The sequence below is a fragment of the Sceloporus undulatus genome, chromosome 9 (genome assembly GCF_019175285.1).
Source record: "Sceloporus undulatus isolate JIND9_A2432 ecotype Alabama chromosome 9, SceUnd_v1.1, whole genome shotgun sequence".
Taxonomy (NCBI): Eukaryota; Metazoa; Chordata; class Lepidosauria; order Squamata; family Phrynosomatidae; genus Sceloporus; species Sceloporus undulatus.
Genome location: NC_056530.1, coordinates 7573014 through 7645102, shown reverse-complemented (window position 1 = coordinate 7645102; position 72089 = coordinate 7573014). Strand labels below are relative to the sequence as shown.

General features: G+C 42.6%; 1 protein-coding gene across 1 annotated transcript; it reads right to left on the bottom strand.

Annotated features, from left to right (window-relative positions):
* Positions 1-36048: 36048 nt before the first annotated feature.
* SERINC2 (serine incorporator 2) lies at positions 36049-68990 on the bottom strand. The gene is made up of 10 exons (XM_042440770.1): positions 68776-68990; positions 53813-53974; positions 51286-51473; positions 45612-45691; positions 44894-45031; positions 43118-43287; positions 42363-42453; positions 39281-39431; positions 37296-37508; positions 36049-36511 (listed from the first exon to the last, which is right to left on the bottom strand). The coding sequence occupies exons 1-10, from the start codon at positions 68812-68814 to the stop codon at positions 36373-36375; spliced, it is 1371 nt and encodes a 456-aa protein (XP_042296704.1). The 5' UTR covers positions 68815-68990; the 3' UTR covers positions 36049-36372.
* Between the last annotated feature and the right edge of the window lie 3099 nt (positions 68991-72089).

Sequence of the window (72089 nt, the reverse complement as noted above, 5' to 3'; positions counted from 1 at the left end):
TCACACACCCCTAGTGGCGCCACCACCTCATACATCTGAAAGCCCCTACCAGTCTTATAAGCAATGTTTTCAAAATGAGGGTGCTGTTCTTTCACCATGCTAAAGTTACAATTGACTCAGCTACAGCATGCTCTCACTGCTAGCAGAGTTAATCTACACCCACATGGAGATGATTGGACAACGAAATAAAAGGTACATTTATTTGCTATGAGCCAGGGGTCTGTATCTTCACTCTGATTATTAATAATAATAATAATAATAATAATAATAATAATAATAATAATAATAGTATTTATTTATTTATAACCCGCCTCTCCCTGTGTTGGATCAAGGCAGGTAACAGCATATAAAAAAGATAAAACAATAAAATCAAAAGCACAGAAACGGTAGATAAAAGTACGCTAGACTCCAGATTCCCACTCCCTCCCATGTGTATATGATGCAACGGAAGCCAGGCTTGAATCAATTGCAGAGTAGAGCTCCTACAGGGATGCAAGCCATTCAGATTTCTTCACTTCCACTACCACCTCCAATCACCTCCCCCATATGAAGATTACTCAACAAAATAATACAATATTCAATCCAAAGTGTACTACAGAAACCTCTGGGGTATGGATGTCAAACACTTACAAGCAAGAAATGAAAACAAATTGTACCATGACTCCAGACTGTGATGTTTGCTAAGACCTAGAAGACAGAGACTCAAACCAGGCGTTTCTCAAACTACAATACCCAGGTAAGGAAGTGAAAATAAAAACCAGCAAGGCAAGACTAGCACAGTCTACTACAAGACAGACCAAAAAAACAGAAAATGATACAATAGCCCTAGCTGACACCGAGAGCCTCAGCTGAGACTACTCAAAACCATCATCAAACAGTTACAACCAATTCTAGAGTATAATGCAGGCTTCTCCAAACTCTGGAAGGCAAGCTTTTACTGGCCTAAAGACAGTCCCCAAATATTAAAGTACTCACATACGACAAGATGCCATGGATGGTAGTTAATACAGAGACAAGATCTTGCCACAAACCCAGATGCCAAGTCTATCCCCCACATATACTCCAAAGCAATACTACAGGGGCCAGTAACATCACCCACAATATCAAATGTGTATTCACTTGTTCTTACTCCAAAGTGATATACACCATCCTGGCATATACTGGCAAACTTCAGTTCAGAAATATAGCTTCAATAGGTAGAGAAAACTAGTCATTCACAGCATAACCATATTGACAAGATTAATGCATTTTCATTACAGAATATGAAATCATAGAATCATGGAGCTGGAAGAGACTGCAAGGGCCATCCAGTCCAACCCCATTCTGCCATGCAGGAAATCTAAATCAAAGCATCCCTGACAGATGGCCACCCAGCCTTTGTTTAAAGACCTCAGAGGAAGGAGACGCCACTAGACTCCGAGGAAGGAGTTTGTTCCACTGTCAAACAGCCCTTACTGTCAGGAAGTTCCTCCTAATGTTGAGCTGGAATCTGTTTTCCTGGAGCTTGCATCCATTGCTCCGAGTTCCAGTCTCTGCAGGAGAAGAAAACAAGCTTGTTCCCTCCTCATTATGACATCCCTTCAAATATTTAAACAGGGTTATCATATCATCTCTTAACCTTCTCTTCTCCAGTCTAAACATCCCCAGCTCCCTTAGTCATTCCTCATAGGGCATGGTTTCCAGACCCTTCATCATTTTAGTCACCTTCCTTTGGACACACTCCAGTTTCTCAATGTCCTTTTTGAATTGTGGTGCCCAGAACTGGACACAATATTCCAGGTGGGGCCTGACCAAAGCAGAATACAGTGGTACTATTACTTCTCTTGATCTAGACACTATACTTCTATTGATGCAGCCTAAATAGAAGTATAGTGTCTATCAAGGGATATAGTAAAGCACAATTCAATTCTAATGGTTTTGCATGCTTGCAAGCATTTGAAACAAAACAATTCTGTTCCCAGGATTACCCCTCCTTTCCTTCTTTGTGCCAAGCATTCTTATCAACTCAGCTTTGACAGTCCAAAGAGCATTTTTCTTCACTCACATCTGCTCATTGGTCAGCCTTAAAAGATAATACTCATTCCACCCAGCACCATTATTATTATTATTATTATTATTATTATTATTATTATTATTCATCCTGCTTTTCCTCCAAAATTGGGACACAAGTATGGTTTAAAATTTAAATTTAAAAGAACAGTACAATTAAAAACATACAAAACAGAGCATTAAAATAGAATTAAATCATTACAATATTAAAACAGATCACTTGTTAAAAGAATAAAATATAGTTTTAAAAATTTGAAAGCACTTAAAAACATTTAAAAACAGCACAATACCCCTAGCCTTTGTCATAAAGTCTTCAAAGCCTGTCTGAATAAAAATGTCTTAGGTTCAAAACACACTGCAGAAATAAGGCAGTTTGAGACCACTTTAATTGTACTGGTCCAGTGCTATGGAATCCTGGGGATTGTAATTTATTGTGGCCCCAGAGCTCTCTGACAGAGAAGGCTAAATGTCTCCCAAAATTACAGTTCCCAAAATTCCCTTGCATTGAGCCAGGGCAGTTAAAGCAGTTTCGAAGTGGGTTATTTCTACATTGTGTTTTGGACCATAGCCCTCTGACAGAAGGACAACAAGGAGAGGCCATCATGGCCTCTCTGGGAAGGGAGTTCCAGAGTCTAGGGGCAGCCACTATTACAATACAATAGCCATTACTTTACCAATACAACCCATCATCCAGTAATACAAAGTCTATACATAATATCTGACCAGCAAGCATGGCATGACCCATGATCCTGACACTATGTCACCAATGGCCCTCTTCATTTTACACCGGACAAACACGATAGTGTCTACACAAGATGAATGGATTCTAATTGGATATTAAAAATGCCAATACTGAAAAATGAGCTGCAGAGCATTTCAGCCGCCCTGGGCATACAATCTGGGATTTACAGGTCAGAGAACTCTTGGGAGGACAGAAGAGATCTGACCAGACTGGAGGAGGGCAAATTGTGTCTCCATATTTGAAAAGGGTAAAAAAGCAAAAAACAAAACCTGGCCAACTACCGACCAGTCACCTTAATGTCTATCCCAGGAAAGGTTCTAGTACAGATTACTAAACAGTCAGACAGTGTATACTTAGAATGAAATTATGTGATTATTAGGAGCCAGTATCAGTGTTGTTTAACATCTTTACAAAGAATTTAGGAGATTACCACACACACTTAAATCCTGTCCTTGAAAAACCACGGGATAAACCCGGGTTGCATATAGACTCTATATATATATAGGCTGCATTCGCTCAGCCATGGAAGAATGTGATAAAACCTGTCTGTGGAGTTAAATGAGCCTGTATCCTGTTGGGAAAACAACAGGGATTAAACGAGTGTGATAATCTCCTCAGATTATGGAATAAGAGGAATAAATAATAAATAAAAATAAAATTTTTATTTATATGCCGCTCTTCCTTCGATCAGGGCGGCTCACAACAAGTTAAAATACAATCAACAGTACACATAAAATAAAATACCCATTAAAACAAACCAACAGTAAAAAGAATGCTTATCAAATTTGCAGATGACATCAAATTGGATGGGTGGGAGATTTCTAATAACCCACAGGACAGGAATAGAATTCAAAATTGCCTTTATAGCCTGGAGATCTGGGGGAAGACTATAACAATTATTTCAAGAGGAATAAAAGTAAATTACTACATCTAGGCAGGAAAAAAGAAATGCACAAATACAGTTTGGGAGACACCTGGCTTGAAATGAGTACACATGAAAACAATCTAGGGAGTCTTAGTATACCACAAGGTACATATATGAGTCAACAGTGTGCTGCAGCAGTCAAAAAAGCCAATGCAATTCTGGGTTGCATCAACAAGAGTACTGTGTTCAGATTAAGGGTAGTAGTAATACCACTCTGTTCTGCTTTTGCTCAGACCTCACCTGAGATACTTGTGTCTGGTTCTAGACACCACAGTTCAAGAAAGATGTCAACAAGCTGGCACATGTCCACAAAACGACTACTAGGATTGTCAAAGATCTGGAAACCAAGCATCAAGAATGAGGAAGGTAGCTATGTTTATCTTGGAGAAGGGAAGACTGAGAGGTGACATGACAGCTGTCTTTAGATATCTGATGTCATGTAGAAGATGGAGCAGGCTTGTTTTCTGCTGCTGCGGAGACTCAAAAACAAACCAGTGGATTCAAATTACAAGAAAAAAGAGTCCACCTAACCAGTAGGAGGAACCTCTTTACTATAAGAGGTGTTCAACAATGGAATGCAAGAAACAACCCTAAGCTGCCCAGCTTCTGCTCAAAGACAACTACCAAGTGATAGCCCACCACCCACAAGGTAATAGTAGTGGTGTCATTGGGGGCACACTGGGAGGGGTGACATTTTTAGTATCATGAAATTGAACTGGGTCAGTTTGGCAATGGAGCCAAATACCTAGAGGAGTATCTGGCAACATAATCCTATGTATGTCTTCTCTCAAGTAAATCATTGGATTCAATGGAATTTATCTCTAAATCCATATTTTGAATCTTACTTCAATCTATTTCTCTTCCAGCAATCTGGCCTCTTGGCAAACAGGTAAACACTGAGGGAAATAAAATAATACAGTAGGACGTGAGTCTTCACAGGTCTCCCCTCTCCTCCACTTCAGCTTCTGCTTTCCCATGAGAACTACCTTGGTGATTATTATATGTGTTCAAACCAAAAGAGACATCAGTCCACTTGCACAGTTACTGCTTTCCTAAAAGCACCACATGTGATCCAAGAGAGTTTGCAACTGAATGCAATATTTAACTACTCTTGCAGGACAACGTCATCAGGGGACAGAGTTAAGGATATATGAACCTATTTGTATTTATTTCATCTGGACTGATAGAACACCCAATCTTTAAAATATAGAAGGTGAGGAAAGGGAAAGAGCTCTGTAATTAGCTGAATCTCAGCTCTGTAATTTGCCAGCTTGGTTAGCTAAGTCTTGCTAGTGTCACTGAGAAGGTAAACACCATGCTACTGCTTGGTCACAGCCTTATAATAAAGCTTTAGATCTGTTTAAGGTGCTTATAAAACTCTAAGCCTTTACATTGGTACAAGCTGTTTAACTGATCTATGGGTTTAAGGTTGGCTTAAGCAGCTTAAACAGCTTCAGGGCTTATTCGTGATTTAAAACACAAAAACATGGTCCATCCCCTCCCAACGACTCTCCAAAAATGGCAGCAATAATATGACTACTAGAAAGCTATTCAGCACAGCCATTAGCAATAACTAAATTTAAGTTATTTACCAGCTCGGTGAGATATAAGCCAGCCCAATTACAACCCTTGTCCTTAGATTGTCTAGTTGGTAAGTCTAGGCCTAGATCTACAACTGGTTGGATGAGATGGAAATGCAAATATAAATCTGCATCATTTGGTCCAGTTATTGCATTACAATCCCTGGCTAATATTAAAGAGGCTTTAAGATATAGCGTTTTATAATACTTGACTATTATTATTATTATTATTATTATTATTATTATTTATATAGCGCTGTACATAAAAACAATAAATATAAAAGAGTAAACCTGCCTATGGTGTACAATCTAAGAAATTATAGGATAATACATATAAAATACAGTGCAATACAGGAAATGATTCAATAAAACAGGCAACAAAAGAACATCAAATAGCAAGTGACAATCATGCAATGCCTGGGAACGCTTCTCTGAACAGGATGGTCTTCAACTCCGTTTTGAAGCTGGTTAAAGAAGTGATAATTAGCTTACTTGCTAATTAGCTTACTTGCTGTTCACCGCTATGATCTTTGGAATAGCGGTATATAAATAAAACATATTATTATTATTATTATTATTATTATTATTATTAGGGCCCTTGTGTCTCGCGGGGGAAGAAGGTTCTAGGAGTGAGGGGCAGCAAGTGAAAGGGGGTGAATCCGAGATGGGGCAGAGGAAATCCTGGGCTGGGACAGCAGACCTTGACTACTAGAACGGAGGGAACAACGGAGTGGGAAGGTGAGGAGAAAGAAGGTCTGATAGATAAGGAGGGGCCAGCCCATGGAGGGCTTTAAACGTTGACAGCAGACTATGCCAATGTCTTATAATAATGTGTGAATTTTGTGATGCTATGGGGGATGGAACTGTGGGCGTTCTCCCCTCCTACTTGGATATATAGAGGATATACATCTCTGTTGGAGTAAAATGTATATATATTTGTGCTACGGCAGTACACCTGATGTTACATGTTTTGTAATTTTGCTATATTTTGGTGCTGGCCATGTGCCGTAATAATAAATTCATTCATTCATATTCAGCACAGCAGGACATATAGTGGGCCCTTGCTTTCCACTGAGGTTTCATTCCAGGACCCACTGTGGAGACCAAAATCCATGAATGCTCAAGTCCCATTATATATAATGGCATAGTAAAATGGTGTAATATATACAAAATGGCATATATAAAATGGCAACATCAAGCTTTGCTTTTTGAAAAAATCAAGTTGTGGATACTTGAATCTGTGGATACAGATGGTCAACTATATCCTGTGTAGTAACAGCAAATTAATCTTCCAGGCACCACAGTTCAAGAAGAATAATGACAAACTAGAACATATCCAGAGAGGTCTGGAAATCAAACCTTGCATGGAATGGCTTAGGGAGATAAATAAGTTTAACTTGCAGAAGGGGACTGAAATGTGATGACATGAGAGATATCTACACATATCTGGAATTTATTTAAATGGCATGTAGAAGATGGAGCACAGCTGTTGCTGCACAAATAGATTCAGATTCCAAGAAAATATATTGCACCTTAATATGAGGAAGAAGGGTGTTTGTTTGTTTGTTTTGTTTTGTTTTACTGTAAGAACAGTGATAGTGGAATGGACTGCATGATTTCCAGACCTTTCACCATTTTGGTCACCCTCCTCTGGACACACTCAAACTTGTCAACATCCTTTTTCAAATCATATAAGAACCATGCAGCAATTTTACCAACCATCAGGATCGTTTTTCAGTTGTCCTTTGAAAGTCAAGTTTCCTTTTTTGGGGGGGGGGGGGATAGGTAAGCTCTGCCATTGGAATCAAATGGTGTAGCCTATAGTCACCAAATCATATGGCTTTAAGAAGAAGTTGGATAAATTGATGGCTAATCGACTGCCAGTGGCTACCGGTCACGATGCTGGTTATATGTTACTTCTAGTATCAAAAAACAGTATGACTCTCAATAATAACTTCTTTGTATCCTGCTTCTGGTTTACAAGAAGCTTCTGGTAGCAACTATGGGAAAAGAATGTAAGACTAAATTGGTTCTATGGCATGAACCAGCCTGGTTCCTCTTACATTCAAATGGTTTTTCCTTCAGACCAAAGGAACCCTTTCAAGCAGTTGCCTGTGGTCTGGAGTGGGAAATACTCAGAAGTGCTAATCTGACCTTGGCCTTCATTCACAGCCATCACTTCAGTGGTAAAGCTCTGAAAAAGTGAGAGGCAATACATTAACTTCACTACACTGCTTGAAAAACAGGAGAAAAAGCCTTTTTAAAGAAATACACAGTTAACCTTTCAGTGATCATTAAAGTTAGCACAGCCATTTCTATAGGTCTTATGGAAGACATAGGGAAGAGACCATGGGCCATGCTTTCCATGCATTGATCCCAAGATTAAGACATGACAGCTACAGTTTAAAAATAAAAACCTGACCACATAGGTCACAAAATAGATCTCTGTCTGATGACCTAGAGAGCTCCAGCCAGTCACAGTAGACAGTACTAGGCTAGATAACTAAATAGCCTGACCAATATAAGGTAAGTTCCTAGGGCGGGATACAAACCGCCGCCGGTTAGTCTGCAGGGGAGCCAGAGCCTCCACACGGCGCGGCTCCCATGCAGACAGAAAAAGAAGCTCCAAAATGGAGCTTCTTTTTCAGTCGCGTTTGCGACGTAGCGAGGCGCCAGGGGCGCACTCGCTACGTCACAAGGGACGCGACGCGTACGGACGCTCAGCGTCCGATATGCAAAGATGGCGCCGGCCATGTAGAAGGGCCGGCGCCACCTTGTACGGACAGAGTCCGTACTAGGCACAGGGGCGTCTATAAGAGACGCCCCTTTTTTAAAATAGGACGTCCTCCGGACGTCCCAAATGCCGGTGCAGAAAGCACCATCATGTTGAACGCATGTTCCTTGCACTGAAGACCTGGTTTAGTTGTCACTCAGATGTCAAACAGGTTTGTTCCTTGACATGATTTTGCAGATGTTGGCCTATTGCAGACGGGCATAAAGTACGTCCTGGGGACATACTAGGGTTAGGGAAAGCGCGTGCCTTACTCATGCACCTAACCCTAATACGTCCCCAAGACATACAAAATGGTGGCGCCCGTTCCACACAGGGGCCGCCATTATGACATCACGAACGCACCGCCTCCAAACGGGGCGGCGCAGACGTGGCATCTTTGCATCGCGCAAGGGCACATAGAGCGCCCTTTCCGCGGCGCTAGAAGGAGCTCCGAAACGGAGCTCCTTCCGTGATTTGCATCACTGGTGCAGCCTTTAGACAGCTGCACCTGCAACGCAAGGGAGAAAGGGACTGAGCGGCCCCTTTCTCCTCCTCCCTGCCGCCATTGGGTGTCCTTGGGGCATGAAGCCCCAAGGACACCCTTTTCCAGGCTGCGGGGAAGCGGCCTTTTACCGCTTCCCTGAGGCCTGGAAAGCGGTGGATCGGGGCCTCGGAGGCTGCTGTTCTGGCAGAGGACATTTCCCTGTAGTTTGGTGTTAGTTCAGAATGTCTGGCTGCCGGCAGGGAAAGGAGCGCCTACAGGTCTGTAACGCGCCGATGTTAGGATTTCTTTATCAATTGTATTTGTACCCATTCTTGTCTCCCCTCTTCAGCAATCAATTCTTATCATCAGATCTTACATTACCAGCTTCTGTTTTCAACCATAGCAGACATCAGGTTTCAAGCTGGCCTCAAGCAAATCAAGACAGAAATTCAAACTTAGAACTTACATAAATACTCAAGACATATAAATTTAGAGCTAGTACTTGTATGCAGCTATGTCATGACATGCTTTGTTTTTCTGTTAGCAAGTTACATTCCAACCTAATGAGGTACTTCAGGAATGTTCTCTGGTGTTCTCTGTAAAAGTTTGTTTCTCAGGACATGCCTCAATTGTAGCATCAGTTTTAAAACATTGTGTGCATTTGCCCAAAGCGAATGTAAATGACATTAAAACCAGTCCATCATAAAGAAAGAGATAGGGAACAAGGTCATTCCATCAATTCTGCTAGCTCCACCAGGCTCTCCTTTACAAGAGCTGTCACCGACTACCAGTACTCCACTTGTCCCAAGCAAAGAGAGATAAGGCCAACCCATTGCATCTTCCTCTCTTCTAGAGAGGAGCTTGGAGGTGTAGGAATAACAAGAAAGGGAACCCATACCCCCACCATCCACTGTCATAAGTGACCGCTTCACACTGCTAAGTAACAGAGCCAGACCTACCACCTTATTGTTTAAAAGACTTCATTGGCAGCTGTGGGACATCTCTCCAATGCCCACAATTCTCACACCAACTATCATGCCCAAACCAGACCTATCTCTATCTCACACTGCTGAAGTTCCTTCCTCCCACATGATATGATACTTTTCTTGCCAAGAGCCAATCCTACATTGAATTAAAGCCCAAGAGTGTATTTGTCTTTCTTATTCAAGATGCACAGATTGCCCCCAACATGTGCTCCATGTTTAAGAAGGCCTTTCAGAAAGTGTGATCTGATGGACCTTCACCACATTGGGGGGACTGGCTGGCTCAAATGGCAATAGTGGGCAGAGGCAGTACTCTGAATCTGCATTGGGCAGCTGAGGGGGGCCCAAAAGGAAGAGGACATTTCCCAGTAGTTTGGTGTTAGTTCAGAATATCAGGTGAAGAAATTAACTGGTACTGGAAGACAGATGTAAACAGAGATCTCAAGCAAATTGCTGAGACTCTGGAAGCTATGTAGTAATGCTTCTTGTTGGTGCAGTTGTTGTTGGGTGCCTTAAAGTTATTTCCAACCTACATTTCCAACTTAAATGATTTCCAACTTAAAGCAAACTTATCACAGGGTTTTCTAGGCAAGATTTATTCAGAGAGGGCTTGCCTTGCCTTCCACTGAAACTGAGGGATTGTGACTTGTGGCTAAGTGGGGATTTGAACCCTGGTTTGCTGGAACTCCAATGCTTTTCCTCTTATTCTCAATTCAGTCAAAGCCATTGAGTCCAAATCTCTATCTCTATTTGAAATCAAGACCACTGTTGCTTCTTTCAATTTACAAGTTTTGTCTTCTAAATTCAAAATTTTCCGATTCACTTGTTAAACTTTCTGTAGAACTCTAAGCTAAGGAATTTCTGATATCTTTCAGTTCACCGGTTAAACTTGCACATACATTTTATTTTAATTGTTTCTTGAATTCCCTTCTTAAATTTGTGCCCATTTGAAACATCTCTTCTTTGATTTTTGACATTTCTCCTGTCATCTGCTCTCTCATCAACTGAATCTCTTCCAAAATCTGTAAATATCCTTCAGTAGGTTTAGTCTGTGAATCTACTAAAGAATCTACTAAATTTTGAGGATACTGGGGTGCTTGAGGATGACCTTGGAGATTATCAGATGGGGGGGAAAGATGGGATCTTCAGACACACTGCACTCATCCAGGACTTATCCCATGAAGATCCAGCTCCTGCAACTAAACCATTCCCTGGACTTCCTCATGAATTGTTTGTTGCTGGAGCATCCCTGGATCTTCACGGAATACATTCTGTATGAGTGCAACATCGTCTCAAAATCCTCAGTGCGATCGCGCAATTATGCTAGGAGCATGCCTTTTACTCCTGCCCCCCCCCCAAATAATCTCCCTTGTTTCTGAAGACATTTTAACAGCTGTCAGAGCTTTTTCAATCCATTATTTCTCTTTCAAACTGTAACTACTCCTCTTTACCATAGTGCATCACTGCACTTCAAATCTTTCCCATCACCCTTCTTTAAAGTAGCCTTTCCTCCAGAACTGCCTCCTTTTTCTTTCAGTTTTCAGCCTGGGAACCATGGGAATGTTTCATCTAAGCACTAAGAAAATAACATTCCTTTCTTTCTTAACTCCTTCCAAGCTGTTGTTGTTAAAACTCAAATAATAGTCATAGAATCACAGAATTGGAACAGACTTCAAGGGCCATGCAATCCAACCCCATTTTGCCATGCAGGAACACAAAATGTGTTTAATGTTGTTAGCCGCCTGGATTCCCCATGATTGGGTGGGATACAAATAAATCTATATTATTATTATTATTATTATTATTATTATTATTCATACTACCTTACGACAGGCACTTAAGACAGAAAAGTGTCTCTTCCCCACACTAGCATTAAGAATACAGTAACAACAAATTACAGAGCTAACAGTTTGCTGCCTTTTGATGACAGATTAAAGTCTTCTAATGCTGGGATCATCCCTGGTGAGGGATGAAAAGGATAGATCCAATGTAAGATAATACATGACTGTAGAACACTAATAACCAGTATGAAAATCAAGGGACATCCATTTTCCACTCTGAGACTTAACTTCTTGAGATCCTGGGGAATACGCTAAGATTTGAACTCTTGAAACTCCTTTAAACAAGTCAGCCCCAAATGTCCCTGTCCCCAAAAAGTGAAAAAACAAGAAGAAATCTTCCTACACAGTATAGCTAAGCTATGGAGTTTACTGCCACAAGTCCAGGTGACAATCACAAACTTTGATGCTAGTAAAAGGTTGTTGTTGTTGTTGTTGTTGTTGTGTGCCTTCAAATTACTTCTGACTTATGGCAAATCTAAGGCAACCCTGTCATAATGCATGGAAAATGTGCAACTCTCCCAAGGTCATCATACAAATTAATGGAGAATAAGGCTATTAGTAATTTAAATTCATCCAGTTCTATGCCATTTCTGGATTCACAGGCATCATGCCTGGAATTACCAATCTCTGCAGAACAGCAGCAAGTGGGAACTGTTTCCCTCATGTTGTGCTTATGAAGTTCACCACAGCATTTCATTGTGGAAATATGAAACACAGGATGGTACACTAGACCGGCTACTTTAAATTCAGCAGGAGACTTCTTTTCTGAGGAGGGGTGGATGACAAAAAGTAGGAACTGAAGCTGAGAAACAAACACAATTCAATCTAAGACCCAAAAAAGATGGGTGAAATAGACTGGCGTGAGGCCACGCTGGTGGCATTGGGGACGGGATCGCGGCAACCATATGCACCCGGTCCTCATCCAGACCACCACCACAGTCCTGAACCAGGCTGCCAGAAGGAGCGGATCCTCCTATCCACTCCTTCTTAGCTGAGTTCTTTCCAGAAGACAGGTATTCGGCTTGGCTTCCGGCCATATTCAGGGCATGCATCATCTGAACACAGCCAGAATCCACATCATTTGTCCTGTGCGTTTCAGGCCTGTATTTTTCAGGCCCAGGTATTTAACACAGGAACCAAGGCAGCTTAACAAGGAATTAAAACAAAGCACAGTTAAATTTTTATTACAGAAAGGTTTTAAAAAATTTAAATCTCTTAATAGCAGGATATTAGAACAGCTTAAAATATATTTAACACATACTAAGTAAAAAAAAAATACATACCCCATTAAAAGACCCTTATGACAAAGGCGTTAAAAAACCAAAGGCTTCCAGAGATAAAAGAAAGTCTTTTTGACAAAACAGACAGCCCTTAAGCACTGGATTGGGGCTACAGCAACCGCACGCCATGGCCCTGATTCAGCTACAGTGTGCCCATGTCATACGCAGGCACATTATATGCTGCTTTCAGCATATGCTGAGCACGAGCACGAGCCCCATTACTTTCAATGGGGCTCAAGCATATGCATTTTTTGTTTTATGCGGGTGGGGGGGTCTGGAATGGATCCCCCACGTAAAACAAAGGTGCACTGTATTTACTGGTTCAGAAAGGGGTGGCAAAATGCCACTCCTTTTTGAGTCGTCAAGAAGGCACCCTTTCAACTGCTGCTGCAGCTTTCCGACATGCCTACACCATGCAGCATATAATGCTATGCCACCGGAGCACTGCAACACTGCCCATCACCTGAGCAGGCAAGCGGTGTGACGCCAGCTTGGGAGTAGTATCAGGGCATGCACCATTTAAATGCCATGCCTCCACGCCACTTACTGCCGGTCTATTTGGGACCTTTGTCTGTTTGATGAAAGGAGCAGAGGGGCAACTGAACTTCCTATCAGAGGGAGTTCCACAGACTGGGAGCAGATATCAAAAAGGCTGTCTCCCAAGTCCTCATCCAAAACCTGTGATGGTTGTAGGCCCTAAGGGCAGCGACTGCACTTCATAGTTAAAATTATTATTTGTGTCACTCTAACCTTTCTCATTATTAAAATGTAACTAAGTTTTGGTTACTTTTTAAAAAATCAGACTGCTACAAGCTACATTCCCTGATCCCTGTGATATGGAATACACTTAAACAATAATACACAACCTGTTAAATAACTGGATGTGTAGTTTGTTGACAGACCGAACACAAAGCTTCTTCTTGAATGGCTGCTCTTCACCCTGGAGAGAAGTGGCTAGTGGGGTGGCCCAGCATTTTGTCCTGGACCCAACACTATTCAACATCTTTATCAATTACTTGGATGATGGAATAGAAGGCATGCTAACCAGATTTGCAGATGACAACAAATTGGGAGGGGTAGCTTATACCCCAAAGGACAGGATCAGAATGCAAAATGATTTTAACAGGTTAGTGAGCTGGGTCAAATCTAACAAATCAATGTCGTCAGGGGAAAATGTAAGGTACTACACTTAGGCAGAAAAAATGAAAGGCTCATATATAGGATGAGTGACACCTGGACTGACAACAGTATCTGTGAAAGGGATCAGGGAGTGTTAGCCCAGAAGTTGAATGTGGGACAACAGTGTATTACGGCAGCTAAAAAAAGCCAATATGATTCTAGACTGCATCATCAGCAGTCTAGTGTCTATAATAACACCACTCTATTCAGTTTGGTCAGACCTCACCTGGAATATTGATTCCAGTTCCAGGCACACAATTCAAGAGGGACATGGACAAGCTGGAGTGTGTCCAGAGGAGGGTGACCAAAATGGTGAAAGGTCTGGAAACCATGCCCTATGAGGAGCAACTTAGGTCTGGGTATGTTTAGGCTAGACAAAAGAAGGTCAAGGGATGACATGATAGCCTTGTTTAAATATTTGAAGGGATGTCATATTGAGGATGTAACAAGCTTGTTTTCTGCTGCTCCAGAGACTGGGGCAAAGAGCAAAGGATTCAAGTTACAGAAAAGAGATGCCACCTAAAGAAAGAATTAGAAAGAATGTTCTGACTAACAACAGCAGAAAATGCTGCTTCAGAGAGTTGTGCAGTCTCCTCTGTTTTTAATCAGTGGTTAGATGGACATCTGCTAGGAGTGCTTTGATTGTGTATTTCTGTATGGCAGAGGGTTTCTCTCGATGGCCCTTGTGATCTCTTCCAGCTCTATAATTCTATGAAAATACTGATATACAAAAAGGAGTGAAGTTATCCATTACTTTAACATTGGTGTGAAACACACCACCCAAAAGCGGTGTCCCGGCGCCGAAACTAGGGCCTTGGGGTGGGAGGATCAACTGCCATCAACAGTACACAGATTAACATGGAATTTCCTCCAGTCCCAGGGTCACACAGTATATATAGATCCAGCTCTCTTCTATGCCAACATTCTCTGAAGATGCCAGCCACAGATGCTAGTGAAACATCAGGAATAAACTCTTCTAGAACATGGCCACAGAGCCCAAAAAACCCACAAAAAAACTAAGGATGCCAGCCATGAAAGCCTTTGACTTCACCATTTACACTCTGCTGCCCTTTCATGGCATCTAGAATTTGCTGTTTGAAGTAGCTGCCTCACTGTGCCTAATGGTAACACTGACCTGGCTTCTGTATCCAGTGAGTATCTCCTCTAGATGCTCATCGTTCCAGTACAACAGTCAGCACAGGGCAGCTAGATCTGCCAGCTATTTTAATTTCTCTTAATGTTCCAGTACAATACCGCTCCAAGGAGTTTGAACAGACAGACCCAACTAACACTGATTGGTACTAAGTGCTATTGGGGATGTCAAGACAGGCAAAAGCGGAGGCCCTACTAGGTCACTCAGACCCAGCACCTGCCCAGTAGTATCAAGTGCCAACCCTAGGCCTGGTGTCTGGGTTTGCAAAGAATTCTGTTTAAAAAGAAAAAATCCTTGAATATTTTAACACTCCTGTTGTGAATTCTCACCCAATCCCTATTAATAATGTATGAATACTATTGCAGGATATATGCACATTGGTGGACCTTCCTCACATTCCAGGACTACTAGAAGATGAGAACTAAAGGCAATAAAGAATATAGTCAGTAGCACAGTTGAAAGAGCCAGTGTGGTGTAATAGTTGGAGAACTGGACTACGAGTCTGGAAACCAGGGTTCAACTTTCCATTTGGCCATAGAAACCCATTGTGAGAATGGATAAGTAACATCCTCTCAAACTCAGAAAATCCTGTAATAGCTTCTCCTTGGGACACCATAAATCAGAAATGACTTGAAGGCACACAACAATAACAATAACCAAAGCACAGGTGAACTGTTATTCCAGAAGTAGAGGATGTGTGGCCTTTCAAATGTTGTTGGCCTGCAATTCCATCAGTCTGAAGTAGCATAGCCAATGTTGAGGAAACCAACACCTTTTCCTATCACTATTTCATTGTAAACCTCCAGAGCAATGTTTCCACTCTATGGATAAACTCAGCATAAGTAATTTGATACCGTGCAGTCTCTTTAGGTTAGCAGCTGTTAATGTTCAGCACTGGCATTTTCTAGTTCACTGCTAGTTAAAACGATGGTCCACCAAGCCTATTTACATGGTTTACTGCAGACATTTGCCACATCCTAAGATCAAAAATCTGTGTTTCTCCAGCCTTCCATTGCCATCCTTCCAAATGGCACCATTTGATTGTTACCAGTCCCTGGCACATTGGGGGGAAACTTTTTCACCCCCTCCCCTCAAATCAGATAGGTTGCAATTCACTATGTTACTTAAGACACATATTTTGTGGTGTAACAGATACATATTTTTGCTAACCTAACAGGACTTTTGCTTGAAGGTGATGATTATTTCACTAATTCAGTTCATGGAAGCCTGTAGGAGCCTAACAAAGCAGGACTGCACAGTCCTTATTCTTTATACTTCTGGAAACACCAAAGAGTACCAGTTAAGGTCACTGTGATCCTACCAGGAGCAGCTGTGGCCAGGACCACCTCCAACTGAGGTCAATAGCGCGATTTCTATTGTTTGGCATGTCTTAAGAGAACAAAGAACTTCATTAAAGCAACAATACATCAATGCACAGATATTCAGCAGCTATACCAAATCCCTGCTGTTCAGTTACATGGAATGGTTTGTTACCTGGGCCTTGTCATCTACACCTTTCACCAATTAGGCTACCCATTGATTCTCCTAACAGAAGGTGCACCGCAGGGCTGAAGACAATGTGTGTCCTTCAGAGATTAGTGAACTCCAGTCCTCATTAACCCTTCCCAACATGGTCAGCAATCCAGTATGATGGGTGTAGTAGAACATCAACATCTGATGCAAGATTATCCAGCACCTTTGACTACTGAATAGGAATCTGCAGTTGCATCGGTCTGGTCCAAGGTCCTAGTCTAACTCTCTAATCCCTACACCACCATATAGAGCTGTGGGTATAGTTTAGTGTTGTTTATTCAGTGTTATTTTGTAACAGTCATGTGAACTGTTGGTGTTTAGTCAGGAGAATAGAAGGTTAGGAGGTGATATGATAGCCCTGTTTAAATACTTGAAGGGATGTCATATTGAGGAGTGAGCAAGCTTGTTTTCTGCTTCTCTAGAGACTAGAACCCAGAGCAATGGATGCAAGCTCCAGGAAAAGAGATTCCACCTCAACATTAGGAGGAACTTCCTGACGGTAAGAGCTGTTCAACAGTGGAACACACTCCTTCCTCGGAGTGTAGTGGAGTCTCCTTCTTTGGAGGTCTTTAAACAGAGGCTGGATGGCCATCTGTTGGGGATGCTTTGACTGAGAGTTCCTGCATCTCAGGGGGTTGGACTGGATGGCCCTTGTAATCTCTTCCAACTCTATGAACGAGACCATGATAGAGTTGATCTCTGAAAATAACTAAGCTGTGTGAAACCAACTGCAGATGTGGACCCAGTTCAAATTTGTTAAGGGGAACATAGACCTTGCCTACACATCCCACACAGTGGCTGATCATCCCAAATGCTGCACCAATGGCAGAAAAGACATCATGTCTTCAATCACCATGACAACAATGGGCATCAGGAAGATCAGCAGCAGGAAACAAGTGCAACCATATCACCATGGCAACAGTAACATCCTGCCAACCCTGCTTCTGAAATCAGGTGGGGAAGAAGAAAAGGAAGTGGGAGGATGTAAGGCTCATCTGCAGGTGCTGAAGAGCAAACAAGGCCATGCGTTGCTCCTGGTGTGCTCTGGAGCTCAGAAAGAGGAGGAGGAGGAGAATCATCCTACTCCAGTTTAGGAGCAAAGGCCTAGGGACTCAGGATCCCTGAGACTGCAGCTCAGAATAATGAATGAGAGAATCAATTTCTCTTTATCCATGGAGAAAGCAAATATATGGAGTCCCTTTGGGAGACTCTCTAGAAATTCTAAAATGATAGCATTCGGAAGTCAGACTTTGCAGTCAAGGAATAGGTGGCCAGCTACTGTTATTTGCTGTACCCAGTTATTGTGTTATAACTGTCTGTTACAATTACACATTTACTGGCTGTGACTGTGACTATTTCACAGCACTGGGGTTGTTCCTTTCCAGCTGGGAAGTAAAAAAAACATCCCACAAGCAACAAGAGGCCAGCAACAGTCCAGGAGGAAATCACACTCAAGTAAGGCACGGTATGGAATCAATAGATTAAGTGCAAAAGCAGGTTGGTACTTTTAGTAACAATGAACCTATACAGACAGGCCAAAATAAAGCTGCTTCGGGTCACTTTGGAGGTATGCTGTTTAAATTATGCATGCGTCCTAAGAGATCAGAAGTGCACTAAAGCCACAGTCCAGTCCTAAGGACTGGAGTGCAGCTTTGGCACAGCTTCTGGCCTCTTAAGATGCATGTGTCATTTAAATAGCATACCTCCAAAGTGACCCGAAGCAGATTTATTTTGGCCTGTCTGTGTGGGCCCAGAGTTTCATCTTGAATCCAGTTCTTTGTGTGGTGCAAGGAGGATGCCTACAAAATTAACACTGCAGTTAATTAAAACATGCAAGGCATACTGATGCAGCCGGTGTTGTTAAGCACCACATGTGACACCATATATGACCACCACTACTGCCAGCCCAGATGAAGAGGCAAATGTAGTTTACAGCATTTGGGGCCTTCTAGAATCATATGGCGAATTCACACATACTAAATCTCAGACATGCAAGCTACCCTTCCCTCTCTTTTCCTCTGATGTAGGCATGCGGAGATCTGAACCCTCCACCTCTCTGTTAGATTTTAAAAAACACTTAGCATGCTATCCAAACATTAAATGGTGACAATATAATTTATTCATCAAAAACTGTTTTTATAAACTAAAGTTTACAGTTGGATTCTTTCAACAAACCATAGCTAAAACTAACTATGGTGCAATCTTAATCTCAGGCTCACTGGGACTTGGTCTAACAAACACAGTTCTCATTCTCATCATTGTAACAGTTAAGTGAAAGCCAGCACTCTTTCTATAGTCTGGTTTTGTCTTCTAGGCCTGTTACAGACTGCCAAAATAAAGCTGCTTCGGGTCTCTTTAGAGGTATGCTATTTAAATGATGCATGGGTCCTAAGAGTCCGGAGGTCGCACCAAAGCCATACTCCATTCCTAAGCACTGGAGTGCAGCTTTGGTGCAGCTTCCGGATTCTTAGGGTGCATGCATCATTTAAACAGCATACCTCCAAAGAGACTCAAAGCAGCTTTATTTTGGCCGTCTGTAACAGGTCCTAGTTCCAACCGTTGAAATTGTGGCTGGCAGGTTTAATAGCAGTCCCCTTGTTTACCAAGAGCAGAATAAACACCTGAGCAAGAACAACGGGTGATTTATAAGAGACAGATTAAGGAGGCAATGAGCACGGTATTTTTTTTTTTAAGTACTTCTAGGGACATTCATTTTATCATTTGCTTTATAGTTCAAAGACTACCGAAGCCTGGCAGGAAATGGTTAACTGATCAGAGAGGGGGGAAATATCCCCCCCTAATACTGAGTCCTCATTAATTCAAGGAAAGGCAGCCTTTGCCTACATAGCATCTGCCTGACTATTGTTATGCAATAATTGGGCCAATTTCCGGCACCAGATTGTGCAGTCCAGCACCCTTAAGACTTTTTGTTGTTGATGTTGTTGTTGAGCGTCACACAGAGAACAGCCCTCTGCAGTCACTGCTGCAATCGCAGCTTTGCAGTTCCCTTGCAACCCAGCAGAAAGAGCTTGCCCACGAATGGGATCAGCAAGCCGGCAGTGCCTGAAGTGTCTGTTTTGTTCTGCAGGGCTTCAGGTCACCTGTCTGAAGGACAAGGTCCTGGAAACTGGCCTCCAAAGGATGCTGAGCAGAATGCTGCCTTGACAGCACATCCTCCAAGAGATGACATGGCAGATCATACATACACCGTCATACTAGCCGGGTAGGAAGGCAGCTCTTCAGATGCCTGGGCTTGGCTGGACCTCTTTTACTAGACACCTGATGTGTCCAGCATCAGTCACAAGCTAGCCATGAACTCAGGCCAGGTCTGGCTCAACCACCTTCTGCAGAACCCCACCTTCACCCCGAGGCCTTTTTTTTGGGGGGGGGGGGGAGATGAAAGCTAAAGGAAAATCTCTCTGTGCTGTTTCCTTGCATTTGCCCTTAATGCAAGAGAGGAAAGTTTGATTCCGCCACCCTCCAAGCCACAGGCAATGGGCCCCATTGGCCCCTAGGTCCTGACACAGAAACACACCACAGAGGCCTGATCTTCCTGATCTACTAGCCCCCTCCAAAAACAGGATCAAAGAGAGGTAATGAATTCAGGGACCTTTCCAGGCTCCAGAAGATCACTGCAGCAGGAAGGCCACTTCCAAGCCCACAAGCCTCTTGCTCCTCCAGAGGCTCCCCTTTGAGCAGAGGATGGGTTTGTGGCATCTCTAGGGACATTGCCTTTCTCAGCAGCACTGGCCTCACTTGTCACCCTTCTCCTCCACCCCCCAAAAATGGTGCTTCTTCCATTTGGGGGCCTCCTCTGGCTCAGTCCTCCTGCTGCTTAGCCCCTTGCAACTCCCCATTGACCCCAGACTGTCTGGCTGGGCCTGTCAACCCACCCGCCATCACCAGCCCCACGATCCCCATTGCCTTGGAAAAGGGGCCTGGAGGTCCCCCCACAAAGCTGAGATGGGGCCCAAGGTTCCTTGAGATGCCAGGCTGGCACACAGCTGGACTTACCCAGGAGCCCATCCCTGGCTGAGAGCCAGCCTTGGAGAACCACCTTCTCTCTATCTCTCTCTCTCTCTCTCTCTCTCTCTCTCTCTCTATCTATCTATCTATCTATCTATCTATCTCTTCAGACTGGCAATGCCAGCCCCCCTGGAAAGGCCCAGAAGATGGAAACATGCCTGGTGTGAGCCTTGGGCTTGGACTCTGGAGGCCAGGGCTCCAATCCCAAACTGGGCCATTGTCCCCCACTGGGTGACCTTGGCCAAATCACACTCTCTCAGCCTCAAGAGGAGGACCAGAGCCACACCAAACACACACAGCTCTGAAGAGCCAGGCTAGAAGAGATTGGCCCTAAGCTGGAAAGGACTTGGAGGCCCCCAAGCAGCCCTTGCCCCTGCCCTGCGCCTGTCTGCCCCCAGCATCTGGGGCAGGGGTGGGCAAAGGGGTCCCGGGGGAAGGCCAGGCAGCTGGGGAGCCATGCCTTACCTTGCGAGGTCTGTCTGCAGAGCCTGGCTGGCCTCCTTCCCTCCCTCCTTCCTGGGCGATCTTCTGGAGGGGAGCCTTGGGGTCGGATGCCCCTCTAAACCCCGGGAAGAGGGATGCTCCCTCTTCTTCCAGGGAGGGACACCTGTTCGGAGGAGGAGGAGGAAGGGGGCCTGGAGGCGAGAGAGGAGGAGGAGGAGGGGGCGAGGAAGGGCTAGCCCCGGGGGGGGCCACCGCCTGCTGGAGCCCAAAGGCAGCCACCGCCACCGCCGGCCTGGAGAGGAGGAGGAGGAGGGCAGGGGCTGGCATCCAGAGCCAGGCGGGCATCCTCCTCGCCCAGCCGGAATCATTCATGGGCGACCCGGGCGCTTGTGAGCATGCTCCAGCCGGAACCAATCCTCCTCGGCTGAGCCTCGTTCGGCATCAAAAGGGTCCAGGCAGAAGGAGGAGGAGGAGGAGGAGGAAGAAGAAGGCGCCTCTGGGCTGCCAGGAAGCAGCAGCAGCAGCAGCAGCAGGGGCTCTGCCACTCCAAGGCTGCCTCCCCACTGCAGCAAGAACCCGCTCCGGCACCGCTTTCACTCTTTTCTGGCTCAAGGCTCTGGATCCCACAACAGACTCCACCTCCCAGGATTCCATAGCCTTCAGCCAGAGAGAGTGACAGCGGGGCCAAACCGGGTGATGATTGCTCCAGTGTGGATGCAGCAAGAGGCAGGATGATGATGATGATGGTGGTGGTGGTGGTGGTGATGATGATGATGATCGTGGTGATGATGATGATGATGGTGGTGGTGATGATGGTGGTGATGATGGTGATGATGATGGTGATGGTGGTGGTGATGATGATGATGATGATGGTGGTGGTGATGATGGTGGTGATGATGGTGATGATGATGATGGGGAAGAAGGGAGGGATGATGGTAGAATGGGGGGAGTGCCAGTCCCATGCCCAGGCAATGCCATGCCAGAAAACGGGCCCCTTGGGTGGGGGCGAAAGGAGGAGACCTGGCTCTTGGACGCAGCAGGCCTTTTGCAGCCTGAGGTTTGCAGCAACAACAACAACAACAACAAAAGGACCCTTCTGTTTCCTTAAAAGGTCAGCTCCCATTGATGGATCCACTGGAGATGAAACGCCTCTTGGTTCCACTGAATGGGGGGAAATTATGGCACCTCCTTTCAAAGAGTCATAGAACTGTAGAGTTGGCAGAGACCCCAAGAAGGGCCCTGATCCAGTCCAAGCCCTTTATTCGGCCATGCAGGAGCCCTCAGTCAAAGCATCCACACTGACAGATGGCCATCCAGCCTCCAAAGAAGATTCCAGACATGATTCCTTTTCACTGGATCGGGGCCTTAATGCGGTTTGACGCTGCTTGAAGTGCCCTGGCTCCATGTGGCGGAATCCTGGGAATTGGAGTTGGTTGTGGCAGCAGGGCTCTGCATGCCAAAAAAAGAGCTTCCAAATGCATCTGCATACTCAACTCCATCCTTATTCGAAGGGAGGACTGAGAGGAGCAACTGAGCCCACACAGATGCAGGTCGATACGATTCCTTAGTGTGAATAGCAAACCCAGAATGCACGAGCGAGATGATTTGCAAAACCACAACGTCCGACTGACCCCTCACTGAAAAAGAGCCTGAGCTTTCATAGACTTGAGCCTACTTCCTCAGATGCGTTTGGTGGAATGGAAAACCATTGTCCTGGGCTTTCCACTCCACCAAATGCATCTAAGGAAGTAGGCTCAATTCTATGGAGTTTATCACACAGGAAGGGAATCAGCCAAATCTTGTGCAGAAATGGGATATAAATCCACAAAAGCAAGTTCATTTTCAGACACATTGAACAATAATCCAAAATTAACCCACACAGAAAGTGGACAAATCCCACAAAAGCAGGTTCATTTTCAGACACATTGAGCATTAATCCAAAAGTAACCCACAAAAGTGGAATTGTTTTCAGACACATCAGGGACATTGAGCATTAATCCAACATTAACCTGCCTAGAAAGCGGACAAAATTGACTGCTTTTTACTTTGGGGATTTGGGGTTAATGTCAGATTAATGCTCAATGCGTCTGAAAACAATCCCAATTTTGCAGGATATTCCCAGAATTTAAATCCAGTTTCTGCATGAGATTTGGGCACTTAGCCTCCCGTGTGATAAACTCCTATGAAAGCTCAGGCTACCAATTCCTCCCTTTCAGTTAAAGGTGCTGCAAGATCCTTTTCCAGACTTACCTGAGCTTATGAACACAGGCAGGCAGAACTGCCTGCTCCAGGTGAATCAGATGGCATCTCTACTGCAGAAATCATCCCATTTGACACTAACTGCCACAGCTTAATGCTATGAAATTCTGGCAATTGTAGTTTTGTGAGACATTTGACCTTTGTCCCCAGTCATCCATAGCATTAAGCCATGGCAGTTAAAGCAGTGTCAAACTGTTTCCGTAGCCTTGAACATACACTTTCCTCCCCATCGGCTTCGAAACCATTGTTAACTAGTAAGCTGAGAAGGCTAGAGGAGAGGGCTTCTGCGCATGTGCAGAAATACACGGTCTTTGGCACTTTCCACAATGATGAAGAACAAGAAGCTCAGCTTCTAAGATAGACCAAGGCCCTGAAACTTGTTAGCAAGAGAGAAGTGCTAGCCTTTTCCTTCTCTCTCTCGCCTGGGTTCTTCTTATCTCTGCCAAACAAGGGGGGCAGAGAGGCTCTCGTTCTCATAATAGTGCCACTCTATTCTGCTCTGGTCAGGCCTCACCTGGAATATTGTGTCCAGTTCTGGGCACCGCAATTCAAACAGGATGTTGAGAAGCTGGAGCGTTTCCAGAGAAGAACGACAAAAATGACTGAGTGTCTGGAAACCATGCCTGGTGAGGAGAGACTTAGGGAGCTGGGGATGTTTAGCCTGGAGAAGGGAAGGTTAAGAAGTGATACGATAGCCCTGTTGAAATATTTGAAGGGATGTGATATTGAGGATGGAAGAGTCGTTTGCTGCAGCTGCAGAGCAATGGATTCAGACTATAAGAAATGAGATTCCACCTCAACATTAGCAAAAAATATCCTGCCAATAAGAGCTATCAACAGTGGAACATACTCCCTCTGAGAGTGGTGGAGTCTTCTACTTTGGAGGTGTTTGAACAGAGGCTGGATGGCCGCCTGTCAGGGCTGCATTGATTGTGAGTTCCTGCATGGCAGAATGGGATTGACTGGATGGCCCTTGGTGTCTCTTCCAACTCTATGATTCCATGGTTCTCTTTTTCACCCTCCTGTGCCCTCCCTGCTCTTTCTTCAGCAGAAAAAAAAAAGATCATAATTGGTGTCTCGCTGCTCTGGCCAGCTGCCTAGCATCTCCAATTGGCTGGGCTCTGGCAGCCGGAAATGTCAACACCTCCAAGTCAGCAAAATCTTGGCACCCAAGGCAGCCATGCCTCCTCCTCCTTCTCTCTCTCTCTCTCTCTCTCTCTCTCGTCTGCCGACTATCCTCTGGTCACTGTGAAGCGGGAGCGACTTCAACAAAGAAAGGAGAGGGCTGGGCAAGGCTATACAAGGTGAAAGGCGGGTAGGGATGCAGAAAGAAAGACAAGGAGAGCTGCCAGGTTCCTTTCATCATCACCACCACTGCCAACGTGAGGAGAATTTGGATTCACCCTCTGCCTTGAGCAAGGAGTCAAAATGAAAATAGGTCTCCTCCAGTCCTGATTTGAGGTAGACAAAGTGGGTTGGTGTGTCTTAGGATGCAGGTAGAGAATAGGTGACTTTTCTCTGGCTAGATCTCTGGAGGATTTACAATAGATAAGGAAGGATTGTTAGAATCTTGGGACCGCAAGGACCATCTAACCCAGTGGTTCTCAGCTTGTGGGTTGCAACCCCTTTGGGGGTCGAATGACCCTTTCACAGGGGTCGCCTAAGATAATTGGAAAACACATATTTCTGATGGCCTTGGGAACCGAGACGCCACAATTTTATGGATAGGGGTCACCACAATATGAGGAACTATATTAAAGGGTTGGGGCATTAGGAAGGTTGAGAACCACTGATCTAACCCAACCCTCTGCCATGTAGGAATGCACAACTAAAGCACTCCTGAAAGATGTCCATCCAACCTCTGTTTAATGGCCTCCAAAGACAGAGAGTCCTCACCACAACCCTCAAGTCAATTTGTTCCACTGTTGAACAGTTCTTTCATTAGAAGAAAAGTTCTTCCTCATGTTTATGTGGAATCTCTTTTCTTGTCATTTGAATCCTTTGATTTGTACTCCAGTCTCTGGAGCAGCAGGAAGCAAGCTTGGTTCATCTTCTGCATGACATCCTTTCATATTTTAAAAGACAACTATTAACTGTTATGTTACCTCTCAGTCTTCTCTTCTTGAAGCAAAACATACCCAGCTCCCTAGTCATTCCCCATTAGGCTTGACTTGCAGCCAAGGACTGCATTGGCTTTTCTGATGGCTGCATCATCCTCTTGACTCTTACTTAGCTTGTAGTCTACTGGAGTCCCTAGATCTTTTTCACATGTGCTGCTTTCAAGCCAAGTGCACAAATGTATTTGCTCATTTCATTTGTCCTGTCTACATGTAGAACTGTACATTTATCCTTTTTGAAATTCAGTTTTCACCCAGCTCTCCAGTCACTCAAGGCGATTTTGAATTCTCATCCTGTCCCTGGAGTATTAACTAACCCCCTTTTTGTGCCCTGGAAAGGTTGTAATAGCAGTGGTGCTGTGGCTTTACGGTGCTCCTTTGGTGCTGTGTCGTGCACACACAGCACCAGAGGAGCACTGCGATGCCATGCACCCTGCAGTGCAGCACACAGCGTCACACCGCCCTGGGAGTGGAGCCAAGTTGTGCACCTTGTAGATGCTACACACTGACTCCACCCCCAACTGGGCCTTTGTCAAAAAGCCAGAATGAAATCAAGATATACTGCCTATACAGCACTCCTTTGATGTGCCAAAATTGTAACTCTTTATATAAGAAAGGAGAGAAAAGATTACTTTAACAAACTCATGCTCGCTTTTAGTAATCATGTTTCTTTCTACGTATGCACAGTCTGACTGCTTAATTATTTGTTCTACAACTATTGACGCCTAACTGACTGGTCAGTAAAATGCTGTAAGAACAAAATGCTAGATTCAGTAGATTTTTGATCCAGCATGGTTCCTCCTTTGTTCTTATGGGGAAAGTAATGTGGCATACTGGTCAATGCACAAGATGTGAGGAGACACCATGGTCCAGACCTCAGAGGGAGGACTTATTCCCTTCCCCACTGACATTCCCTTCTGCTTTTGTGTCATGTCTTTTTAGATTGTAAGCCTGAGGGCAGGGAAATGTCTAATTAACTATCTGTAAGCTGCTTTGAGAGCCTTTCTGGCTGAAGAGCGGGATCTAAATACAGTAAGTAAGTAAGGCCCTCTTCAGACTGGCCATTAAGGCCGGCCTAGGGGCAGAATCAGAGTGTCACATCCAGATGAAGCATGCCCTGGTTCCGCCCCCAGGGCACCATGATGGTGTGCAATGCTCCACACAGCACACAGCATCATGGTGCTCCTCTGGCGCTGCATCCATATGACACAGTGTCAAAGGAGAGCTGCCAAGCTGCAGCAGTGTGTCTATGACACCCTGGAAAGGTCAGATCTGGGCTATGGTGTGCAGTTGACATGGCCCCAATCTGGCTAGGAAGGGGGCAGTGACACGCCGCCCTTTCAGGATGGTCTGTCAAGCCCCTCTGTAAGTAAGTAAGTAAAGATGTAAGGATATACTGACATGCATTCCTTGGAAGAAAATCAGAATATAAATTTAATGAAATCAGTACAATTAATGGAAGAGTATTGTGTTTGAGGTATGTATTTACTCACCCCATTATGGTGAGCTACATCTCATTGTAAATCAAATGAAAGGAAGAGAAAGGGAAATGTCAAGAGTGGTGGTAACAAAATGAATACGTACTGTGTACGATGCATAGTAAAATGAAAGTATAAAAGCTCAATTATTACAGTGAAAAAAAATCTCAGGGTTAAATAACATATGGTGACCCTGTTACTGAGGAATCTTCAAGAACTTTGGTCATATGCAGCCCTGTTTAGGGGATCTTTCATACTATCATTATGATTCCACTTTAACAGCTATGTCTATATTCTATAGTATCCTGCAGACAGTTTCGGGAAGGGCATTTAGCATTCCTGCCAGACAGTTCTTGTGCCTCACCAAACTGTAAATCCCACAGTTCCATAGGATGGAACCATGGCAGTCTAAGGAGAATCATAGCACTATAGAATCACAGAATCATAGAGTTGGAAGAGACCTCAGGAGCCATCATGTCCAACTCCCTGCCATGCAGGAATACACAGGCATACATGTGTTATAGTATGAAAAGACCCTTGTCTTGCAAACTCAGGGCTATGGCTTCCTTTATTGAGTCAATCAATCTGTAATGTGTTCTTCTTTTGTATCATTGCCTTTTTGAATTGTGGTGCCTAGAACTGGACACAGTATTCCATTTGGGACCTGACCAAAGCAGAATGCAGTGGCACTATGACTTCCCTTGATCTAGACACTATACTTCTATTGATGCAGCCTAAAATTGCATTGGCCTTTTTAACTGCCGCATCGCACTGTTGACTCATGTTCAACTTGTGGTCTACTTGGACTCCCAGATCCCTTTCACATGTAATTTCATTCAGCCAGGTGTCCCCCATCCTATATCTGTGGATTTCATATTTCCGCCCTAAGTGCAGTACCTTACATTTCTCCCTGTTGAATTTCATTTTGTTAGCTTTGGCCCAGCTTCCTAGTCTATTCAGGTCATTTTGAATTTTGATCCTGTCCTCTGGAGTATTAGCTACTCCTCCTAGTTTGGTGTCATCTGCAAATTTGATAACTATTCCCTCAATACTGTCATACAAGTCATTAATAAAGATGTTGAATAGCACTGGGCCCAGGACAGAGCTCTGTGGGACCCCACTGGTCACTTCTCTCCAGGATGAAAAGGAGCCATTGTTGAGCATCCTTTGGGTTCAGCCAACCAGTTACAAATACATGTAACAGTTACCTTGTCTAGCCTGTCAGTTTTCTTCACTGTCCAGCTTTCAAGGTATGAAGTATCCAAAGAACTTGCAATTTCAGAAATCTGCCTGAGGGGAAAAAAATGCTTGGACACCATTCTCAACAAAAACATCCAGCATCGTAAGTGTGGTATACCATATAAAGTGTAAACTCATTCTCCTTTCCTCATTCTTGAATGTTTGATTATTGAAATACAAACACTTGTAAATCATTTTCTTTGAGATTAAAAAAACCTAAAATAACTATGTAATACTTACCCAGGAGTATCCTGTTCCCCTCATGAACAGCCTCTTGGCCCACCTGGCTACAAGAAAAGTGTTCACCAAGTTGGACTTGTGGGAGGCTTACTCCTGTGTAAGAATAAGGAAAGGGGATGGATTCAAAACTGCTTTTAATGGGCTGTCTGACTACTTTTTCATACTATTTGGGGTTGTGGGAGTGCCAGGAATGTTCATGCATCTCATTAATGAAGTACAGTGCGCCCGCGTCATACACAGATGCACCATACGCAGCTTTCAGCATATGCTGAAAGCTGTGAGGGAGCCTGTGGGAGCTCGCAGGAGCGCGTGGGTCGGCACGTCCCATTAAGACTAATGGGGCACTTGCCTATTGCATGCGTGTGCCACCACGCAGCTGCACCATGCACGAGCCCCATTATTTTCAGTGGGGCTCGAGCATATGCTTTTTTTTACGCAGAACGGATCCCCCGCGTAAAAAAGGGCACACTGTACTGCATGATTTTTTTAAATAAAGGTGCTGTTTTATTTAGATGACATTTTGATTTACTCTCAAGGCCTGAAGTCACGTGTGAAATTGGTGAGGAAAGTGCTAAAAAGGTTGTTAGGCAACTATCTATACATAAAATAGTCTAAATGTGATTTTTAAAAAAATCATTAAAATTGTACACACCACAATATAAATTCTTACATCCACACATAGGCATAAACACATAAAAACATAAACAAATACATAGACAAATACAATGCTGATTTCCTGGGCTCTTTGTTTTTGTCAAAGCAAACAATTCACTATTTCTTCTTATAAACATTTACTTTCATACTTTTACATTATTTATTAACCAAACAATATTTGAATTATTCTCCTCTGCAAAAAGTATTATTAATAGTTCCCTATATGTTCTGCAACTCTCCCATCATTTTCTCTTAATCATACAAGTCAATTAATCATTTTCCATATAATTGTATAGTTTTAACTACCTTTTTTGGTATTTAGGCAATCATCTCTTTTCCACCTATAAGCATAGAAAATTTGTGCAGCTGTGTTCAGACAATGCCTCCCAACAAGCTACTTCCAGTGGGGCAATGGATTCTATGAACAGAGAGATGGGGTAGCCATGGGAAGCCCTCTGAGCCCTGTGATAGCAAACTTTTACATGGAACACTTTGAAAAGCAAGCCTTGGAAACAGCACCAAAAAAGCCCACAACAGAGTTCCGATATGTGGATGACACTTGCACCATTTGGAGCCATAGAGAAGAAGATCTTTGTAGAGAAGTGGAGAAGGAGGTTCAGGCTGAACGGGCGAGAAAAGAGGGAGACATGTGGGAGGACCACGGGGAAGATGAGAAGGATGGAGAAGAGCCAGCACAGGTAGAAGCGGGTTGGGAAGCGGCAGCCCCACCCAGGGAGACGGGGAAGGGGCTAGGGAGCCCTTGAAGGAGCAAGGAAGAAGTGTCTGGGGGGAGGAGATGACACGGAAGAAGAGGTCGTGGAGAGCAAGGCGGAAGAGGGATTGGAGAGGACTCCCAGTTCCCTGGAGAGGCTGCAACTCCCTTACTCCTCTCATCCTCCTTTGGAAATTTGCAGGTAGGTTCCCACCACGTAGCCCATCCAGCCAGTCCCCACTGGGAAGGAGTACCCCGGGGAGAGCCTTACAACCCACACCCAGGGTTGTGTGGACCAGAGGAAACCTGGTGGGAAAGCAAGGAAAAGTATCTTAGGCGAGAACACCGGACCTTAGATAGAGAGCAGTCCGAGATAGGACACGCCGAAAGAGCCTTTAGACCCCCACGGGCAAAGGCTCAGGAAGGAGGCGGACAATAACAGGATGCAGACCTGTGGGCGACAGATAAGGTTAAGTCAGTGAAATAACTAGCAACTGGGTGTTGAAGTCATTTGCCTACTTGTTTGTTGGACATGGTTCCAGTTTGGTTTGGTTTATTAAAGTTTTGTTTCCCTTTTTGAGCATTCCCCTTGGATTCACATGTAGTTTATTTCAGGACTATGGTGACTCATGGACCCCAAAGGAGGCCTTCGCAAGCCCAGGCCACTGGCCCTGCCCACAATCTTACTGTGTTTCTGAACCATCTGAACAACATCCATCCTAACATCCAATTCACAATGGAAAAAGAAAAGGAACAAAGATTGCCATTCTTGGATGTCCTGGTCCTCTGCAAACCAAACCAACATTTGGACCACACAGTATACAGGAAACCTACACACAGAGACAGATACTTGCGTAAGAACTCCAACCATCACCTAGGACAAAAAAGAAGCACAATCAAAACTTTGGTAGACCAGGCAAAGTTCCTGGAAGATGAATTGAAGCACCTGGACTGGGCTCTACAGGCTATGGTTACTCCAACTCAGCCATCAGAAGGGCTGCCAGACCTAGAAAAAACATAGGAGTGAAGACAAAGAACCACCCAAAGGAAGGTATTTTTACCATACATCAAAGGAATCACTGACAGAATAGGGAGACTGGTGAGGAAACACAACCTTCAAATGGTCTACAAACCAACCAAGAAAATCCAGCAAATGCTGCGCTCAGAGAAGGACAAGGACCCTCCCACAGCTGCAGGAGTTTACTGCATACAATGCAGCTGCAAACAAGTCTACATAGGGACCACCAAATGCAGCGTTCAAACACAAATCAAGGAACATGAGGGACACTGCAGATTGGGTCAGCCAGAAAAATCAGCAGTAGCAGAACACGTTATAAACCATCCTGGACATAAAATGCTGTTTGAAAACATTGAAATTCTGGACCATGCCAACAACTAGCAGGTCAGAATGCACACGGAAGCCATTGAAATCCACAAACACCTGGACATCTTCAACAGGAAAGAAGAAACCCTTCAAGTTTGCAAAGTTTGGCTACCAGTCCTGAAAAACACTAAAACCAAGACCCAGCAAATGCAAATGAAAACCGCCCAGGGTCAGGGGCTTTCCCAGGAAACAATGGATCTCTAAGTAAGCAGATAGAAATCGTCTTTGCATTTCCTCCCACCCTGAGGCCTTGCCATTCAACAACAGAACAATATACAGGTTAACATGGAAATCATTCCTCCCAACCTAGGGTTGCACAGTACAGTATATATAAATCCCAATCACTTCCATGCCAGCATTCTCTGAAGATGCCAGTCACAGATGCTGGCAAAACATCAGGAACAAACTATTCTAAAACATGGCCACATAGTCTGAAAACCCCCCAAAAAACTGCAGTTGTTGTCATATAAAATAATTTTTTTCTATGTTTCATTTCTAAACTTTCATTTCTAGCCATTCCAAGAAGATACATTTTTGAGTCTAAATTGCTTCAACAGTGATGCAGCAGCTACAAAAGCCAATATGATCCTAGGCTGCATCAATAGGAATATAGTGCCTAGACTAAGGGAAGTAATAGCAACTTTTTATTCTGCTTTGGTGAGACCTCACCTGGAATATTATATCCAGTTCTGGGCACCACAATTCAAGAAGGATATTGACAAGCTGGAACATTTTCAAAGGAGGGCAACTAAAATGGCAAATGGTCTGGAAACCATGTCCTATGAGGAGTGGCTTAGAGAGCTGGGTATGTTTAGTTTGTAAAAGAGCAACATTTTCAAGCAACAAGAAAGAAGATTCCATGTAACCATTAGGAGAAATTCCTGATGGTAAGAGCTGTTTGACAATGGAATATGCTGCGTCGAAATGTTGTGGAGTCTCTGTTGCAGAGGTGTCCCTCATAGCTCCTTACCATGTTAAGTTAGGCCTCCTTAGCCAATGATTAACCATGTTCAAAGCATGCATGTGTGAAAAGCGGCATGCGGCATATAAATGCTATGCAGCCAGAGCACCGCAAAGCTGGCCACTGTGTGGTGGGGCGGGTGGCATGATGACAGCTTGGTGGCAGTGTCAGAATGTGCAGCATTTAAACACCAAACTCTCATGCCGCTCCTAAGCCAGTGGAAACGGGCCATCTGTTTTGCCCCTAAGGACGTTATCAGACAAGGGAAATTGGAAGTTTAATCCAATGGCAATCTGAACGCAATCATGGGGTTTAACATTATTGTGTGATAGACTACCACATGCAATTTCGGGCAATGGGAGGTCAGTCTGCACGCAATCATGGGTTTTAACGTTATTGCGTGAAAGACTACCACACGCAATTTCGAGCAATGGGAAGTCAGTCCGAATGCAATCATGGGGTTTCATGTTATTATGTGAGAGGTGACCACACACACACAATGGCAAGCTATTTTTGGGCAATGGGAAGTCAGTTCGAATGCAATTCGAATTCACGTAAATTGGCTGAACTAGCGAATTCACGTGAATGCGTTCTGGCCCCCCGTTCTTTTCATTCAAAATTAAGAGAAATTCCTCCTGTGTGATAAACTCCTATGTCACTTCCATAACCCCCTTGGATTCTTCTCCATATTTTCACATTCTTTCTCACAAAATACCACCATCTATAAGATCTTGGTTCATAGACAACAATTCTCTGCAGCTGTTACACCACCACCCCCCTTTTCACATACTCATGCTTCCAACATGGTTATAGCATGGCTACGCAGGTCTAACTTAACATGGTAAGCCGGGGTTTTAACCCCATGCGATAGGGTTCTTAAATAGAGACAAGGCATGACTCCACTTCTTTGGAGGTTTTTAAACAGAATCTGAACAGCCGTCTGTTGAGAGTGCTTTGATTGTGTATTCCTGCATGGGACAGGGTTGAACTGGGTGGCTCTTGTGATCTCTTCCAACTCCATGAATCTACGATCTCTTCTACTTTGATGTATGCGAAATTCCATTGCCCAGCATTTTTAGAGCAATTTAAGTAAAACATGGATACAAAGACTTGTACTGCCCTCTAATGTTGGATAGCTGAAATCTAAAGATGTTGTTCTTATGTACCTTCATGTCCTTTTCAACTTATGGCAACCCAAAGGCTTGAGGTTTTTTTTATAACATTTATTCAGAGGAGGTTTTCCATTGCCTTCCCTTGAAGCTGAGGACATGCGACAGATCCAAGTTCATCCAGTGGGCTTCATGGTCAAGTCTTATCTGTATGCATTTATGCTAGATTGTCTTTCTTGGTCATGGCAGACTACAAAAAATTAGTAAACACAGCTAAAGCCCAGCCTGCTTTAATACTGGTGTTACCTTTTTGTACAATTCTTCACAAAAGCCTAGTTTGTAGTAAGGGCTGGCCCTGCCATTAGATAGAGTGATACTGCTGACTTATGGAACAAGAGAGCGCTGGGGACATTGGAATTGTGCTGGAATGCTGTATTTCCTATATTCCTAAATTACCTTGCTCTGTTCAGGTGTGGTAAAGAAAGCTATAGTATTGCTACTATGAAAACCATTCAGCTGCCTCTGTTTGAACTTTCTTATTACATTCATCCATTGCCGGGCAGAATGCAGCCCATATACAACCCAGGCTTCTCTCACAGCTTTTAAAGAACGGGATTTCCCCATTCTTGAAAAGATGCGGGACAAGCCCAGATTGCATACAGGCTGCATACTGCCCGGAAATGGGTGAATGCAGTAAGATCCAACTTAAGAAAGTTACATCCCAGGTCTATGCTGGGAGCAAAGCTAATATGACGATATCCTAAATTCTGTTGATATTTTGTTCAGATTATATTTGGCTATAATTATTGGTTTATGTTTCTTCTTCAGTTTTATTTTTATTTTTGATATGGGTCATTCAGGACCAGTTCCACAGTCAGAGCCTGGTTTACTCTCGGCCGCCACTATGAAGATTCACCATCTTTTACTTTCAATAATACAATCTATTTGGTTTTTGTGTTGGCCATCTGGTGATGTCCATGTGTATAGCCTTCTTTCTGGTTATATGAAAAATGTGTTTGGCTTCACAAAAATCTATCAGATGCTCACCTGCTTCTTTTCTTTTGCCTAATCCCAATCTGCCTGCTGTTTTTTTATTCTTCTTTGCTTCTAATTTTGGCATTCCAGTCTCCGATGATCAGCTTTACATCCTGTGTTGGTGTGTTGTCAATTTCTTCCTGTACTCCTTCATAGAATCTTTTCATTTCTTCCTGTTCTGCCTCTGTGGCTGTGCATATACATTGAACACTTTCACTGCTTTTACATTTTTTCTTAGTATGAAGGCCACCCCATTTCTTTGTGTCTTTTCATTCCCTGAGTAGAACACTGTGCAGTTGTCTGATTCAAAGTGGTCCATTCCTGTCTGTTTTAACTCACTCACCCCCAGTACTGCTATGTTCATGTGTTTCATTTCCATTTTTACTATGTCTAGCCCACTTGGCTCTTGCTTCTCACATTCCATGGCTCTATTTTATGTGTGGTGCTTCTTTGGGTAGCATTTGCCTTTCTGACCATGTTTACTACTTGTCTCACCATCTTTTCTATGCCCTTGACTACTCTTGCAAATGTGATTTGCCTTTCTCTGTGTGTGTTAGTGCTCCAAACCTGCCTGTGTCTCACTTGGGATGTCTCATCAAAGGGTTTTCTAGGTGAGGGGGTTACACAAGGAGGGCCACCTACACCTTCCTGTGTGCACTGCCAACAAGTGTCACCACTACTTCTGCTGCCCAGAAGCTGTTTGCCTCCCTATGCCACCCCTTCCATTGTTAGTTATTTGTTCAAGTCCCTACCCATTTCCTCATGCCTCCTTTGTTTCCTGATCCCCTCATGTCCTCTCCCCTTTAATTCCCCAGTTGACTCTCAGCCTCTCTCTGTTGTTCCTCTGGGATCTGTCGCACGCTTGGCTTTGAGCTGGGGGCCAGAGATGGACTCTTGCTTCCCTTCCCTCCTGGTTCTCTCTTTCCAGTTTGGCTTCTGCTGGGCAAGGGGCGCAGATGCATTCTTCTCTTTCTTCCCTCCTGGTTCTCATTCTGCCTTCGCTTCTTCTGGGTGGTGGGCTTTCTTGTTGCCAATGCTGCAATTAAGATGTAACTGCAATGTCTGATGGCATCTGTAAAGAAAATGGATGGACACACTATCCTGTTCTAGTCTCAGACACCAAAATACACAATGGCCATTTCCCACCACATTCCCAGTAAAAACCTCAAGAAGTATGTAAACAAGATCCAAACTCTTAACAAATCTCTCTTTATACATAAAGATCGACTTCTATTGAGAAAGCTTCCCTAAATCTAATAAATGTCACAGCCATAGGAATTGGGGAGAGCAGATTTCAAGTCTGGAGTCCCAGTTCTGAAATACACGAAAATACACCCATTTATTTAAACATTTTTAAATTTTTATTTTTATTCAGCATTTATTTATTTCCAGTTACACAAAGTTTCATATCAAAATGAACTGTGATTTCTTTTAAAGGCTTCTGTAACAAGGCAAACTGGTCAAAAGATCTTTGAAGCAGCAGGTTTTTAAAATTATTCCTATCTTAAACATTATTCAGAAAAAAATGGCAGTCAAAAATATTTTTGGCTCCATAGATACATCACTATATGCTTAGAGGTCAGTAACAGCTGAAACTAAACCCGCATTCCTCTTTCTTCCTCACTATATTGTCCTATGTATCATGTTTAATCATTCACTTTGACATTTTCCTTAGGAATAAAAAGTAAGAAAAGGCGAAAGACGAAGGCTTTCATGGCCAGCATTCATAGTTTTCTGTGGGTTTTTCGGGCTATGTGGCCATGTTCTAACAGAGTTTCTTCCTGACATTTCGCCAGCATCTGTGGCTGGCATCTTCAGAGAATGCTTGCCTGGAAAAGGTGGGTCTACACACAGTATATATAGACCCACTTTTCCCAGGCAAGAATTCTCTGAAGATGCCAGCCTCAGATGCTGGTGAAACGTCAGGAAGAAACTCTTCTAGAACATGGCCACATAGCCCGAAAAACCCACAGAAAACAAAGGCAAAAGAGTTATAGATCTTTCTAAAAAACAATAGGGAGAGGGAGGGGGACACAGAAAGTAGTAGAGCTGACGCACTTTGGAATCCATAGGAGCCACAGTTTACAACTCAAGTTCAAGTAAAGGAACCAAGAGCTACCATCTTTATTTTCTATAGACACATCTCTCTTCTGTTTGCGCGGTCTAAGTGGCCATTGTGTTATTGAGATCTTTCAACTGAAGTCACGATCTGGAAGCACGAGAGGGGCAACAAGTGTCCACATATATAGAAGAAGCCCAGCCCAGCTGGAAGAGATCTTCACCCAGACTGCAGTCCAAGGGCTGGTTAGGTTCTGGTAAGATTTATCGGGTCTGAGGGAAAGAAAGAAAACAGAAAATTAAGGCAAGAACTCTGTTGGGTTCACCTACTTTTCACACAGTAGGTGACCAGTTCATGGGATGTTTGCCAACAGGAACAGAGTATGCTCTCAAACTCAAGCTTAAATCCAGTTGCCCTTCACCCAGAGGAATAACAACTGTAATTTAACGTGGATTCAAGAATGCTATCCTCCAACATCTACTCTGCAATCTTTGGCCCACCACATATTGCCTCCTGTTAAGTGAAGACATTTATAAGGATGGCACACACAGTTCTGTCCACCAATTCTCACAACTGTACCCTTGTTATCCGCTGGGGTTTGGTTCCAAGATCCCCATGGATAACAACATCCGTGGATGCTCAAGTCCCATTAAATATAATGACATAGCAAAATGGTGTCCCTTATAAAAAATGGAAGTTCACTGCAGGGATGCAAGTGGGTTCACACATTAAAGATTTTCTATTATGCTCTATATTGCAGTCATTCATTCATTCATTCATTCATTCATTCATTCATTCATTCAATGCCACCAGTCCCAGAATAGCCCACAAATGGATGGAAAAGGGGTCTGATTTCATGGAACTGCTTCAGAATCTCAGCTAATCTGTCCTTTGGGGTTTATGACTGGCCTGAAGTTACCCAGTGACTTCCATTGTTAAATGGTGAGTAGAATGTGTATCTCCAACTCCCAGCCCAACAGTCTAACTAGTATATTTCATGTACAGAGCATGGATAACTATGGCAGAGAATCTATAGTAGCAACAGCTGCAACCTACGTGTACCAGTTGGTGAGTGTCATCATGATGTAAAGGGAGGCCAAGAAGAGGCAGAGGTGGAAGAAAGTGTAGTTGTAAGACACTCCATCCTCCTCATTGTCATAAGCACGATGCACCCCATCTTCAGGACCAGGGTTACCACTCCCTAGCATGGCTGGGCTCTCCTCTGTCAGCATCATCTTGTTCACTTGGGCATGGTCAGAAGAACGGACGCTGAAGAGAAAGCAAAAAAGAACAACAATCTTACCCCATGATGACAAACTGCTGTTGCCTCCTCACACATGTCTTCACAACAGCTTCCACTCATAGTCATCATCTTGGGATCCAGTAATCTCCTTAGGATCACTTCACTTTTTGAAAATGCTACATTGATGGACATTAGTGCATGACTCCTTCTCCTACCTTACCATTATTGCATTCTATCTCTGTACAATACAATGCAAAGCATGTCTACTCAGAAGTAAGCTCAACATCACTAAGGCTGATTCAGAGGAGAATGGAATAGGATTGTGGCCTTGAACAACTTTCTCCCAGCCCAGCCAACAATACAGTAAGAAAGCTGGGCAGAAATGGAGTAGTAGAAGCAACAAGCCACATAGAAAATGGTGAAAGCTTCTGGTCTTCTCTCTGTGTGCTGTTTTTCACATAAACAAAAGAACAGACACATATTCACTTACTGCTCTTTAGGTGTGAACTGAAGCAGATGTGCAGATATCGCACAGGAGACTCTCCTATGACTGCTGTTTAGAGGATGAGGCTGCCAAACTTTTGTCTAGACCAGGGATGGGTAGTGTGTGAATTCAGGTACAGTCAAACTGCAACCTTCCTGACAGTAAGGGCTGTTTGACAGTGGAACAAACTCCCTTGGCATGTAGTGGAGTCTCCTTCCTTGGAGGTCTTTAAACAGAGGCTGGATGGCCATCTGTCAATGGGGATGCTTTGATTTAGAGTTCCTGCATGGCAGGCAGTTGGAGTGGATGGCCTTTGCGGTCTCTTCCAACTCTATGTTTCTATGAACCTGCTAAAATTGGTTTGTTGATATAGTTTGTTTACACTAACTGGTTTGCTGATATGCAGCTGTCAACATATTTGGACTCTCCTTGTGGTTGAACCTCTGGAAGCTTTTTGAGAGAGGCCTATGCTTCAGTAGTGATCCAAGAAAAATAGTGACTTGTAACCAGGGGTGGCTTTGTGCTGGTGGAAAGTGCTTCTGTTCATACAGTCCAAGACACTGAAACTTCAGGAATTATCCCACAACCTATTGAGCCATCTGTCCCATAGGAGCCCCTGCCCCACTCTATAGGAGAAACCTTTAAGGAAACATGGGGAACTGGATAGGATGGATGGGTGGAAACTGTGTGCCCCACTCTGGGAAAGCAAATGAGCTTTTTGCTCAAGAACAATCACTGCTGAATGCAAGCCATAATAAACAAAGTTACATTAATTAAGGCAAAGTCTATTAAAGGCAGTTGATATTCCACTTTAAGAAAGCATGCTACAAGGAGACAGTTTCACCTTTTTAAAAAAATGCAGCTCCTTGGTGATTTAATATTGGGAACAATGGACTTCTCTTTACCACCAGAGGGAGACTGGAAGCCAGAATTAAAATAATTTCAATGTACTCTCATCATGTGGCCAACCTGGCTAGGGTCGATGGGAACTGAAGTTTAATAATACCTGGAGCACTACACATTCCTCACCACTATTTTAAATGTGATATTGACTCAGTAGGAGCCATTCCTTCCCTCATGAACAACAGAATGACATCTGAACAACACTCTATATTGTCAGGGGCCCCTTGGCAGAATTTTTGAATCTGCACATGCACCCAAGAAAAGATGATGGTGATAATGCCACAGAAAAAGTCATCTTTTCTTTCTCAGAGCACATCACCATTGAAATAATGTATTCCATGACATGTACAGTTGCCAGGCTTGACATCACTTTGTGATTATTAATTTCCAGATGAATACAAGTTATCTCACCTTATGAAGAATGTGCACAGGATGAATATGACTAATCCTACAATGCTTGGAGCATCCCACCATTGAGTTGGCTGTCCACTGGCAAGTGAGACATATGAGCCACTGTTGTTTCCCTCTGTTCGTACCAGAAGAGTTGGGTTGCAGTATTTGTCTACAGAAAAACAGACAGACAGCAAGCAATTTACTCCTAACAGCCATGATGAGAGACTCAAAAATACTTATGAGATGTGGCAGCTTAGTGGTTCAGACATCCGTGTATTGGTAGGCTGTTGCAAATTGATAAGGTATGGGAATGTTGTGCTATTTAAATTTTAAGGTTTATATTGTAACAACTGATTTTAACTCTTAACTGTTTTAACTTTTAAGATGGTTTAATTGTTTTTAAAATTTTATATTTATACATTTTAAATTGTATTGTTTTATTGTGTTTGCTGCCTTGAATCCCTATATTGGGAGAAAGGCGATATATAAGGAAAAAGGAGGAGGAGGAGGAGGAGGAGGAGGAGGAGGAGGAGGAGGAGGAGGAGAAAGTTTTTTGCTGCTCCAGAGAACAGGACTCAGAACACTGGATGCAAGCTACAGGAAAAGAGATTCCACCTCAACATTAGGAATAACTTCCTGAGAGTAAGGGCTGTTTGACAGTGGAAGAAACTCCCTCGGAGTGTAGTGGAGTCTCCTTCCTTGGAGGTCTTTAAACAGAGGCTGGATGGCCATCTGTCGGGGATGCTTTGATTGAGAGTTCCTGCATGGCAGAATGGGGTTGGATTGGATGGCCCTTGTGGTCTCTTCCAACTCTATGATTCTATGACACTAAGTATGGTGACCACAAGTTCAGCAGTTCGAGACCCAAGTGCTGAGTGACAGTGTGAGCTCCTGTCACTAGTCCCAGCTTCTGCCAACCTAGCAGTGTGAAAGAATATAAAAGTCCAAGTAAATAAACAGGTACCACTTTGGTGGGAAGGTACCAGTGTTCCATAGCCCTTGGCCTTTAATCATGCTGGCCACATGACCATGGAGTCATCTTTGACAATGCTGGCTCCCTCGGCTTAGTAATGAAGAGGAGCACTACAGTCAGACATAACTAGAAAATCCTGTCAAAGGGGAAACCTTTACCCTTTACATTTATGTTAGCTGCTCAATTCACACCAAGATGAGGGGTGGGGTGGGGACATCAATATGGACACACAGGATGAAAAACACTCAGATGCTTTCTCCCTGTTAAAATAACTCACAAATCCTTTGTGGGGAAAATTTCTACAACAACCTGGGAACCTGTAGTACAGATGTGTTTGGGCAACAACTCCCATTATCTCTGGCCACTGGTCATCCTAGCTGAGATTGTTGAGAACTTGAAGTGAAATAATTGAAGAGCTACCTTTCCTCCCATCCCTTCTCTAACACAAAGATAAGAAGATCTGAAAGTTTCATTATTGTTGTGTTTCTCAGAATCTTACCAGCATTGTCATCCCATCAAATCCCATTTTCACTTCCAAGGATTTTTGAGATGCCTGCATCCACTTCCCAAAAGGAAACATGCACATATTTTGATACTCACATTTCCTCATGTATGTTTTTACACCTTTTTCTCAATGCATTTTAAACCCACAATTTCCCACTAATTCAACAGCGTTTAGAGGGCAGTATGATTTCCATCCTCGGACTACAGCAAGAGTTGGGAACCTCTTTTAGCCTGAGAGCCAAATTCAATTTTAGGGAAATTTCCAGGGTTTTTTTTACACTTATGGGCAAGGCCAAAGGCAAGAGGATGAAACCAAAAATACCAGCATATTTTTAGCCTAAAGCTTTTACTGCCAGTAGCTAATACTTTATATTATTTTTTAAAGTACAGAAGCTGGCAGCCTGCTAAGTGTGGGTATCACAGTGAAGAGATTGCGACGTTCTTGGAAAGCTCAGAGGATCAGTTTGAGACAAGAATGGAAGTAGGAAGAGACAGACGCAAGGCCTGAGCTACTCCATCCTTGGACTAAAACATCAGTGATCAGTTTTTTAAAATATATGCACACTTTTACTTATATGTGAATTCAGGCTGAGAGGAGTGAATCTAATGCCTGCAGATATTTATGTACCTTTCTCTGAACAGATGCAGGGCATTATCACACTAGCCTTGTGTCTTGTGGATTTTGCCCATCAATAAAAAGGTGCATTACAGTAACAAATGGAATGCAAGGCAGCAGCAGAACAGACATGACATCATACACTTTTATCCTGTAAAAATTACGCTTTTTAACCTTGTGTGGTAAAGTTTGCAGAGACCATAACTGGAATAAATTCATTACAGATCTTAGTTAATTCAAAATAATTTTCTATCCTTGCAATTCATTCTCTCAAGTCTACAGGGTGACCTTTTACTTAACAATGGAAGTGTAAAGACAAATTCAGTAGACATAACATACACAAAGCACTGCTTAAATCCTCAGGAGTGAATCACATCATCAATCTGAATTAAATAGGAGGGTATATGTTTAAAAATGACATAATAAGACTAAGGGGGGAATTGGGAGAAAGGGTGGGAGGAAAGGCCAGTGAGGAAGGGAAGAAACATCACCGCAACACACAGGAAATTGTCTGTAAATTGTCAGACAATTGTAAATTCTCTGTAATTGTTCTGTAAAAATACATGCATAGAGAACCAGATTCACATTACAGCAGGTTTCATTTCCCACTCCCCCAAAATATACTAGAGTCTGTCTAGCTCCTCGCAATAAACTCTCTTTAAAGCAATATGCTGTTCACAAACCCAAAGACAGAGCAATCTGATTGCAGCATACATAGTACAAATGGAGGTAAATATCCACATGTGAGCGTGCATCCCAAACAATAATGTCTGGCCTTACCATTGGGCAGTATAAAACAGCTGCTTCAGGCAGCAGGTATCAAGAAGTAGCTAGATGATACTGCAGGACCGAGCAATGTGTGTGTCATCTGCCTGTTGAATGTGTTGAATGGCTTTTGTCACAGGCAGTAAGATAAATTAACATAGTTTACAAAGATCTTACAAGGCTTTATTCTACAATGAGCAAATGCAATACTGTACTGAAAGAGGAAAAGAAATGCTACTTACCTGGTACATTTGCCAAGGCTGACCAGGTGACATACATGGTGTAGAGGGTGATGATGGAGGCTTGCAAGAGACCAGAGTGTGGCTGAGCATCCTGAAAAGGAGGAGGAGAAGGAAGAGTTGTTTCTGTTAAAGGACTGAAGGAGGGATAAAGATATGGAAATCGTCACTGTTCTAATGCAAACACAATTTGACACTTTCCCCATTTTTCAGTTTCAGAGAGTGAAGGCAGCTTTATGGGAGACTTTTCCATTACCTTTTTAAGTCTAAAAAAGCTACCTGCATACTCTGAAGAGTATGACAAGCAGAAGTAAACTGCAGGCATAGCCAGTTAAGATGTCCCAGAGTTGATCTGTTGAAGGCCCCAGGTGCCTCTTCCACAAGTCCTTCTCATAGCTGGCATAGTCAAAAAGAAAGAAAAGAACTCTAAGTCAGGAATAGGAAATACACAAGCCTCCAGATGTTACCAGTCTGCAACTCCCATCATAGGGCTGACTAGAGCTGTTGGGAGTTTAAGTCCAGCAACATCTGAAGGGCTACACATTCCCGACCTCTGCTTTAAATGTTCCTAAGAGCTTGAGCAAGTTATTCTAAACCCAGGGCAGATAATGGCCATTGTGGACTACAGCTCCTTAGAGAAAGGATGGCTGGTGGCCATACTGCTGTGGGAATATGGGAGCTGTATCAAGAAAAGTAACTTTCTCAAGATCTGTTCCTCTCTAAGAAGTTAAAAAGGTGAGTAACACACATCATCTTACCTGGACCTTGGGCAAAATGGACACCACAGATACAACCACACAGAAGATGAGATTAAGGCTGATGAGTGCCTTGCCTTGTGTACAGCCATCTGGTTTTGTGTAATATACATATAAGAGCACTACCGCAGCAATGGAGACTGCATAGAAAAGGAAGGTGAAGAAAAAGAGCCCTGGGAAAGAGAGATGAGCATTGTTTAACTCAAGAGGCCAAAGTCTCATCAGTGTTTTTACATTTTTTTAAAAAAGTAAGATAGAAAACCAATCCAAGGAATCGGGGCGAAAAGTAATATTGGGAAACACTGGGGGGATGCAAGGGTAAAAAAAATAAAGGGCACTGTTGTCCAATGCGGAACAAGAAAAGTTTTACTTATTTGGTTTAGCCCTTTATTTGAAGGGACAAAGTGGCAGATTCCTTGCTAGAGCTTGCTGGAACCCACCCAGGGCCAAAAGCCAACAGGGATGCTTTCGAAAAGGTGTCTGTAAGGATCCAGCCCACATACTTTCACTGCCATCCACTCTGCTTACAGATGAGACACAAGCTGTTTTAAGCCCAGGAAGCTGTCCATGGAGCCAAGCTTTGCTTTGCTTTGCAGCCCAAGAAGGTGTAGTGCTATTGGCCTGTTACAGACTGCCAAAATAAAGCTGCTTCGGGTCTCTTTGGAGGTATGCTGTTTAAATGATGCATGCATCCAAAGAATCCGGAAGCTGCATCAAAGCTGCACTCCAGTGCTTAGGAATGGGGTGTGGCTTTGGCGGGACTCTTAGGACCCATGTGCATCATTTAAATAGCATACCTCCAAAGAGACCCGAAGCAGCTTTATTTTGGCAGTCTGTAACAGGCCATTGTTTACACCTGGCTACACAAGCACAGATGTTAATAACTATCATCTAGCTAATGTGTGAAAATGTCTATATAAGGTATAACTACAGTGAAGCACATTAAAGAAGAGTTGTTTGTGTAAATGATTAAACCTAGGAAATTGTCATATTGTGGGTCCTTCAAATGTACCAAATCTTCTCTTCTGTCCACTGAGCAGGGTGCTCATTCTCTCCCAAACTTCCCTGTTACTGGCACATAAATCTCCCCTGCTGACATTGCTTTACAAATATTTTTCCACCAGAAACAGCTAAGAGGGAACATCTGAGGTGGATCAAGAGCAAAAACAAGCTAGCTGCAGTGGTATAATTATGTTCACTTTCATTTGGGCATAACTATGGAAGGAGAAGGAGAATGTCCAAAAAAGAGCAATCCCCATGTGCAACTAGCAAGGTCTTTGGATTTCAGTAGTTTTTGGCTTTGTACTCTCTTTGATTCACCCTGAATGAAGTGTGCTCCCCCCCCCAAAAAAAAAAACTTATGGAAGTTTCTGGCTTTGGCAGGTGGTCTTTTTTCTTTTTGTTTTCTTCTCTCTGACATATCAGCTTTAGATGCATTCTACTCTACAGGTTATATTTCATACCTTGAATATAAATGAATGAGTTCAGGGTGGCTAAGGAAGAAGTAAATACAGACACACAGCACATAAGTAAACTGTTAAAACTAATGTAAAACTACTTTAAAGCTGATGCCCACACTCAGTAAGCTGCCAGATTCTGTACTTTTAAAACTAGCCTATTCAAACAGTATAGAAAATTCAAATCCTCCAAATTACACTAGCAAATCCTTAAACAGAACTAGTTTTGTCTAGCACTTAAATGAAACCATTGAGTTTACCAATCGCACAGATACCTGCAGCATTCATTTAAGTCACGTATGAACTGATGATCCATACAGACCTGCATACCAGGACTTGCTATTGCCCTCATCTGCATTGCGCAGCCAAATTTGACTCCAGGAGTGCGCAAAGTCAATCAACAGGATAAGCTGGATGAGGATGAAGAGGAAAGAGCCAACAACACCAAAGTAGAACCAAACTTAGTAGGAGAAAAGAAAAGGAGAATGATATCAGGTTATTTCCAAAAACTGTGTCTGTAGGCACATGTTTTTTAAACATTAGATAGCCATATTTATTTTAAAATATTGAACTTCTTCCACGGTAGTGGATCCTATCAAATCATCATCTAGAACAGTGGTCCCCAACCTTATCTATGTCCCATATCCCTAGGAAACTTTTGATTAATGTTTGCACCCCTCACAAAAATAATACCACATTTGAAGTTGATGAAGTCTAATTTCAATTGTATTGACTCACATACAATACTGCAGGTGAACAAAATGAATTCCAGGCTTATTCTTGTTCTGTGACTTCAAGTGTCACAGTGGCCGGTAGTTTACACCACTACTATTTCTCCATGTAGGAAAGCATCAATGTATCTCCCCTCAATAAACCTAAAGTCAGCTGTGGGCACCGGCTTTTCCCATGGTTTTCATTGAATAGAAGGCTTTCAGGCTCTCCCTCCCTGCTTTATGTAATGCAGCAGATGTGCACCCAATCACAATTTTACATTGCAGACCCACTATATTTCTTACATACAAATACGGGTTTTCACGTACCACGTGTAAATGGTCCATCAGGAATATAGAAGGCACCCACTGTTATTCCAATCAGTATCAGGAACTTGAAGAACCAAAATCTGAAATTGACAACAAGAGAAAGAATATTATTTTTAAAGAGGAGTCTCAGGCAGCCTCTAGTATACAGGTTTACTGTGTTTTGGGTCCTGAAAGAAGATGTCTCACTTTACATACTCCATGTAATGAAGTAGAGTGCAATGCTTGAAGGCCATGACTTTAACCCGGTATAACATATCTTCATACCTTCCCCTAAATAGGGCCTAATAAAATATAAACAAGTCATCCCTCAAAATAAAGTACTCTTTTTTTGACAGTGACAACTTCATTTATCTTTTCTCTTACACCATATTTCATTTTTTTAAAAAACTGAACACACTACTGAAACTGTACTATTCTTCTAGTGTTTAATGAAGTGCTAATTATCTTAACTCCTAATTATCTTAAGCACTCTGAAGTAAGACTGCCTGATGTACAACAGCACATGTTAAACAGAGCAGCAGTTTTAGTTTTGGAAAGGCATCTCAACAAGTGTCAAGCCATGGTAATAAATCTTATTTTGGGGAGGGGGGGTTCCTAGTGGAGCGATTAGAGCTTAATTGTGTGCATTGTTGTTATGTACTATCAAGTTGTTTTTGACATTGTGACCCTAAGACCTATCACAGGGTTTTCTTTCACTTCTAGTGAACAAAGGCAGGCTATAAAATAAATATTGGTCCATTATTGGCTGGTTCAATTAATTCTCTTTTGCTGCTGTCTAAAAAAGAATTAAAAAGAGACTGACAATACACATGTTAACTGACTTGTTTCTATTATACAAATAGGATAAATTTCAATAATGCAAAGTAATATATTTTTTATTATTATTAGATCTGCATTTGGCTTTCTGAATGATGTTACGAAAGGATTTTATCAAGCATGGAAAAACTTGAAGATTTTCACACTGACGTCACGATTAAAAAGGATTCATCCCGGCAATAACCAAGGAATAACCAGCAGCAATCCCGTGAATGATTTGTTGCTGGTTATTACCTGGTTATTGCTGGGATAAGTCCTCTTTAATCACAGTGTGTGTGAAAATCTCTAACACGATCAAGTGATTTGCACGGGAGAATGCCCATTTAAACCCTGCGTTTCCCACATGTGATAAAGTCCTATCGTGACTTGCATGATGCAAAGGCTAACAGTGTCCCTGTAAAGCCCTGCACTTCAAAAATAAAATAAAAATGGAAGTGTAATCCATGAAGAAAAGTATTTTAGGAGAGTAGGAGGAAGAGAACAGAGGGTCAAAAGCTGAGAAAAAGTTTCAAGATACTGAACTTGAAAACGCAAATACAATACAAGTCTGGGATGTAATTATCCACAACGTTTCCTCTTGAAGGCTGCAATAAATAAACCCATTGCAGGAAAGATTCGACAACCACATCATTTTCTAAGGCTATTCACAATTCAGGACTTATTCTGCACAAAATTAGCAAGTGGTTGTTTTGTGCAGGAAACAGCATTTTTTGTAGGGAAAACAATATTTCTTCTTATTATTAACAGATGAACTGTCTTATAAAAAATACATAACACACAAAGAAAAAGAAAAATACTAACAAAGTTTATCTAAAAGGGAAAAAAATGAAAAATACAAACAAAATTGTTTCCCTCCCCAAGGCCTTTGCTGTACTTGAAACCATAGCTTAACTTCCTTCTAATGATAATACAGTGGAACCTCGCCATACGCGGGGGATCCGTTCCGGATCCCGCCACGTATGGCGATTTCCTCCTATGCTCGAGCCCCATTGTAAACAATGGGGCTCGTGCACGGCGGCGCGGCGGCGCGGGAGGCACAACGGGTGCGCGTGCCCATTCAATTGAATGGGACGCGCCGCCCCTTCCGCCCCGCGCACGCCGGCGGCTTTGAGCGCCTATGCTCAAAGCCGCCGATAAAAAGACCGCGTATGCGGAGGATCCACTGTATAAATCTCCTACTTCTATTCATCAAACCAACTACAATATATACTTCAGAAGTCTACCATGCTTTTTTCTCCCACTGATCATCCAACATTCCCAACAAATACAATTTAGTTTTATTTTGAATTGGAGTTTTAAATATATTTTCCTACATGAATCTGAGTCCGATATCGCTGAGCTTTTTCACATGACTACCACATGTGAAAAAAGTCCCCATCTTTTCCCCCCAGCAGATAATGGGACACTAATTAAATAGACATCCTGATGCCTTGCCATTCAACACAGATCAACACACAGATTAACATGTAAATTACTTCCTTCCAACCAAAGTTCACAGAGTGTATATGCCCTGCTCACTTCCATGCCAGCATTCTCTGAAGATGCCAGCCACAGATGCTGTCGAAACATCAGGAAAAGCTTTTCTAGAACACGGCCACGCAGCCCAAAAAACCCACAAAAAACGATCCCCAGCTTTTGATCACACTTCCAACATTTGTTCTTATCCATCTCTGATATCACCTATACAGTACATCATCTTATAACATTTTTCTTTCAAATCATAACTCAAGGTAAATTTTAGGACTTTTAAACAACATTTTTCCCATTTATCAAAATGCAACTTGTAAGGAAGGATCGAATTAGGGGAATTTAATTAGCTCAAATATTACGAGAGGCGTGTCCTAACAACGCATGCAGCGGATCGTGTCCCTATGTGTATACTGTACCAGAGGTCATCTAGTCCAACCCCAAGAAACAGAGACTCAAATGCCAAAGGAGGTGCAATTAAACTATAAAACATTTATTAAAGCCACACAACAAAAGGGATCACACACGCACAAACACATTCAATGCTAAAGCAAGGGAGGGGTGAGTTCGGGAGTAAAGGAGAAAGGATAGAGGCACCCTTGGGATATTTACCTTTGGAGTCTTCTCCAAAGCGACAGATGTGAGGGATGGTGAATGGTGAGACACGGCCACAGAAACGGAGAAAGAAAGTGGCAGCCACAGTGGCTAGGACCTGAGTTCTGGCGGGCAAAGCTAACTAGAAGCCCGAGAGACAGTTCCACACAGCCATCGCCATCTTGACATAGCGGACGCGCTACGTCTGTACGTCGCGCCCCGGAAATGACGCTGTGAGTGCGCGCATCGGCACTTGCGGCGTCTCTTCCAGGGTGCAGGAAGGAGCGCGATTTTCACGCTCCTTCTTTGCAGCATCCGGGAACCGCGCCGTTTGGCTGCTGTGGTTCCTGGATGCTGCAACCAGCGGCAGCAGCAGACCGCCGCTTTTCGGCGGTCTGTAACCCGCCTAAGTTTAAGCTGAAACTTACACAATGGATACACAAAGAAGAGGTCTGGCACTTTTCAGGAGGGAACAAATATCTCGATGGCAGAGCTGTTAAGTTAATCACTCGCTTATTGAGAAGGAGGCTACCTCTATTGTCCTCTCTTCTTTGGGTAGCTTGCGAAACTAGTAGGGCAACTCCCAAAACTGCTTGCTGAAAGGTTTAAATTCTACCTTTTCCTTGACCATGCCTAGCAAGGAGTTGCTGGCTACATGGTCAGCTCGCTTTTAGAGTAATGGCGGCTAGCGATGGGGTCAGTCAGGGGTCATAGATTCAGATCACATGGCACCCAAAATTTATATAAAACCAAACTCGATAACAAACTGAGACCCTATATTCGCACACATTCTTTAACTCCTTCTTCTTCCATCTCTCAAGTAAGATTTTATACATTTTAGCAATCAAGTTATCACCATTAGAACAGAATTGATTTTCACATTCTAATTCTGCTTTTTCCTAAACCATATAGATTTTTATCCATATTGAACCTTTCAGTTATTTGTAGAGAATCCAATGAAGTGAATGAACCTTCTACTTCTTATTCTTCCACAGAAGGTGTTATTGCAAGATCTTTATTGCAGCTTCCTGCTTTAGGACTCACTTTAAATGAATTACTTTCATTGATGTTCTTTTTTTAAAAAGTCAGATGCGGGTTTTGTGCCAACAGTTGCTGACTAGCTGCAGTGTGTGTAATGCCCTGCGTCTGTCTTACTCAATGAGCACACTTCATGGATGAACCAAGAAAGATTATTGCAAAGATCAGCAACCTTTGTTAGATCTGATGTAACATGCTAAGTTTCACTTCTATACCTTCTACAGAGTCACCCTCCTCCCTTTCACATTCCATTCCTATGGAGGGTTAAGAGCTCCATGACGTTCACACACAACAATCCTCTGCAGCTGCTTCCCTTCCTCTCACACCTCTCTTCTCTCACAGTCATGCTTCCAACATGGCTAAGCAGGCCTAACTTTCACTTTAACATGGCAGAGGAAGCTATAAGAGGTGAGAAGTCGAAGGCTTTCATGGCCGGCATCCATAGTTTTTTGTGAGTTTTTTTGGGCTATGTGGCCATGTTCTAGCAGAGTTTCTTCCTGACATTTCGCCGGCATCTCTGAAGATGCCAGCCACAGATGCTGGTGAAACGTCAGGAAGAAACTCTTCTAGAACATGGCCACATAGCTGGAAAAACCCACAAAAAACTATAAGAGGTGACTCTGACAGCAGGTTTCTGCCTTTGTCCCCTCTGTGTTATCCCACAGTTACACCCCACAGTTTAACACCTGGGATGAATTTAGGGACTCTTCTCAGCTCCCTCCAAGTCCACCATACTGGACAGTAATTTTGATTGGTCCTGTTGTTTCTGGACCAGCTTTTTCCACAGCTGGCCAAGGAACACTTGGCGAGATGCCACTCCAACCAGAAATAATATTTTAATTCAGAAATATTCATTCTTGCACAGAAAATAAGCAGTAAGTGGGGATTTGTTCTGTGCTAAATTTGCACATCTTGTTTTGTGCAGAAAACAGCATTTTCTATGTGGAAAATAATATTTTAACATAAATATATTTTCTGGCCAGAAAAAATTCTTTTCTATGCAAATCAACCATGTGCAAATTTTACACAGAACATATCCTAATTGCAGTGTGTTTTTCTGCAGAATTAATATTCATGTATTTCTTATTCTTCTTGCAGGAAATGCTGTTTTCTGCGCACAACAGAATAAGTCCGAACTATGAATATTCTTGTCAGTCTAGGTTTCTTCTCATCAAGGTTTCTCAAATCGTGAAAAATATTTTTTCTACCATTTTCAAGGTTTTTTTTAATGTTCTTTCAATATTTAGTTCACATACCCAAGGATCCGATCCAGTTCTGCTTAACATGTTGGGAAAGGAAACATGTTGGGCCTTTGAGCCAATGCAAAACCCAACTCTTTTAGTTTGTTGTTGTGCACCTTCAAGTTGTTTCTACTTTATGGCAACCCTAAGGTTTATCAAAGGATTTTTTGGGGTTAGATCATGTGACTCACTCAGTGGTTTTGCATGGCTGAGTGGAGAATAGGACACTTGTTTCCAGACTTGTAGTCCAACACTCAAACCACTACACCATGCTGGCTCTCAACTTCTATAGCACTATGGAAAAATTCAGACTGCAGCCTTCTTCATCTGCATACATATAGGCAAAATCTATATTGTAGCCATATACCTGAACATCCACATATTTCAATGGGTTTGGTTCCCAAGTACGCATGTACAGCATTGCCGCCTTAATCACCAATCTTCTCACTTGCTTTTGCTCTTTGGGAGAGTCCCAAATCCAAACTACTAAGACCTGTGACCAATAATGGCAACCTCACCCATTCTGTATTGAGGCTCTGGGGTCCTTGCTGCTTCTCACACAGATCATTATTAAAGCAAACAGGAAGAAGAAAGCAGCTGTTGCAAAGCACATTCGATAGACTGATTTGTGACCAAGGAAGGAATTGCAGTTGACTTTGGCGTGGGCACCTAGAAATGTGTTGCTTCCTTCACAGAATCCTGGAAGCTGGTAAAAGAAAAGACAAGCATTAAAACAGCCCAACAGGTTTTGGATATTGCTCATAATGTAAATTGAAAAAAACATGAACACTTTCCCATAAACTATCATAAAACTGCTTGGAAAATACAGAGTATATCCAGAATGCCCTGAAAAATGAGGAGAACTACATACACATAGAATCAAGGTTCCTATCTTGTCATGGATGCAGTGACAGAGGACTGGAGAAAAGTAAACAGTGTCTCTCTGTCAAAAAATGCCAAAAAAAGAAGATCCAGGAAACTAAAAACCAGTTAAATGGACCTCAATACCAAGAAAAATATTAGAACAGATTATTTGCAAGTACCATGATGACAATGCAATGATCAGTAGGATCCAGCATGGTTGGTTAAGAACAAATCCTGCCAAATTACTACACAATCTAGCAAAGAATGCCTTCTAACTATCTCTTCTGCAGTTAAATAGCATTTCTCAAAATCCTACCTCACTTCCTGTAAAACATTACAACACTTCTTCTATTAGTTTAATTCATACTAAGCTGTACTGTGGCATGATGGAGTTTTGTTGCTGCTGTTGTTTTTGTGTGCTCTTATAATGCTGAATTGTATTTAGTTCGTATGATTTTGTCTGTTCTATTCTGATAAAATAATAATAATAATTTTAATAAAAATGATTTTTAAAAAATAGAACAAATCCTGCAAAACTGAACTTATATCTTTTTTCATTCAAGTCACTAATTTAGTAGATTGTGGAAATGCTGCAATATTGTTTACCTGAATTTCAGCAAAGCATTTTATAAGATCCCCACTATTTTGATTGGCAAAGTGGTTAAATGTGGAATGGATGGGAACACTGCCAGATGGGTCCATAACTGCTTGGAAAACTGTGTTCATAGTTTTCATCAAGGGCTGCACTTTAAACTGGTCTTCAGTGGAATGCCTCGGGATTCTGTCCTAGGGCCATTACTCTTCAACATTTTTATCAGTGACTTAGATGATGGGGTAGAGGGAAACCTTTTCAACTTTGCAGATGACACAAAACTAGGAGGAGTGGCTAACATATTGGAATACAGGACAGAATTAAAAGGACATTGATAAACTAGAAAACTGGGTAGAAATTAATAAAATGAAATTTAAGAGAGAGAAATGCAAAATTCTACATTTAGGCCACAAAAATCAAAGGCTGTGGGATTACATGGCTCAGCAGTACTACATGTGAAACTGACTTTAGGATTATTGTTGATCATCAGTTGAACATGCACTAGCACAGAAGGTGAATGGTATTTTATCCTACAATTATAGAAGCTCCCATGTCAAGGGAAATAAAAGTTCCTCATCTAGAATACTGTGTTCAATTCTGGGAACCTCATTTTAAGGATATAGACAAGCTGAAGCAGGTTCAGTGAGGGGCAACAAGTATGATAAGAGATATGGAGAACAAAACATAAGAGCTATGATTGAAGGAATTGAGCATGTTCAGCTTAGGGAAGACAGGACTGAGGGGTGATATGATTGCCTTTAAATACCTTAAGGGCTGTCACAAAGAGGAAGAGGCAAGTCTGCTCTCCACTGGCCCATATTGTAGAACCAGGTTTAATAGTTTTAAGGTACTGGAGAATAGATTTCAACTGAATGTTAGAAGGAACTTCTTGCCAGGAAGAGTTGTTCACTAATGGAACCAAATGCCTAGAGACATGGTAGGGTCTCCTTCTCTGGATGTTTTCAAAAAGGAGCTGAGCAACTACTTCCTGGGGATGCTTTAGAAGAACATCCTGCGCTGAGCAGACAATTGGAGTCAAAGGCCCATGAAGCCCCTTCCAACACTATGATTCTATGTCACCCAGTTTGTCATGCAATTCATTTGCATTACTTGGTTCCTAGTGTGGCTCCTGGCAGGCTGCACTGACAGTGACAAACAATGAATGGGTAGACACTGAGTAGCTGAGTACACTAGAAGGTCTAATGGGAAGGTATAATGGGGTGGGAATCTTTTTTGTATCAGGAGCAGAACTGTAGTTTGGGATAAAATCTCAAGGATTGAATTCCAGCAGGTCATCTTTGCAACATTTTCTTGGGCTTCAAACAGCTTCATATCACTGGAGGTTCCCCATCACTGGGGTAAAGTGATTCTTTGAGGAGATCTGATGCAGCTGGTGGATCTGCTGCTTTGCAGGAATGGCAACTTACCTCCAGATTAAAAAAAAAGAACCCCAGTGCTATAAAAGAAACCAGTACTGTATATACATTACACCAGAACCTTCTCTCAGCCAAAGAAAACTAAAACAAGTAATAGTGCCACTGGAAGGTTAGTGCTTGGAGAAAGTACAAAGCATGTGACATCCTGCTTACCTTATAGAGTTCTGCCTCTACTCCAGGAATGATCATGATAATAGATACCAATGTACCAAGGAAGAGGAACAAGGTGAAGCTCAAGCGTGTTATGGTGGAATTCTTTGTAGAAGGGCAGCAACCACACAAGAGACACGGTGCTGAACCACAAAGACACGACACCTAGCAAGGAAAAAAACAATGACCAACGTCTGTTACAACGAAAATTTCACAGAACTGGCTATAATTTACAAATGCTTGCTTCTTTGTACATATGTGGCTGGATTATCCCTTAGTGCATGAGTATTGGACAGAAATATTACAACTGATCTCCAAGATCACTAAACGAAGTATACAATGACCCCCACTCCTGCTCCTCTTCTCCGTTTTTATGAATGAAAATAAAGCCCTGCAGCATAAAGAACGTATTAGTTTGCTTCTGGCTGTTGCCAGGCTTGAGATAGCCAAGAACTGGAAAACTGGAAAGTTGAATATTTCAGGGTGGTGGACTAGACTCTGGGGATTGTGGTTAATGGAGAAAATGGCAGAGAATAACAACCGAGCGAGAGGCTTGACCTTCCATAAGATTTGGAACCCATTTATCGAATACATCCAGCGAGATTTAGTCTCTAGACATCCCCCAATTTTAACTAAATTTTTATGGAAAGATGTCTTTCAGGATCTCTTTTATCTATAACTTTCAGGGCCTTACCTGAAAGGGTTATTGTCTTTATTTATTGTCCTTTTGGTGTACTGTTTGTTGTCATATTTTGTTTGAGAATGTATTAATAAATTTTAATTAAAAAAAAAAAAGCTTGGTTCTTGTTCCAGCCCTGATTCACAGTAGTGCCCATGGCTTTTCACACATAAGGAGAGAGGCATGATGTGGGCACACACTCATGAAGACCAGCCTACCTCAGCTTGGTGCCTTCCAAATGTTTTGAACTACAATCTCTACCAGTTCTAGACAACCCAGCCAATGGCTGGGAATTGGGGGGGGGGGGGTGTTTGTTACTTGCTACTTGAAACCATGTCCTATTAGGAACGCCTTCGGGAGCTGGGGATGTTTAGTCTGGAGAAGAGAAGGTTAAGAGGTGATATGATAGCCCTGTTTAAATACTTGAAGGGATGTCATATTGAGGAGGGAGAAAGCTTGTTTTCTGCTGCTCCAAAGAATAAGATACAATTGAGCAATGGATGCAAACTGCAGGAAAAGAGATTCCAGCTCAACATTAGGAGGAACTTCCTGACAGTAAGGGCTGTTCGACAGTGGAACAAACTCCCTCGGAGTGTAGTGGAGTCTCCTTCCTTAGAGGTCTTTAAACAGAGGTTGGATGGCCATCTGTCAGGTATGCTTTGATTGAGAGTTCCTGCATGGCAGAACGGGGTTGGACTGGATGTCCCTTGTGGTCTCTTTCAACTCTATGATTCTACCAAATCAACTTCAGCTTATGGTGATTCTAATAATTAAATCGCTTGAAGGGCCAGAGTCATAAACAGTCCTGCTCAGTTCTTGCAAACTCAGGGCTTTGGCTTCCTTGACTGCATCTATCCACCCACACAATGCTAGTGCATGGGATTACTGAGTCAACATGGTATAATGATTTGAATGTTAGTCTAGGACTGTGAAGACCAGGGTCTGAATCCCTACTTGGCCATGAAAACCCACTGGGTGACCTTAAGCAAGTCACATACACTTCCTCCCTGAATAAATCTTGCCAAGAAAACCCTGTGATAGGTTCACTTTGGGGTGTCCATAAGTCAGAAACTACTTGAAGACAAGAGGACTACTCTGTAAGCAAGTCAGGTCAAACAGTGACTTCAAAACATTTGCAATGAAAAAATCCAGTACAATTAGATTTCAGCTGCAATGTATTATTAATGCATCTCTCAGGGAGGAAATTTTTCCATCTTATTTAAACTAAGTGGTGGTATGAACACTTTTTTAAAAGCCTTCCCAAACCAACCCCCTGCCATTCAGGAACACACAACGAAAGCACCCCCGACAGATAGCCATCCAGCCTCATTTTAAAAACCTCCAAAGAAGGGAGTGTGTTCCACAGTTGAACAGCTCTTAGTGTCAGGAAGATCTTCCCAATGTTGAGGTGGAATCTCTTTTCCTGTAGATTGCATCCATTGCTGTGTGTCCTAGTTTCTAGAGGAGAAGAAAACAATTTGCTCTATCCTCAATATGACATCCCTTCAAATATTTAAAAAGGGCTATCATAACCTTCTGTTCTCCATGCTAAATATACCAAGCTCCCTAAATCACTCCTCATAGGACAGGGTTTCCAGATCTTTCACTATTTTGGTAGCAGGAGGCAGACTCATTGAATTGCTGTGTTGGAGCCCTCATGTTTTCCCACTAAATGAGGAGAAACAGCATGGCCAGTGCTACTGCAGAGTTGCACTGACCTTGCCAGGAAGCTGATGATGGCAACAACCACAGAGCCATGCTCTTTGCTCAAACCCAGAGGGCAGATGCTCTTTGGCCTAGGGGCGACTAGGTGACTAAGCTTGCTATTCCTCCTCCTTGTCTTGCTTCCTTCCATGGCACTGACCGGGTGAAGCCTAGCAAAGAGTCAAGAGGGGTAAGCTGACTCTGGTAGACTTCAGCCCAGTTAGTGCCATGGCAAAGCAAGGGAGGGATGGGGAAGCTGTTCAGTCAAAGCCCCACTGAATGACTAGGCTCATTATCCCTCCTCCTTCTCTCATTTTACTTCCTGAATTCAATGGCAAAAAAAAAGCCTCAATATTAAATATGCAAAATGTAGAGGCACAGGAAATGACTAGATCAAAATTTCCATACATTTAATAAGATGTGCCTGCATCTTATACACGGCCAACATATTTGTATTTCCCATTTTTTCTTAGGGATTCAGAATTTACTCTTGTATCAGATTCTTTGGTTTGCTTACTAACTTCCACATTTCCAGCATGGGTTTGTCAAGACCAATCCTGGTTAACTAATCTTACGTGTATGTGTGTGTGTGTGTATAGATAGATCAAGTCACTAGTTTAGCAGATGGTGGGAATGCTGAGGATGTTATTTATCTGGATTTCAGCCAAGCATTTGATAAGGTCGGCCATAATATTTTGATTAGCAAACTGATTAAATATGGAATAGATGGAAACGCCATGAGATACACTAGAAAAGTGGACAGGAAAATAATAAAATGAAATTCAATCACGACAAATCAAAAATTCTACATTTAAACCACAAAAATCAAATGCACTTATAGGAGAGGGGAATACCTGATGCAGCAGTATTATATGTGGAAAGGACCTTGGGATTATTGCTGATCTAGACTGAACATGACTCAGCCGTGTGATGCTACAGCAAAGAAGGCAAATGCTCTTTTAGTCTGTATTATTAGCAACTTGTTTCCAAGTCAAGGGAAGTACAGTAACAATCCCACTATATTCTGTGCTGGTCAGGCTCAGTTGGCATACTGTGTTCAGTTCTGGGCTCCTCATCTTAAAAATAATATAGACACATTGGAGCGGATTCAGAGAAAGTCAATAGGATGATAATAGGCATTAAGAACAACACATATGAGGAAAGGTTAAAAGAGGTGGACAGCTTGATGGGGGAAGACTGTTGTTGTGTGCCTTCAAGTTGTTTCCAACTTATGGTGACTCTACGACAAACCTATCATGGGGTTTTCTTAGAATGTTTCTTCAGAGGGGATTTGCCATTGCCTTCCCTTGAGGCTGAGAGACTGTGACTTGCCCAAGGTCACCCAGTGGGTTTATATGGCCAAGCTGGTTTCAGACCCTGAATCCAATGCTCAAAGAGTGAGGGGTGACATAACTGCACTCTTTAATTACCCCAAGGGTTGTCACAGTTGAGAGGATTCAAACCTGTTCCCTGCTGGCCCACGTTGCATAGTTTTAAGGTACAGGAGGGCAGATTGAACATTAGGAGGAATTTCTTGACAGTAAGCAATGATGCCCTTTGACTAGAGAGGTGGTGGATCTGCTTCTTTGGGTGTCTTCAAAAAGAGGCTGGACCTGCCTGGGATGCTTTAAGTGGAGATCCTGCACTGGGCAAGGAGTTGGACTCAGTTCTATGATTCAATTTCTTCAGGGCAAGCACAGCCCCATCCCCAGCAGGAATCATATTCAATTTCCCGACTTAAGAACCAGAAGTTCAAAGAGCCTTCCTGTTACCAGCGTTCAGCTTCAGTTTACTGGCTGTCATCCAGCTCACAACAGGATCCTAATGCTGGTCTAGCACTCACTTAACCTCAGCCGTCTCCAATGACAAGAAGTAGTGCTCAATGTCATGCACATACTGATGATGCAAACATTCCCTAGTTCCTTATGACCTCATTCAGTGGCTTCGTATAGATATTTAACATTATATCTCTGAAATGTTTAGAATATTTGGGGAACAAAATAGAATACTGTATTTTTGCTTTTTAATCTCTCCTCTTGATGCTGATTTACTGTTATGGTTATTGTCAAAACCTTTATTTTAAAAAAAGAGTAAGATTTTTAACAACTTAAGACAAATTGGCTCCTTGAGAAAAGTTGGGTCATGCCTGTTTAAAATACATATTAGAACCTAAGGATTGCATTCAAAAGAATGTATATTCCTCTATGCTTGCTTTGTTGTCAAAGTGTTTTTCCACTTCTAGCATTCTTTCAGTTCTATTCACTATTACCCAACATGAAACCAAGTCACTATTACCCAACATGCTGCAACAATGAAGAAAGTTTTTCCATCTGACAGAGTCCGCTTTTCATGGATCATTCATAATGTCCTTCCTTAATAATGAAGCATGAGCATCTGTCTCTACGTCACGTTTTTCTCAACAGCCTCTTGCATTAACTGTTTGTGCCAGGGCTGGATTAGCGCATCAAGAGGCTCTATGGGGTTTCAGGAGTGGCACAGAACTGAAACCCCACCTCATCCGCAGATGCAGTTTTCTTAGTGGGGGTGCTTTGTTTCATTCTATTATGTCTTAAATGTGTTTCTAAAGCTGCTTCTAAATTTTATTTTTTAAACAAAAGTCTGATTTAACTGTTGTTGTTTTTTACTTTTGTATTAATTGTTTTTTAGTTGTTTTGAGTTTTTAAACAGTTGCAAACCACCTTGAATTCCATACTGGGAGAAAGCCAGGATATAAATTAAATACCATATGTACTCGACTGTAAGTCGGCTTCATGTATACGTCAAGGGCAAGTTTTGGAGTGAAAATTGTGGATTTCGATATGACCCATGGATAAGCAGGGGATAAAATCTAGTGGCATGTAACAAAGGCTCTATAGGATGATGCAAAGGAAAACATCGAATCATAGAGTTGGAAGAGACCACAAGGGCCATCCAGAATGCCTTCTAGCAGGCATAACTATTTGTGCTCAAAATAAAGGATGGATGGTTGAAAGAATACAGTGATTCCAGGACAGATTACGTTTGCCTTTCACAAGAAGATGGTTCCTTTTTAAAATATACAGAACTTACAGTACCTATTTTGACCAGTGAATAAGTCGACCCAGGTTTTTGGGTCAATTTGTGACTAAAATTTCTAGACTTATACATGAGTATATACAGAAAAAACAATCAATTCCCTAAGCCACCAAAAACAGAAACCAGAATCCCAGTTTCATTTCCACTTACGCTGGGGCACGTTGGAGCAATATTGGCCTCCACACCCTCCATAACTGCCTAATCCACCCTGAACTCCAAAGTGGGGCTTCATCAAGTTTATTCTACAATATTTCTTTGTATTTTACATTTAGAGGTTACACATACTCTGGGCCTCTAAAAAATTTTTTTACTCAACTTGTCCATAGGTCCAGCAATGTTTGATGATTTTTTTTTTTGTAGGTGCAGTGCCAAAATCCATGTGAGTGATTTTGTGATTCAACAAACACACCCTTATTTATTCTGTAGTTTCAGGCTCATGACACATTTCATTACAGAAACCTTACCAGATCTTTCATAATTCCAAACTACTTGGTGGTATCATTTCACTAGTTTTATTGAGTTAAAGCTTTTGAAGAGTATAGCCCACACCATCAGATGCAACCTGCAGTCTACTGCGGCGTTTGTTTATTGTGTGCCTTTAAGTCATTTGACTTATGGGCGGGTTTTAACACCGCCTAAAGTACGGTCAGTCATAGGGTTAGGAGGTGCGGTGCTTCCGCACCCTCTAACCCAGTAGGACTGAGTCGTTACAAAATGGCGGCTCCCCTTCCACATGGGGGGCCCCATGACAACGTCACGACCGCCGCCTCTATACAGGTGGCCGGACATGACATCGTCGTCCGCGCCAGGGGCTTAGTGGCCCTTTCCGCGGACCAGGAAGGAGCTCCATTTTGGAGTGCAGCTTTCGGATTCTTAGGATGCATTGCATCATTAAACAGCATACCTCCAAAGAGACCTGAAGCAGCTTTATTTTGGCAGTCTGCACAGGCCATGGTAACCTAGGGAATTATTGTGATGTTTTTGTTGGCTTAAGAGGAGGTTCACCATTGCCTTCTCCTGAGAGCATGTGATTTGACCAAGATCACCCAGTGGGTTGCCCATTAAAATGTGTTAATCTTAAAGATGTCACTGGACACTTTGCTGTTTTTCTATATTAGTCGTTGTACCAGCCTGGAAACAATTCTCCCCCTTTCAGTACTATGACCCTCCTACTCCTAGCACCAGTGTACATGTCTACAGACTTTAGTCCCAATTAGAGCAGATCCAATGAATCAGTTGCTCAATAGTAAGACAACTGGTATGTAAATGCAATTCATTTACTCAGTCTACTCTCACTGGAGACAAAGAACTACATAAACTTACAAAGCAAATTATTTTCACTAATATGAACAAAGTACTTCATACACGTTTAGATTTTAACAAGTTCATGCTCCTGGCAACAATTAAAATTCTTCAAAATGGGGCCATTTTAGCTTCTTCTAGGGATGGAAAGAATATTAAGAAATATTCTAAAAATGGTCAAAAACATGTTTTTGAGTATTGAGAAATCCCGATGAGACGAATCCTGGACTGATGAAAATCTTGATAGTTCAGAACTTATTCTACACAATATTTTTGTCTGAACAGAAAATGCTGTTTGTGAATATGTGCTGAAAACCACATTGTTTTCTTGCAGTGGGAAGAAAATTGCTAAAATTATTAATTGCTTCCTCTGAGAAGCAACTTAGAGAAGAATTACAGCCCTAGTCTTTTCTGGAAGCTTCTGAACATTTACCTTTCAGTTGTTAACGCTTCCAATATACTGATGCCATTAGCCCCATCTTGTATATGAGAACACAGGCAGAAGAAAGTCCCACTAAATTCAATTATTCCTCCTCCCTGGATTGCAGTCTAACTGTGCAGACACACACAGCCAACCCTGTCATAATATTTATTACACATCATTTCTCCCTTCCATTTCCACCCCCAGTTTTGTCTTCCAAGGTGTTGGTGAAATAAAAAGCAGCAGCAACACTGTAGAGAGGAGAGTGCATACAAGCCACATTTAACAGAAATACATTGAAGAGTGGATTGTGACATTAATGGAATTATCCACAATGGACTTGATCAAGAGTCAGCTCAATAATAACTTGAGACAGAAACATGAAGAAGAACAAGTACCTAAACTGTGGGAAACCAAATAATTTGAAACTTACATAAATAATATGTATAACCGACTGGAAATGGAAGCCGAAACAATTGAAATTTACTAGAAACAAGAACAATCAAACAATCGGGGATGGTTTGATTGAGAGTTCCTGCATGGCAGGGACTGGATGGCCCTTGTGGTCTCTTCCAACTCTAAGATTCTATGATTCCATGATCCAGTTTTATCCACCTGAGTACTTGGTAGAGCACCAACCAAGAGTGGGGTGGGAAGAGTTGCTATCACCTGTAAGAATTCCAACTACCTCATGAGGAAACCCATCCACCTCTGTACCTACTTTGAAGGCTTGAAGGTAGGTCTGGATGAAAGAGACAGGACAGGGATTTTTCTGGTCAGCCAGCCACCCTGCTGCCAACACTCTCCCTGCCTGAGCTTGCTGAAATGGTCTCAGATGAATGCTGGAGCATCCTAAGACAATGGTTCTGAGGGACATCAACATCCATGCTGAAGCTGTTCTCACTTCATGGCGTACCATGACAACCATGGGGCTGTCACAATACATCATTAGCCCAATACATATGGCAGGATATACCTTGGACCTAGTCTTTGCTGTTGGACATATTAAGAATGATGGGGGGTGGGATTTCAACAACCTCACTGTCATGGTCAGACCACTTCCTCATTAAGTTTGGTTTGGTTGTAGCAGACCCTACCATTAAGATGATCTACCCCAAGGGGTTTATGATATCTGAAGAATTTCTGAATGCTCTGTGGGATTGTCAAGGCCTTGGTCTCACCATGGAATGGCGAGAGGGAAATGACCATCAATATGAACTCCTACATACCGAATCCAGTGCCGTGATGCTCACAATTTGCCTTGATTTACAGATGACTAAAGGGCACTGAACCAGACTGGGCAACAGCTACAGTGCAAGTGGCACAGGCCACAGAGTGAATACAACTGGAAATTGATGCAGCATGAGGTAGCTGGGAAACTTCAGGTGTTCTTGAAGGAAAGTGATTATCTGGACCCACCAGAAAACAGCACTGAAATGGTCTTAGAGTCTCTGACTGAAGACTGACTCTGGGCAAAAGATGTGGGAAGTGCTTCCCTGTTTATCTTTCTGGGTCTCTCAGTGGCTTTTGATTCCATTGATCACAGTATCTTCCTGAGCCAGCTCCAGCGGATGGGAGTAGGAGGCACTGTTTTATAGTGATTCCACTCCCATTTGTGGGACTGGCTCCACAAAATAGCATTGGGGGATTAATAATAATAATAGGATTTATTTATATGCCACCCAATAACTGAGAATCCGGGTGGCTTACAATAGAGGGGATAATACAAGGCAATAGCTATAAACATGAATTAAAAAACAAATGTAACATGGCAATGTGTTAAACAATAAAATAAATTAAAATAGGGAACCGTCTAACTAAAAGATTGTATGTACACAGCACTATATAAATAAAGGTTAATAATAAATAATAATAATAAAATAGCGATTAACAATAGCAGTAAATAACAAAAAACACATAGCAATTATAGCAACAAAAATACATAGTAATTACATCAACAATAAAATTAACAAAGTAAAATACATAACAATTAATAGAGAAAAGCAAGTAAAAAGAAAATAATTAGTGTTCATCCCTGTAGCCACTACGCTGTGACATGCCACAGGATTCCATCTTGTCTCCCATGATGTTCAATAGTTGTTGTTGTTTACGTTGTTGTGTGCCTTCAAGTCATTCCTGACTTATGTCAAACCTAAGGCAAACCTAACATGGGGCTTTCTTGGCAAAATCTGTCCAGAGGAGGTTTACCATTGCCTTCCCCTGAGGCTGAGAGAGTGTGACTTATTGCCCAAGGTCATCTCATGGGCTTCATGGCCAATAGATCGACACTCAAACCACTACACTGGCTCTCAATTACTTTACTAAAAGTAATTTTTATTGATTTTTATTGTAATTGTATCTGTGATTCCTCCCTGGAACGGTGGTACACAAAATTATTTTTCAATTCAGTTACAGATCCATGATACCAAAATGAAAGATGTCAAGCGTTTCCATATACAGTCAGCTAGCTTTAGCCATTCCAAGTTTATGATTACAAAAAAAAAGCTTCTAATGTCTTCTGCCAAGTTTTAAGTGTTCTCTCTGAGAACTCAGGGGAGCATACATAAGATAAGTATGAAATCTTGGGGGAATCCATCACTTTTATAGTCATTTGAGAAAGATAGACCATTCCACTGTTTAAAGGCTTGCCGTATTGGATTTGGACCTTCTCTGCTATGGCACCTGAGTGAATAATCTTACTTTGGAGGCCCAAATGGTGCCAACATTGATGTTTTTTAAGCACCAAGTAAAAACATAGTTTTTTATTAAAATCTGGATGGCCTAACTGATTTTACAAAAACTCTCCCATATACCTGGTACTAATTCATTTTAAAACGTTTTAATCTTTTTAATCTGTCTTTTGATTTGTTAAATGTTTAATAGAGTTAAACCTTTTAAAATTATTTTATTTATAATTCATTAGATTGTTTTTATTGTACACTGCCCTGAGAATGTCAGCTAAAGGATGGCATATAAATATTTTAATTAATAAAGAACACCGTGCTGCAATGTCAGCCCAAAATATCTTGCTACTAGAGGTGCCCACCCACCTAAATTATGCTCAAATTTGACCGCATTATGTAGTCACTTAGCATGGAAAATTCTATAAGTGTATGCCCTCCTTTCTAGCATATAAATAACAAATGCTCTTTCATGAGTGCCCCCAAAACTGGCACCTGAGGCAGCTGCCTCACTCTGCTAAATGGCTGGGTGAGACTAACTGTCAAAATCCTTCCTCTGGCTTTAATAATTTGTAGGTTGCCTTTAGTCCCAGTGCTGGGGGAAAGGCAGAATATAAATTAATGTAAATAATAACAGTAATCATCATCATCATCATCATCATCATCATCATCATCATCATCCAAGGGTTGTTGAATGTTGCCCTATAGATGTTATTGGATAATGTCTATTATCACTGGCCATATTAACTGGGCCTGTTGTGAGTTGTAGTCCAGTGTCACCTTGAGAGTCACAGGTTTCCAACCCTTGTTCTAAATCAAAAATGGGCAAAGTGTGATCCTTCAGATCTTGCTTGACTACAACTAAATTTAACCTACCATAGACCAGGGACGTAGCTAGGATTTTAGGAAGGGAGGTCCAGACTAACTGCCACCATTATAATGGGGGTTGGGTGCGGCGGTGCAGCAGCACACACCATTCATTTTTCTAATGGAAGGGGGGATCCGGAACCCAAGAACCCCCCCCCCTTGGCTACGTCCCTGCATAGACCACGATGTGAGTTGCAGTAAGGAATGCTGTCAGTGGTAGTTCAGCAAATGGAAGGCCACATGTTGCCCACCCCTGTTCTACACCATCAGTATTCAGCTGATTGGCTTGGACTGAGTACTAATTTGACATAATGTGAGTAACAACATAGCAATATCATCAGTCTGATATTAGGAAGTGGGTGTTCAGGTACTTAGTTAAGCAAGGTCCTGGATCTGAGATGATCCAGAAGTATAGTCGGCCCTCTGTATTCACAGATGCTTTATCCATGAATTCAAGTATACACAGCTTGAAAATATTTTTTAAAATGGTCTAAATTCCAAAAAGCAAACCTTGATTTTGCCCTTTTATCTAAGGAGCAGCATTTTACTACACCATTGTATTTAATGAGACTTGAACATCCATGGAGGCTCTTGGAACAAAACCCCAGCAGTATACCATGGGGCCTTGGTCTCCACTGGGGTTTGGTTCCAGGACCCCCTGGGGATATCAAAATGGGTGGATGCTCAAATCCCATTAAATACAATGACATTGTAAAATGGTGTCACTTAAACAAAATGCCAAAAGCAAGGTTTGCTTTTGGGGCTTTATATCTTTTTAAAATATTTTTCAAACTGTGGATGCTTGGATCTGTATATTTAAAAAGATCCATGGATATGGAGGGCCAACTGTATAAATTCAACTATGGCGCGGTACAGAGCGCCAAACAGAGGCACCACCCTGGCACCTTTCTTTACTCCGCAGGAGCGCCACAGCAACCAAATTGTGCAGCGCTGCTGCGGAGCATAACAGGAGTGCCCGGAAGCAGCTCCTTTTTGCAGCACCGCTGTGGCGCTGCAAAGCGCCAGAGATGGCACAGTGATGTCACAGCTGCAGTACACCGTTTGGAAGTGGCGCAGCTGCTCCGTCATCGTTACATGCCCTGTCTATGCGGCTCAGCACAGCTGCAGCACATCCATGATGTGCAAGGGTTGCCGGGCATGTGGGCGCTCCGCCCACCAGGCAACCCTCGCATGTGAAGAGGACGCCGCAAAGGCCCGTCTGTTCCAGGCCTATAAATTCTACATCCTTTATTGACCAAGGGGGCAGAGATCTAGTTCCCCCTCCTTCTTTATTTATATTTGCTGTACTGTAGTTGCTTTCATGAAGCATTGTAGACAGTACCCTGTATGTACTGAAACCTTTGGCCTGCATCAAAGCCATGATGTAGAATAGTGGTACTCAATTGTTGTCTCAGTCACTGAAGCTGGCTGGGACCTCTGTGAAATATACAATACCTAGAGTACTAAAAGCTGAGAACCACTAGACACATGCGCATTGGCCCAAAGCTCAGTGTATGGTACAGAGTCCAATTCCTGATTTGTGACTGTCCCATGAGGTCACCACACTTTTATGTGAGCTGCACAAGGATTATACAGCCAGCAGCTGAAAAGAACAAGGTAAACCTGCATTTTACGTCAGGAACCAATAAGGAAGTGAAGATGCCTGGGATGAGAAACAAGCCTTTCCCCAGGACAACAAATCATGTTTTCAAAACAATGAGAACTTAAATTGGGCGGATGACAGTATGTCATGCAAATTGTGTGTGCGTGCGCATGCGCATGTGCCTTCAGGATGCCTTATGGGTGATCTCAAGAAAATAAACGCACAACCAAAGTGATACCTGTTTTGAGCCTATGGTAATCCCATGAATTTCACAGGGTTTTCTTTGGCAAGGAATATTCAAAGGGTTTTAAGCTTGTGAAGGCTTTCATGGCCAGCATCCATAGTTTTTTGTGGGGGTTTTGGGCTCTGTGGCCATGTTCTACAAGAGTTTCTTCCTGATGTTTCACCAGCATCTATGGCTGGCATCTTCAGAGAATGCTGGCATGGAAAGGACTTAGGTATATATATATTGTGTGACCTGGAAAGGTTTTAAGATTGCTTTCCTCTGAAGTAGAGCCGATCATTGACAGTCTCTCATCCAAGTACTAACCAGGGCTGACCCTGTTTAGCATTCAAGATCTGACAGGATGTGCCTCCCCAAATTCTCCTTTGACAGCCTGCATAGCATTATGGTTCAAGTGCTGGACCATGGCTCTGGAGACCGGGGTTTGATTCCCAGTTCAGCCACGAAACCAACTGGGTGACCCTGGGCAAGTCCCATGCGCTCAGCCTCAGGGGAAGGCAATGGCAAATATCCTCGGAACAAATCTTCCTATGAAAGCCTCATAAGTCAGAAATGACTTGAAGGCACACGACAACAAGATCGGTACATAGAGAGATCTAGTAGCACCTTTGAGACTGAGAGAAAGAAGAAAGCATGAGCTTTGTAGACTTGCGACTACTTCCATCCTGAGATACATTTGGAAGTGGGCTTAAGTCTATGAAAGCTCATGCTGCCAACTTCTTCCTTGCATTTAGTCTCAAAGGTGCTACAAGATCTCCCTACATCCTGATGGCACAGACTCACATAGCTACACCTTTGAACAACAACAAATGTACAAGAGCTTTGTGCTCTTTGCGAATAAGGGCAAGCTTCACATTAGACTCTTAAAAGTTGGAAAGAGGCAGAAAATACATGAAGGGTGACAAATAATCCAGAGCTCTGCTCTGCTCTGGATCCACAACAAACTACAATTCCCAGAATCCCATAGCATGGAGCCAGGGCAGTCAAAGCAGTGTCAAAAAGGATCATTTCTGCCATGTGGATGCAGCCTAAGAAAGAATGGTAAAGCAGGGAAACAAGGCAAGACTTAGAGCTTAATGTTTCATTTGACAAGACGCCCAATTTTACTAGGAATCCGTTTCTCGGATTCCTCAACAGAAAAGGATGCGCCTTTTGAAGAAATTGCTCTGTGCTTCAGTCCAAACCCTCCCTTGAATGGGTCAGTCCCCAAAGGAAAGGTCAAACAAAGACAACAATGCCCCAAATCCACAAAACAATACTTTTAGGGTGTTCACTCAAATGCGCAACATACATCTTCCCAAGGAAGCCCTATGACATAAATCAGAAATGACTTGAAGGCACACGACGACAAAATCAGTCTAAAGAGAGGTTGCGCAGCAGCTTTGAGACTAACGGAAAGAAAGAAGTTGGCAGCATGAGCTTTCCTAGACTTCCTCAGATGCGTTCATTTAGTCCCAGAGGTGCTGCAGGATCGTTCCAGATGCAGAGGGCCCTTGTTATCCGCTGGGCTTCGCTTCCAGGAACTCCCCCCGTGGATAACAAAATCCGTGGAGGCTCAAGTCCCATTAAATACACTGACCCACAAAAATGGGTCTTCCTTATATGATGAAATGGAAGGCCAAGGTTTGTTATGTGGGATTTATCCTATTATTATTATTATTTTCAAGCCATGGGATTAAAAAAAAGTCCGTGGATCAGGAGGGCCAACCGTAGTGATTTCAGAGACTAACACAGCTATATCTTTGAACAACAAAGACTAGGAGCCGGAACAATGGATGACTGAACTGGTATTGTATTCTGTATGTACTTTCATTGCTGCAACCCACCTGGATTCTTTGTGATTGGGAGGGCTATAAGGACATAAATTATTATTATTATTATTATTATTATTATTATTATTATTATTATTATTAAGCTCCATGGAAAGAGATTCCAGCTCAGCCTTAGGAGGCCCTTCCTGAGAGCAAGGGCTGTTCGACAGTTAATGGGGAATGGAGTCTCCTTTCTGGAGGTCTTTAAACAGAGGCTGGGGGGCCCTCTGTCAATGGGGAGGCTTTGAGGGAGAGTTCCTGCATGGCAGGAGAAGGGGGCTGGGCTGGGGGTCCCTTGGGGTCTCTTCTAACTCGATGATGAGAACCCTGGACCTGGGAAAGATAAAAGGCAGCGAAGAGCCTCTCCCTAGAGTTGGGGGAGACCCCCCCAAAGGGGCCCAGCCCCTCCTGCCATGCAGGAACTCTCCATCCAAGCGTCCCTAGTGACAGAGGGACCTCCTCCTGCTCCTGCCCCAGCCTCTACTGAAAGACCTCCGTTGAGGAAGGGTCCCTCCTCCTCCTCCTCCTCTTCCTCCCCAAGAGACCTTTCAGGGCAATCTGAGCTGGAGAGTCACTCACGCAGCTGAGGACAGAGCAGACCCCGAGGCAGGCGCCCATGGCGGCCAAAGAGGAGCCCCTCGCCGCCCCCGAAGCTGGCTCTCCTTCCTTCCTTCCTTCTTTCTTTCCGGCGGAGTTGGCCAAGAATACAAAGTTTCCACTCGCTTCTCCTCTCGGAGCCACCTGTCGAAGCCGCTCGGCTTCCTTCGGCAATTTCCGCCTCCTCCCGCTCTTCGGCTCTTTCCGTGGAGACTCGGGAGCCGAGCCGAGCCCCGCCACGCCCCTTTCTCCGCTCAATGACCCACGAACGCACCTGATTCGCTAAGGTATGTCCCCTCCACCCCACCGGCCACGTGATGAACAACAACCAATCCCAGGGCGAGGTCTTGCCGCCCTTGGGTTCCAGCCCCTTCAAACCGTGCCCTTTAAGAGGGGGTTTTTTGGACTTCGATTCCCAGAAGCCTCAGCCATGTTGGCCAATACCCTGGGATTCTGGGAGTTGAAGTCCAAAATCCCTTAAGCAACACTGCTTGGGGACCACTCCAAAATTAAAATCATACTTTCAAATGATGAGATCATAAACACAACCTAAATGTATTTATATGCACATAGGGAAGATCTGGATAAAAGGGGATCTTTTTAAAAGAACAATTTTTAAAAAAAAAATTAAAATTTTTAAATTTGAAATTTTAATTTTAAAAAATTCTGGGGTCTCTCCTTCCTCCTCCCACCGAGCTTCATCCCCACTCCCACCATCTCTTAAAGCATTTTTAAGGGGAGCAGATGGAAAATTTAAAAGAATAATTTTAAAAGATTTTTCAAAATAAATTTTTGACATTTTAATTTTAAAAATTGAAATTTTAATTTTGAAATTTTAATTTTTAAAAATTGAATTTTTTAAATTTTAAATTTTGAAATTTTAAATTTTTAAAATTTTTTAATTTTTTAATTTTTTAATGTTTAATTTTAAAAATTTTAAATTTAAATTTTAAAATTTAAATTTTTTTAAAATTTTAAAAATTTAATTTAAAAAATTTTAAAAAGTAATTTTAAAAAATTGGGGGGCTCCCTTTTCTCCTCCCATTGAGCTTCACCCACACCTCCAACCATCTCTTAAAGCATTTTAAAGGGAAGCAGGTGAATGCTGCAGCCTGTTTCTGCCCAAATGGTAGGCGTTTGAGGGGCAGTGGTGTCACCCCTCTTTAGGGTGCCACCTGATGCGGTCCGCACCCTCTTAGTGCAGCCACTGGGGCGTCAAACTATGGTTCTGGAGGCGAGGGTTCGAATCCCTGCTTGGGCATAGGAAACCTACTGGGTGGCCTTGGAGAAGTCAGCTGCAGAGTCTGGCAAAGCAACCCCCCTCTGAACAATTCTTCTCGGCTGGGGAGAGATGTAACATTTCTGGAAATTTTGAAGCCTTGAAAAAAAAAATAGGGTTTTTTTGGGGGGGAGGAAATTTTTGGTAAAATTGAAAAAAACATATTGTAGACCAGATTTTTCCAGTGCCCCCAAAGGAAGAAATGCCCCTTGCTCTTGCATGGGAGGAGAGCTCAGTGTGTAACCCAGGACTTGCTTGACCTCCTCATTCAGTCCAGAGAAATTAGAATAATCTGATACTGTGCATCATTTTTAGAAATGATTTGGAAAATATATTAACTCCTTGTCTTAAAGATTTTATTCATCATGATAAAATAAAACATTCCATAATTGATTTGCTTCCTTTTTTCAATTTTTACAATTTTTCAGAACCAAAAAAACCTCCAAAAAAACCTTCAGGGAAAAAAACAGGAAAACCAGTTTATTTTCCTGAATTATTATGGCTTTCCCCAGGCCTCCCATCTCTAGGCCTGGGGCCTTCCTCTCTTTCTCCTGCCTCCGCCTCCCTTAACATCATTGCCTTTTCTTATGATGGGGCCGAAATACGACAGCTTCAGTCTAATCATCTTGGCTAGATCTCTCATAGCTGCCCTCCCCAGTCGCCTTGTTTCTTGAATGCAATCTCCATTCTGATTGATTTTTGATCCTGGGTACAGGAACTCTTTACTCTTTCACTTTCTTCCTGTCTAAGCTGAATTTATGTAGTTCCTCTGTGGTCATTATTCTTTATGGGTATTCTTTATTTTTAGCATTAAACCTGGCTTTGCACTTTCTTCTTTTACCTTGTTTAGTAAGTGCTCCAAATAGTAAGGTGCCGTCCACATATCTTAGATTGTTGATGTTCCTTCCTTCTAATTTCACTCCTCCTTCCTCTGCGTTTAAACCTAGACTTCTTCTTTGCATACAAGTTAAACAGATTATAAGATGCAGCCTTGTCTGACTCTTTTGCCAATTGGGAACCATTCTGTTTCTCTGACAATAGCCTTTTGTCCTAAGCACAGATTCCTCATCAGGACTATCAGACCTGTTGCCGCCCCCCATATCTTTAAATGCCATCCATGGCTTTTCATGCTTTGCTATAATCTATAAAGCACATGTTAATTTTATTCTGGGATTCCTTGGTCCACTTCATTAATTACGTATGTTAGCAATAGGGTCTTTAGTGCCTCTTCCTTTTCTGAACCCCGCTTGTACTCCTGGGATTTCTCTCTCCATGTATGGTTGGAGTCTGTGCAGAAGAAAATTGATATAACTGATATAAAATCAATTTTCTGCAGCATAGACTACAACCATACATACGTGGCCACCACCAGCCAAAAAGGAAAGAAGGATACTTCGTCATTTAGAAATACTTTTGCTTTCTGCACATGCATTATAATTGATATTTCTAAATGACAAAGAATCCTTCTTTCCTTTTTGGCTGGAGGCCACATATGGAAACAGCAAAGGCAGCCTCTTCTTGGTGTTATGCGCCTTCAAGTTCTTTCCAACTTATGGCGACCCGAAGGTGAACCAATCATAGGGTTTTCGTGGCCAGTTTCTTCAGAGGGAGTTTGGCATGGCCATCTTCTGAGATTACATGGCTGAACTGGAATTCAAAACCTGGTCCCCAGAGTTATAGTTCAAGACTCAAACTACTACACCGCACTGCTTATTACAGTATTTTTCTTTTTCAAAGTACAAGAAGATCCACAAAACAATTATATCTTTATAGGGGCCACTAAAAGACAGAAAATACGTCATGCAAGCTTTCAAAGCTTCACTGGCCTCTTTGTCAGGCAAAGATGTTAAAAATCATACAGGGGAAGAAAAGTGACACTGTTAGAGTCACAGGGCTACAATTTGTCTCAGGTGTTACTTCTGTTGTCAGGCAAGGTAGATTTTTATTGACTTTGGCCTGGTACACAGCACCCAAAAAGGGTGGTCTGCCGGCGTCCTGGTTTGCTCCGCGAGGAAGC

Excerpts from the sequence above, each read along its gene's own strand:
- SERINC2 (XM_042440770.1), bottom strand. The coding sequence starts at position 68,814 with ATGGGCGCCTGCCTCGGGGTCTGCTCTGTCCTCAGCTGC. Across the intron at positions 42,454-43,117 it reads CCATTTTGCCCAAGGTCCAG|GATGCTCAGCCACACTCTGG; the intron begins GTAAGATGATGT and ends CCTCCTTTTCAG. Across the intron at positions 37,509-39,280 it reads CTGTGCACATTCTTCATAAG|CGTCCGTTCTTCTGACCATG; the intron begins GTGAGATAACTT and ends CTTTCTCTTCAG.